The following is a 72,089-nucleotide window of genomic DNA, read 5'->3' on the forward strand; positions in this document are numbered from 1 at the left end:
TTGTAGCATTTCTGGCACTAGGTTTGAAGCCGTGGGTGTAGCAACCATGCAGGCCCAGATAGTAGTCAGGGAAGAGCCAGTGGTCGGTATCAGGTGATCTCAGTTAGTCTGTTGAGGATCAGGCAGGAGAGGGGTTTGACTAATGCTGTAAAGCACAATAATCACACACTGGTGCAGTGGCAGGATCAGGCTTTTATAGTGAGCCTGATTAGAAGCAGGGCAGGGCCAGGACCAGGAGGCAGGAACTAGATAAATTTCAGCAGGGGATCTTGACCAGCAAGCTGGTTAGCTCACTGGCGAGGGACACTGTCCGGCACACTACCAGCTTCAACTTCTGACACTATTGCTCCCTAATGACTAAGCCAAATTTTGGAAATATGATGTGTCACTTTAAAATAGAATAACTTTATGAACGCGGTCTTCCACGACTTCCTTGGGGTGTTTTTGGTCATATATCTCGATCACATTCTGGTGTACTCCCCAGACTGGGATTCACATGTGCGGCACCTGAGGCTGGTTCTGACCCGTTTGCGTGAGTACCAACTTTTTGTCAAGTTTGAGAAATGCATTTTTGGTACTAAACAAGTGTCGTTCCTCGGTTATGTGATTTCTCCCACGGAGATTCAAATGGAGTCTAATAAAGTGGTAGCAATCTCTCATTGGGTCAGACCAGATAACCTGTAAGCTCTCCAGCAGTTTCTACCATAGATTCATTAAGAATTATTCTGTTATTGCTCAACCCCTGACCGATCTTACCAAGAAGGGTGCCAACTTGGTAAGATGGTCGCCAGAGGCCCTAGAGGCTTTTCGTCATCTCATAACGGTGTTTACTGTTGCCCTGTACTAGTACAGCCTGACGCGCCGCAACCGTTTTTCATTGAGGTCAATGCGTCTGAGGTGGGGGCAGGGGCTGTATTGTCTCAGGAAGTCAGCGGAAGACCTCGGTTTAGTCCATGTGCATTCTTCTCGCGGAAGTTCAGTTCGGCGGAACATAACTACGACATGGGTAATCGTGAGTTATTGGCGATTAAGTGGTCTCTAGAAGAGTGGCGTCACCATCTTGAGGGGGTAAGGCATCCCATTACCGTGCATACTGATCATAAAAACTTGATATATCTCGCCTATGCTAAGAGACTCACAGCTCGTCAGGCCAGGTGGGCATTGTTTTTCACCAGGGGAGAAGAACGTGAAGGCAAACGCCCTCTCACGGAGTTTCGATTTGCCGGAAAGTGAGACAGTGGCTCCCAAGAATATCTTGGCACCTGGGGTGGTGGTGGCAGCTGTAGATTCTGATCTCGTTCCTCATCTACAAAATTTTCAGCAGGACGCTCCCTCGGGGGTGCCAGAGGGCAGATTGTTTGTGCCAGAGTCCTTGCGTCTCAGGGTCATTGAAGAGTCTCACTCATCTGTTTTCGCAGGCCATACGGGGCTTTAGAGGACTCTGGACTTTGTTCTAGACACTACTGGTGGCCAGGCATATCTCTTTGTTGAGGGATGCTTTGTCTGTGCACGCAGTAAAAGTTGGCGTCGTCATCAGGAGGGGGCCTCTGAGACTGTTACCGGTGCCTTCTCATCCGCGGTCGCATTTATCGGTGGATTTTATCACCAATCTACCTGAGTCTCAGAAGTTCACCACTATCCTAGTTGTTGGAGACAGTTTCTCAAAGATGGCACATTTCATGGCGTTAAAGAAGCTACCTTCTGCGATAGAATTTTCCAAGATTTCTGTAAAGAAATCATTCATCTACATGGGGTTCCTGAGAACATTGTATCTGATCGCGGGGTTCAGTTTGTTGCAAAATTTTGGCGAGCCTTGAAACTGGAAACGTCGCTTTCCTTCTCGCCAGCATTCTACCCGCAAACTAATGGTCAGACTGAGTGGAAGAACCAGGATTTAGTGCAATATTTACATTTTTTTGCTAGCGAAAAGGCTCATGATACCCACTGGGGTATCTCCATTCCTGTTCGTATATGGTCAGCATCCTCGCTTCCTTGCAGCTATTTCTACTCCGTCTGCCTGTCCTGCCGCTGATGTCGCCACAGATATGCTGCAGGGGGTATAGAAAGGAGTGCAGAAGAACCTGGAAGCAACGGAGACTCGTATGCAGTTGTGTAGTGGGAAGAGTCTGTCAGTATCTGAACCTTACAGTATGGGACAGAATGTATATTTGTCTTCTAGAAATCTCAAATTGAAGGTTCCGTTTTTCAAACTGGCGCCGCGTTACGTGGGTCCCTTTGTCATCACGTGTGTAGTAAATCCGCTTGCTTATGAACGGGATTTGCCAGCTACATAGAGTTCATAGGGTTTTCCATAAGTCGTTATTGAAACCTTACGTCCCTTCGGTGTGTTGGTTATTTACATCTGCCTTTTCTGTCAGTATTCTACCCTCTCCATCCAGGTACGCCAGCGTCCCTTTTTCGGTCCCTAGTGAGAGAAGACATCGCCACCCAGTTGCCCGCCTGGAGTTAGCTAGGGATGAAGGCAAGTAGGCAGGGGGTTGTGGGTGAGATCTAGGGCACCCGGGCTGGCGTATCAAGGGTAGTATACCGTAACACCTGTAATATCTGAGCAAATTTTTGATGAAATATATATTTCCATCTGTTTACTTTATTCCGGAAGCACACTTAAAAAAAAAAAAAAAACCCTAAACTTTTTAAACCATTTAGGAGACATGCATATTTAAAGGGGTTGTCCCGCGCCGAAACGGGGTTTTTTTTTTTTCAACAGCCCCCACGTTCGTCGCGAGACAAACCCGATGCACTGGTTAAAAATAAAAACCGCACAGTGCTTACCTGAATCCCCGCGCTCCGGTGACTTCTTACTTACCTGCTGAAGATGGCCGCCGAGATCTTCTCCCTCCGTGGACCGCAGCTCTTCTGTGCGGTCCATTGCCGATTCCAGCCTCCTGATTGGCTGGAATCGGCACGTGACGGGGCGGAGCTACCAGGAGCCGCTCTCCGGCACGAGCGGCCCCATTGAGAAAAGCAGAAGACCTGGACTGCGCAAGGGCGTCTAATCTGGCGATTAGACGCTGAAAATTAGACGGCACCATGGAGACGAGGACGCTAGCAACGGAACAGGTAAGTGAATAACTTCTGTATGGCTCATAATTAATGCACAATGTACATTACAAAGTGCATTAATATGGCCATACAGAAGTGTATAACCCCACTTGCTTTCGCGGGACAACCCCTTTAACATTAACATTTTGAAGAACATTTTGTTTTGTATTACCAAGCCAAGATTGCAAAGCTTCATAGGTTTCAGAATGATTGATACCCCCACAAATGATGACACTCCTTAATGTCTACAGTGAGGGATCTCATGGGTATTTTGACCCCACAGGTTTTATTCAGGAGTTAATGCAATATGGGAAAAGAGAAAATTAAATTTCATTTTAAAGGCAGTGTTCTTTCTATAGTGCACATGAAAATAAAGGCTTGCACCCCAAAATAGATACCCCCGTTTGTCCTGTGTTTATAAACATACCTATTGCGGCGCTAATCTTTATGTTTGTTTACAAAATGGGGCACAAAACGAAAGGAGCAGCCGGTCGCTTTCAGAACAGGAATTTTGCTTGAAGGAGTTTCAGGCCTCATTGCACACTTGTAGAGCCCTTGAGCCGCCAAATGATAGAAAACCCCCACAAATGACCCCATTTTAAAACTAGACCCCTTAACAAATTCATCTAGGGGTGTACTGTATAGTTTGACTCCGCGCTCTTTGGCACTCCCTAAATCTTAGGTAAAATTAATAAAGGAAAACTGTTTGGTATTAGGCCTGCTTCCCAGAGTCGCCTACCTCCTGCTATTTCAGGAAGACGTGGGCGTAGTCCTGTTTTCTTCGTAGCCTGAACTGCTGCCCCTTTCTTGCCAGCAATACAAGGGTTGCTCTCTTCAGTACTCCCAGCTCAGCTGCAGAGCAGAAGTAATTATCTTCCATTTTAGCTGAGAATCCTCCATCATTGCCTTAGTTTTGGTCTGTGTTGTTTCACAGTCACCCAGCTTGGTCTCTGTTTCCTGATGTTACTGCTTGTACTAGGTGTATCTCAGCACTAGTTCCTGCTCATAAGCCGGTCTGTTTCGCAGTGTTGTGCTCCAGTACCTATGTTCATCGGTATCAACTGCCAGCCACATCGGTTCTGGTCTAAGCCTAGCTGGTGAATTGGTACGGTGGGCCCACACCTGCCATCCGTAACTTTACACTAAGGCCATAGACCCCCGCTGATCCCTCCCACAGAGGTCTCTCAGAGTTGTTCCAGGAGATGGTGCAACAGCATGGATGCCAGGGGCAGGTTTTGAACTACTTGTATAATGTGATTCCTCGCCCAAGCAACATTTCATCTACCGAAGCGGTGCCGCAATCTTTTGCAGCGGTTGCAACTATGGCACTGTACCCTCAGGCAGCCCCCACGCCTGGTTCCGGTCCCCGTCTGTCTGCTCCACCACACTAGGGGGAGACCCAAAGCAATGCCAGATGTTAATCAATCAGTGTTCCTTCCACTTGAGCTGCAATCTCACCTGTATCCCACAGATCGCGCCAAAGTAGTCTTCATGATGACTCATTTCTCTGGTCACGTGATTACTGAAGATGGAATAAAGATTTTGATACCTGTTTTGCTGCACCTGAACGTTCCTGCTGCCATTTTTGGATAAAGTTTTGTGATTTTGAAAAACTTGGATCCGTTTCCTGGTTAGCGGCTGTGCAGGGAGGGCTTCCCCTTGGATAAGGGTTTGCTGTAGTGCTGCAGGCACTTATGTGTCATTTCTCTGGTCAGGCCTTGGTCTGGATTAACCCTCTCTGGGAGAGAGACAATCCATTGGTGAATACTGGATAACCTTAGCTTGTTTGTAGAGAACTTTTGGAAGGTTTTCTAAGAGCCAGGTCATACCACTTCAGCTGCCTCCTCCCTACTACGCCTCCATCAAATCAATATCATGGTGGGTCAATATGCCATTAAGTGTAGAACCCTGGCCTCAGAGCTGAGTTGGAAAAATAAGGCCCTGGTGGTGGCTTTCTGGGAGGGATTGGCAGGTCATATTAACCCTTTCCACTCTAATGACTTACCTGTTCCGATATCATGAAACTCCTTACAGCTCCGATGTCAGAACAGGTCCACCACTGCAGTGCAGGAGGGCATCTGCACCCACTCGTCACACACATCAGTGCCAGCAGCGGCCCCCAGCACATAAAAGCGACATCCCACAGCGGCGCCCAAAGCATAATAGTGACATCCCCCAGTGTATAAGGGACATCCCACAGTCTAATAGTGACATCTCATTGCGGCCTCCTCTGCCCCACTCACTCACCTCAGTTGTGGTGCGCTCTCCTCCTGCGTCTCAGCCTCTGCCGCAGCACCCAGGGTCGGCGCTGTCCTCTGTCCCGGCGCTCCCTGCCTCCCTGCTGTCCTCCATGCCGGGGCCGCTGGCCAGGTCCTGCACTGCCCGTGCCAGCGCTCCCAGCTTCGGGCCCGCAGCTCTCAGGCTCACTGCAGTCCTCCGCCCCCAGCCAATCAGAAGCTGGGGGCGTGAACCAGTTCTATGACAGGATCGGCGATGTTAGCACAGCAGCTAAGTAAATGCCATCAGGGGAGCCGCGGCCCCTGCTGGTATTTACAAGTGGTGGGCGGCCGATGGCGGCGCGTGCCAGTAGGGAGGGCTCTGCGTGCCACCCCTGGCACGCGTGCCATAGGTTCGCCACCACTGCCATAGATTTTACCGACCCATTTCCAACCTCCCCTTCATCTCCAAACTATTAGAAGGCCTGGTTTACTACCGCCTTATAAGCCATCTATCAGGAAACTCTCTTCTCGACCCCCTACAGTCCATCTTCCGCCCCCAACACTCAACAAAAACCGCCCTTACAAAGGTGTCAAACGACTTCCTGGCTGCCAAATCAAGGGGTGACTACTCTCTATTGATCCTCCTTGATCTCTCCGCTGCATTTGACACTGTTGACCACAAACTCCTCCTCAGTATGCTTCTCTCCATTGGCCTAAAGGACACTGCTCTCTCCTGGTTCTCCTCCTATCTATCTGACCGCTCATTCAGTGTCTCCTTTACTGGCTCTAACTCCCCATCCCTCTTCCCATTGCTGTTGGGATCCCCCAGGGCTCGGTCCTTGGCCCCCTCCTTTTCTCCATCTACACAGCCCCTATTGGACAAGCATTCCGGAGATTTGGCCTCTAATAACACCTCTACACTGATGACACCCAGTTATACACCTCTTCCCGTGACATCTCTGCACCTTTCCTCCAAAACATCATCGTCTCTAGCACTACGTCCTCTCTCTACCTAAAACTGACCCTTTCAAAAACGGACCTACTGGTGTTTCCGCCCTCTACTAACTGACCTCATCCTGACATCTCCATCTCAGTGTGTGGCACTACAACTCCCAAGCAGCACGCCCGTTGCCTTGGGGTCATATTCGACTCTGATCTTTCCTTTACCCCCCCCCCCCCCCCATCCAATCTCTGGCCCCAACATGTCAACTGCACCTTAAGAATATCAACAGAATCCGCCCTTTTCTTACCGTGGACACACTAAAAACACTCACTGTTGCCCTCATCCACTCTCGCCTCGATTATTGCAACTCGTTGCTGATCGGCCTCCCCTGCACCAGACTCTACCCTCTCCAATCCATGGTGAATGTGGCAGCCAGGCTCATCTTCCTGTCCATTCACTACTCGGACCCCTCACCCCTGTGCCAGTCACTGCACTGGCTGCCAGTCAAATACAGAATTCAATTTAAACTCACTACCTTCGTCCATATCGCTCTCCATAGCATTGCCTCCCTCATCTCAATCCTCCACCCAGCCCAAGCCCTCCGCTCTGCTAACGAAATCAGACTGAGTGCCACATTAATTCAAACCTCTCATTTCCGCCTCCAAGACTTCTCCAGAGCACCACCAGTCCTCTGGAACGCACTACCCAAAACTATCCACGCAATCCCTGATTCATGAAACTTAAGATGTGCTCTAAAAATGCACCTCTTCAGGAAGGCATACCATATCTCCTAAAGCAGGGGTGTCAAACTCATTTTCACCGAGGGCCACATCAGCCTTATGGCTGCCTTCAAAGGGCCGATTCTAATTCTAAGACAGTATACTAAAAGTGAACCCCATGTTGGCCCGATTGGTAATAAGGTCCTACATAGTGTCCAGTAGCACACACTATTATACATACATACATACATATATATTACATACACACAAACATGCACTATTATTATACATATGCGCATACACGCACAGGCGCACACCGTTATGCGCATACACGCACAGGCGCACACCGCTGGGAACATATACGCACACCGCTGGGAACATATACGCACACCGCTGGGAACATATACGCACAGGCGCACACCGCTGGGAACATATACGCACAGGCGCACACCGTTGGGAACAAATACGCACAGGCGCACACCGCTGGGAACATATACGCACAGGCGCACACCGCTGGGAACATATACGCACAGGCGCACACCGTTGGGAACATATACGCACAGGCGCACACCGCTGGGAACAAATACGCACAGGCGCACACCGCTGGGAACAAATACGCACAGGCGCACACCGTTGGGAACAAATACGCACAGGCGCACACCGTTGGGAACAAATACGCACAGGCGCACACCGCTGGGAACAAATACGCACAGGCGCACACCGTTGGGAACAAATACGCACAGGCGCACACCGCTGGGAACATATACGCACAGGCGCACACCGCTGGGAACATATACGCACAGGCGCACACCGCTGGGAACATATACGCACAGGCGCACACCGTTGGGAACAAATACGCACAGGCGCACACCGTTGGGAACAAATACGCACAGGCGCACACCGCTGGGAACATATACGCACAGGCGCACACCGCTGGGAACATATACGCACAGGCGCACACCGTTGGGAACATATACGCACAGGCGCACACCGTTGGGAACATATACGCACAGGCGCACACCGTTGGGAACATATACGCACAGGCGCACACCGCTGGGAACATATACGCACAGGCGCACACCGCTGGGAACATATACGCACAGGCGCACACCGTTGGGAACATATACGCACAGGCGCACACCGTTGGGAACAAATACGCACAGGCGCACACCGTTGGGAACATATACGGACAGGCGCACACCGCTGGGAACATATACGCACAGGCGCACACCGCTGGGAACATATACGCACAGGCGCACACCGTTGGGAACATATACGCACAGGCGCACACCGTTGGGAACATATACGCACAGGCGCACACCGTTGGGAACATATACGCACAGGCGCACACCGCTGGGAACATATACGCACAGGCGCACACCGCTGGGAACATATACGCACAGGCGCACACCGCTGGGAACATATACGCACAGGCGCACACCGTTGGGAACATATACGCACAGGCGCACACCGTTGGGAACAAATACGCACAGGCGCACACCGTTGGGAACATATACGCACAGGCGCACACCGCTGGGAACATATACGCACAGGCGCACACCGCTGGGAACATATACGCACAGGCGCACACCGTTGGGAACATATACGCACAGGCGCACACCGTTGGGAACATATACGCACAGGCGCACACCGTTGGGAACATATACGCACAGGCGCACACCGCTGGAAACATATACGCACAGGCGCACACCGTTATGCGCATACACGCACAGGCGCACACCGTTATGCGCATATACGCACAGGCGCACACCGTTGGGGACATATACGCACACCGCTGGGAACATATACGCACAGACGCACACCGCTGGGAACATATACGCACAGGCGCACACCGTTGGGAACATATACGCACAGGCGCACACCGCTGGGAACATATACGCACAGGCGCACACCGTTATGCGCATACACGCACAGGCGCACACCGTTATGCGCATATACGCACAGGCGCACACCGCTGGCAACATATACGCACACCGCTGGGAACATATACGCACAGACGCACACTATAATGTGTATATACGCACAGATGTGCACACACATATATACATACAGATAATTTATATACATACACACATATGCACACAAGGACACTTCTGTATTTTTATACACATTTTTATACTTACCTGCATCCAATATGTCCCACTGGCAGGTATACCGGCTGCTCTCAGTCCTTCTTGGGGCCCTCCTGCATACTTGGGCCCCTGATGTCTCCTAGGCCTGCAGCCATGAACAGAGAGAGGGCCGGTGAGAGGAGGTCAGCGCTGACCAGGCTCTCACCCTGCAGCTGCTCCTCCTCAGCGTCGCTCTCCTCACACCAGAGATCATGTTCTCTGCACTCTTCTTCCCTCCTCCGCGGCCGTTGTCAGTCTGTTATCGGCACTCCTCTATTACTGTCTGCACTAGACAGAACAAGCCGATAGAAGATCGCCTACTGACAGCAGCACGGAGGTGAGGGAACTTACTGCACAGCCGGCGGGCCACAGAAAATGAGGCGGCGGGCCGGATTCAGCCCGCGGGCCTTGTGTTTGACACCTGTGTCCTAAACCAAACCCCTTTGTACTTCGCCTGACAACGTGCTCCCTGTCCCGGCAGCCACACCGATTCAGCCTCCACACAGCTTAATGTCTGACCATTGTCTATGTGTATAGCATCCCACACTCTCCACCCCATCATACCGTGCGCATCTCCAGGCCTTTTACCTTCTGTATCACCCCATTATTTGTAGCATGTAAGCTCGGTGGAGCAGGACCCTCACTCCTACTACTTCCATCAACTGATTACTGTGTGACCGTGGTTTTTGTATTTTTGTTCTTTTGTCTTTCTGTATTCCCCTGTTCTTGTAAGTGCTGGGGAATTTGTTGGCATTATATAAATAAAGATTATTATTTTTATTAATATTTCAATAGGAGTGAAGCCAGGTAATACACTTCCGGCACTGATCAACATGCATGACGTCTGACCAGTTGCACTGACAGAGGGCTAAGTGATCACCTAATCATCAGTTATCTCAAGTAGTGGACCCCCATTATTCAACTATTAATGCCCTGTCCTGAGGATAGGTCATCAGTAAAGTCCCAGAATACCCCTTAGACAGTGAATGTGTCAGTCAGACTACTTTCATGACATGACTTTACATCCAGTGGTGATTCTGTCAGTGGTTTATGTCTTCTATGCAAAAAAACTACTTAGGGAGGGGAGCCTGGACAGGACTGGGATGGAACCATACTGCTCAATGTGTGAAAATGAGACCTTTTTGGTCTTCATTTTACAGGGTTTCTGTCACTATCAGTCTCAATTTTGTGATTGCTGCCCCAGCTCAGCTACGGTATATGGCTGAACTGGCTGCTGATGGCCAACCCTGGTCCAATTCTTCTCTGTGCATGACCCAAGCACGGATCATTCAGCAGCAAGATGCTCATGAGCTCCTCTCATGAAGATTCGATGGATCTACTAGGAGATGTATATTCCTTTTGAAGAAAAAGTAATATGTACTAATAGAATCAAGTCAATGTGTGTTTGACGAGTCTCAAAGACGAAGGTTAAATTGAATTAATGACAAGCTATATAGATATTTTCTCTAATGACCTCCAGATATCGGAGTCACATTTGAGAATATTGTTGTTCTATCTTCATCATAAACTTGGAGAACTGTCCACGAAAAGCCAAACTAGTTTATGAGTAAATTGCATTTCTGAGATAGAGCTTATTGATTATGAAGCCATTGTCCTGCCATCTGCAACTCTTTGACCTGTCCTCAATGATGTCTATCCTCTGGCTGACAACTGTTGGCTTAATCCGCATTAAGAGTGACATCTTTCTTATGGCTGCCACATCCTGATAAGTCAGACGCACAGAAGGAGCACATAAGTAATCATCAATATGCTGACCTATCACATGAGCCGCACAGAGAACTGGAAAACTTATATACTTCTTCTTGCTTATTAACACAAGAGACACGTAGATCATTGAGTTATTAGATCTCAACTACATCAGACTTGTGAAATCTCAGATAATGAAGTATTTTCCATTATTAATCTGTTCTTATTTCTAATTGTAGATTTTTTTGTCCTATAGTCTATACATGACTATGAGGGCGGCCATCTTGTTTTTGCGGCAGAGACATGCTTTATAGCAGCTTCCTGGGCTATTTGCAGAATGGGCAAGAGCTGACCCATTGTCTTCTATGGTCTAGACATGCTCCATGACCTGTGTTGGGAAGGGGAGGAGGTAAGCTGTGACATCACCTACTGTGAATGGTGGATCTTGTGTTATCTATATAGAAGCGTTTATTTGCATTGTAATCCTGCCTAGGATGATAATGAGATGACCACTGAAAAGCTTTTTCTGCAGAACAGGAAATGCTATACCAATATCAGGTTTAGTGGCTAGGGTGAAAACTGCAGGATTTTAGGATTTTTTTTTTATTTAAGTAGGTATAGTAGAAAAGCTGATGGGATTTGGAGGGGATGAGGGAGAGAGGTGAGAGGTTGGAGACGAGTTGGGTTTTTCTTTTTTTTTCCTTTTTTTGTGTATGCCTAATTATATTTTTTATTGTTGTGAATGTGGGTGATTATGATTTGCTTAAATTAGGACTGATTGCATTGTTTGGGTGGAGTAATGATATGTTCGAGGTATATTATATTTATGCATGCACGCATGTTATGAAATTAAGGGATATTTGTATTCAAAAATATAATTTCAATAAAAATTATCTGATTAAAAAATATATAAAAGAGACATTCATAAAATGTTTAACGCCAGTTTCTAACTTTAAAAATCAGGTATCTGCACAAAAACTTGTGACTTTACTTCTTTCTGCGTTGGCCTCACTACTTTTTTAACGCCTTAAGGACGCGGCCCTTTTTTTCCATTTTCAGAATTTCCTTTTTGCTGTCCATTAGAGATGAGCGAGCATACTCGCTAAGGGCAATTTCTCGATCGAGCATTGCCCTTAGCGAGTACCTGCTCACTCGGGAGCAAAGATTTGGCTGCGGGCAGGGAGCGGCGGGGGGAGAGCGGGGAGGAACGGATGGGAGATCTCTCTCTCCCTCTCTCCCCCCTGCTCATGGCTGCAACTCACCTGTCACCCGCGCCGGCAGCCGAACCTTTTCTTCCAAGCGGGGAGATACTCGCTAAGGACAATGCTCGATCGAGTAACTGCCCTTAGCGAGTATGCTCGCTCATCTCTACTGTCCATCCATTCTGCCTGTCCGATTTTCGACCATCCAAGATGGTCAACACAATATTTAAACTACCTAATCCCTACAGTGCCGTGGTAGTGTTGGATAACCAGTGCACTATACCTGCTCTCTGATTGGCCAGTGCTCCCCCCCTGTGTGATCAGCAGTGGTCAACCAAAGAGCAGTGCACAGTGTACATTAGCTAGACAGAAAATTTCAAATGTAAGTATTATACCACCAAACCCTGTGGTCCAAGGACAGAATTATGTCCTGAAACCAAAGACGGAATGGAAAAACAAAAAGAAAAAGGGGGTGGAGTAAAACCCATAGGAAATAAGTGGCCCAAAATAGAGGCAAGGGCCGTGAAGGTTTGGAGTGTGCAGGACATTCTGGAGGTGCTGCCAACGAGAGGACGCACCACCTAAGTGAGTGTGAGTGTATGGAGGAGGGCGAAAACTGGTGACTCGGTGCACCTTTTCAAAAATTATTTGAATAACCAGACTGATTAGATAGACAACTGATATTGGAAAACGCATTTTGGGCAAAACCCCTTCATCAGTTCAACTGAATTAAACCCAAAAACAGTCGGAGACCTGAGCAGGGAGTGGTCCCAACTGTGGAGGATGACGCTGGGATACCGGTGTAGAGTATAGGAAAAAGGGGCTAGCAGGAGTTATTTACCTCTCCCTGCTCGGGTCTCCAACTGTTTTAGTATTTAATCCAGCTGAACTGATGAAGGGTTTTTACCCCAAAACGCGTTTTCCAATACCGGTTGTCTGCTTTATCAATTAAAGGAGCAATTTCCATCTAGTCCTTCTGATTATTCAAATTATTTTGGGACTGCTGTGCTGAACCAACAGTTTTATGTTTTTGCACTCCTCCTGAAACCAGAGGGTCTTTTGAAGAAGAAAATACAAATAGTGGTGTTGCTTGGGGGGGGGGGGGGGGGGGGTTTAGGATCCTTCTCTCTTAGCCAAAGTGACTACAAAAAGAGTCTTCAACTCTGGAAGACCTCATAGACCCTTCAGTACTGCATCTAATGCTTTATTTGTCCTGTTGTGGCACTTAAGAGAAATTAAACTCTTTTACTGTCAGCTTTCCCCACAGACTACATCTGATCTCTGGGGACTCCAATAGGGGAGCACTTTGTGGTAATCGAATTGTCAAGAGACCGCTATATCCAGAGGAATAGTTGAAAGTGAAAAAACCCTTTAAGATAGGCTCCCAGTAGCAAAATTGCATTTTCAAAAACCAAGACTTGCTCCAAACAAGCCCCATGTTATAATATTCTTCAGGCAGTAAAAACGTAACTTTTTTCGGTGTCAGTAAACCTAAAAAGCATTACTCTGTACTTTTCTTAACAGGGGAATTTAATACATCCTTTTAATAAGCATGGAACATCTCTCTTTGAATTAACTCAGACATCGCGTTCTCAAGACATTTGTCAATTATAACTATAAATATCTTTTTTTTTTGTGTGTGTAACTCGTAAAAATTGTCAATCTGGCGAAAACCAAAGAAATCAAAACAATTAAGAGGTATTAAAGGAATCCTTGTCCGACTGTCACTCGTCCTCCGCTGAACACTCCTCACTCACTCGTGTCACGCTGTCAAAATTATAATGCTGTTTTCAGTTTGAGTGACACCATAAATTACGGTAAACGCCAGAGTCTGATTGTGATGTGAGGCCGGAAAAAAAAAAAAGATGTTCGGCTTGGTGAATAAATGAATACATTATCCTCACTGATCACTTAAACAGGTTATAATTATATTTAGTTTAAAAAAAGATCTTGCCTAAATGAAGAGCAGCTGAAGAATTGAAAGTATCAGAGTGTGCAAATAGCTGGCAGATTTAAAAGGACGCTTCAGGAAAAAATGAATACATTGGCGAGGAGGGGGGGAATTATTATTACTGTCTTAAATCTAGACTGCTTTGGCAAGTCTTGTGTTAATCCTTGGCTTTGTTTATTGACCATGTTTTGGCGAACTTTGGAAAAAGTTCTTAACCACTTCAGTACTGGCCATACACTATAAATGTCCAGGCAGTCCTTATCTATCTCTGCAAGGACCTTTTAACTCTTTGCAATCCAATTTTGGATTCAGGGTTTCCTAGGGGGCTTTCTCTTTCTGCCATTATACAATGGCGCCATCTGCTGGCTAAAGCCAGTACTGCAGTATGGGACATGCTGGAAAGGCCCCCGACAACAGAGTGGCCAGTAATATACAGTAAGAATACCCTGCCGGACGTCTTTTGACATCGGAGCTGTACAGCCTTCAATCAGAATGTCTTCAGACGTCAGACAGTGGATTGGAAAGGGTTAAAAATCCTTGCAGAGAATTCCCATAGAGCCCCCCACTGCGCAGGAGCTCTGCATTCTTTGGGTTCCTTCATATGGGTGTATTTGCGTGCATAAATTTCAATGGGCTTATTCCCACTTATGCACCTAAGGACCCCATAGAGGTCTATGGTGGGTGTGCAAAAATGCACACAATCCACAAGGAAATGTGGGAAATAAAGCTTAAAAACGTGGGGAAAAGAACACATCTGGACCTCGTTAGGCTGAATAGCTTTTTAAATCAGACCAAGGGAGATGTTGCATGTGCTTGTGAACAGGTCCTGCGTATGCAAAAAAGTACAATTTGCCTCTTCAGAGGTTTCCACATAGATGTCTTTTGCTCTTTGCTTTTTCATATCTGTAAAAGTTCAGTGTCATACTTGATTTTCCATAAATACTGTATAACAATGCAATTCCCCATAAATAGCAAGGTGCACTATCTCCTGCAATGATCTGTGTCAGGCCCTGCAGCTCTGGGGGTCTCCGTGCCCGCACTACCGGCCCTATTGCCCGGGCTGCAAGGAGGCCGCACAGAGGAGTCCCGGTCTTTGTGACCTCCCTGGGGCGCCGTGATCCAGTGCGCCAGCCATTCTGTTGTCGGGGGGGCCTCTCCAGTATATCCCATGCCGCAATACTGGCTCTAGCCAGCAGATGGCGCCATTGTATAATGGCAGAAAGAGAAAGCCCCCTAGGAAACCCTGAATCCAAAATTGGATTGCAAAGGGTTAATCACTATCGATCACTACGCTACTTGCGTAGTCATTGCTTTCTAATGACTGCTGGACTACGCAATCAGCGTAGGCGCTAAGATAACTACGTAGCGCACCGCAATCTTCAAGATAAGCCTTGCTGCATTTGTAATCTGAAATCTTGGAGTGGCTATCTTTCTTTATTCGCTTCTTATTGGGAGAGCTGACTCTTCCAGGATTTACTTCATTTTCTTCATGTAATAGTCATTTGAAATTTCCATCATGAGATACTTTGCGGTCGCAGTCATTTTCGGAACTTTTTTTTTCTATAGACTTTAAAGTCGCATTAAGTAGAGTTATTGATTGTAAAGCTCCTCTCCTTCTGTCATTAAAAGGACATATTTTTAAAATGCAGTTTGACGATCAACTTGTGTGCGTCGGCTGTAGAAGAAATGTAGCCTCTGAACAATCTTTTCCTCAAATCCATTTGATATCCAAAACTAAAACTCACTTAAAAGTGCATATATCTGAGAAAATGTCACAGGCAGCCATAATAAATCTCCAAAATGGTTTCTTTACGGCTCTTGAAAAAAATCTAAATGGAGTATTGGCAAAAAAAAAACAGCAAATTGTGCCCTATTATACAAACTAACAGTGTAATGTGAGGCTGAGAAAGGGATATTCTAATGTTAGGCTGCAGGTGGAGTAGAGTTTGGTGCAGAAGGTCAAATTGACAATTCCTTAAAAAACCTATAATAATCAGAAATTCTGTATTAGGACGGCTTCACGCGGCCGTGTGCGCAAATATACTCGCCGCAATGCAATGTATTTGCATATGAACAAGGTCTGTGATAGTACTGAACTTTTTGGGCACACAGGACCAGTTCACACGCACGACACACCCTTCCATTGATTAAAAGGCTATTTAGCCTAATGAGGGCAGATGTGCTCTTTTTTTGAGGTTTTGCGCAGTGCATTCCCTTGCCTATTTGCGCACCTGCCAAAGACTTCTATGGGGTCTTTGCTGCGCAAGATGCAGATAGATAGAGCGGGTCTTATATTTTTAGGCACACGCGAAATGCGGGTGAAAATTGCGCTCATGGGAACAAACCCATTGAAATCAATGGGTTCTATTCTCTGTGTTCTGCATGCCTACATGCACAAATACGATCATGTGACGAAGCCCTTAGGTCAGAAGCACGTACATCTGAAAGTTTGGTCTAAGCGCTTAAGCAGTCAAACGTGTTTGCGCATGATTTTGTATGCATGAACCCTGACAAAACAAGTCTAATGATTTCAATGGGTTCATTCTCGTGCAAATCCTGCACACGAGAAAAGATAGGACCTCCCCTACCTTTCTGTGTGTTATGGCGGTTTTAGACGTGGGCGCAACTACGCTTGCTGGCAGGGAGCATAGTCACACCTCAACCCTTCGGCAGCTTTTCAAACTCCATGCCAGAGCGCAGGAGTCTGAAGATAGCCACAGGAAGATAGGTTCCGCCCGATCTTATCCGTACGATGTATGCACTACATGCGGGAAGGATAGGACAGGTCCTATCTTTTCTTGGCCGTACAATTAACGTCCCAGAATACTGCTAGTGAAAACGAAACCACTGAAATGTAGCGAACATTCGGGTAAATCAATATACAAAATCCTAAGCATTTGCAATATCTGTTGATGTACATTAATGAGTTTTCCCACAAAGGTAATTCATAGGGTAAGGCCTTATGTCCACGGGGAAAATCAGGCCCTTCATGGAGAATCCGCAGCGGGTCCCTCCTGCCCCGCGGACATGAGGGCTGAAAATAAGAATTACTCACCTCTCCGCACACTCCGAATCTTCCCTTCTTCACGGCCTGATCTTCTCTCCGTCACGGCCAGATCTTCTTTCTACGGCTCGGCGTATGTGCTCGGCACGCCGGCTGCGTGCCACGCGCATCTGCCGGGCACATCCACCGGGCCGAAGAAAGAAGATCCAGCCGCGAAGAATGGAAGACCCGTACCGTCCGGAGCAGGTGAGTTTAAAGGGGTTCTGACATGAAAAAAAAAAAAATTGTACTCACCTTGCCTGGCCTGGCCCGATCACCAGGCATGTCCCCTCCAGCCGGCATCTTCTTCTGTGCCTTTAAAGCAGAGCGGGAGCGGTCAAAAAGACCGCTTCCTGCTCTGGTCCGTCCGTCAGGCACTTCCGAGGTGAACGGACGGACCGCACAGTGCTTGCTGTGGGCGGCCCGTCCGTCCTGCTGAACTCCGGAGTGCTGAGCATGCGCAGTGGAGATGCGGCCCGTCCTGACTCCTGTCAGAGGGCACCTCTCCACTGCGCATGCGCGCGATCCCGGAACGGCGCGGCTGCTGGAGGAAGAAGACTGCCTGCCGGGAGGTATACTAGCACTTTCTGCTTAGGTTTAGCAGCGCTGCTGATTAGAGCCACCTGATTGGCTCTTCGGCACCACGTGACTGCACAGCGTGCACCAATCAGGTGGCTCTAGTCAGGCTGCTTAACCTAAGCAGAAAGTGCTAATATGCTGCCGGGAGATAACCCCCCGATGTCAACAACAACAGGAGAACAGGTAAGTATAAGATTTTTATGCTTTAGCAGCCATTAACCCATGGGTTCCCTGGGTCCATTAGGCAGACCAGGGAACAATGGCTGCTAAAGCATAAAAAAATTATTTGTGTCAGAACCCCTTTAATTCAGCTGCGGGTCTCCCGCGGATACGGACGACTTCCATAGGCTTCAATAGAAGCCTGCGGGAGACCCGCACTAGAATGGAGCATGTCCATTTTTTTTCTTGCACACGGGACCCGCGCCTGCAGGGAAAAATGACATCCGCAGGTATTTAACTACCTGCAGGTGTCTAATGCATCCCAATGGGGCGTGGATCCGCGTGCGGGAAAAACGCTGCGGGTTGTAATTCTTAATTTGCCCGTGGACATGAGGCCTAAGGGGTAGCTTGCTGATTGGTGGGTGTTAGACTGCTTGCTTCCCCATTCCTAAGAATGCAGCCCCGACGCGTCCTGAAGTGTGAGCAGCAGGGACGTGTATGTGCACTAATAGTGGCAGTGCTTGAACGTGGCTATCTCCAGTGGTCTCATTAAAGTGGATGGAGTGGAGGTGCATATGTGCTATTTTCTTCACTGCTCATACTTTGGAACATGTTGGGGCTGCAATCCTCTCATTGTGGGGTCTCAACGATGGAACCTCCACCAATTAGCAATTAATCCTCCCTATAGGATGCAGCATCCTATAGGGAGACCCCAGACCACTGAACACACATGGAGCCTGTAGTCAAGTTCCTGCCATACATGTTTTAGCGGATCACAACTGACTGAGGCAATGGAGATCATACATGGTGGGTGGTAAGGGGGGCCTGTAAACTCTAATACTCCCCCATAAAAAATATATCACAAGACATAAAGTCCGGGGAACAGGGAGGCCAAGGAAGAAGATCATGGCCAATCCATCTGTCTGGTTGTCGCCTACTGAACTCACTTCTGACTTGGGGGGGGCATCATTTTGGTAGATGAAACCTGGGATTTTCTGATCCAGCTGCGGCAGAAGCCATATCTGTAGTGTCCAGGTACGAAATCCCCAGGATTGTTTCCCCATGGAATAAGAAGAGGCCGGACACTTTCATACAGGTTATTATGCAAAATACATTCACCTTGGAGTCGCACATTATTAGCTTCACGTAGACATTTGGGTTTCCCCTCCCCAAATTCTGACATTACGTTACATAACTGTTCCCGAAAGGTGGAAGGCAGATTCATCACTAAAAACACTAAGGACTCCATGAAACCATCGCTCTCCATTACAGTTTGCAGACTCTCGCAGGAAGAATGTCGCCGCTCTTTATCATCCGGTTTCAGGGCCGGTAACAATTGCAATCTGTAGGGACGTCCAGTTCTCTGCTTACTGTGACGGGATTTCTGAGGATTTTTGTGTGAAACTTGCACGGACACGCTCCACTGTTTCCATGCTACCGGATGATTTTCACTGACAGGTGGAACCTTTTTTCCTTTAAATTGGAGTACTACTTACGAACTGTGCGCCCGCTGGGTGGATCTTCACCAAACTTTGTTCAAAAACGATGTTGCACACTAATAACAGACTGGTAGATGTCAAGGACACAAAAGCGCAGCTTTCATCGTACCCCAGCAGACTGAGAAATGAAAGCTGCGTTGTAATTGGTTGCTATGGGCAACAAGGATGTCTTACTGTCAGACAGTTCTGCTAAATGAACATTTTTGAGTTTGATCCCATTGATATAAAATTTATATATCGGAGTGTCAAAAAACGTGAGTTATGAGGGTTCTGATCAGAAAGATTATATGTAATAACCCGGTATATTTATGTGCATGGATTTGTCTATATATTTTTATATATATGTATTCACGCTTACTGCATATATTTAAATATATACACAGTATATGTCTGTATGTGTACCTGTATATTTACAGTATATGCGGTATTTGTGTACAGATGTGTGTGTGTCTATGGCTATATGTATGTACATGTATATATTATGCAAAAAATGACCCCAGAATATTATATATCAGGTGTCAGATGGAAGAAATTTCCCATTTCATCTACATTGCATTGGATTGGCTGTGTGGCCTCGTACTGTCCCTTTAAATAACAGCTCATGCTTCCAGGTGTGGCCGCGGAATGTTGAGACGGTCGGCCTGGCTGCGGTCATTATGACGTTGCACGCGGTATATAAGGAGCCGCAGCGCTAACATTCTGTAGAGTGTTGTAGTCGTTGTGGAGGTAAGTCTGCTCTCTCAGGATCTCCTAGTGTCCCCCATTATTTCGCCCCTCTTCCTATATGCCTCCTCTATGTGAGTCCAGCTCTTCTCCGCTCTCACCTTTCTCCATCCTATAAATGTATCACAGATACTTATCAGGAAATACTATAATCTCATCTCTGCTCATTCTTCTTTGTCCCCCTCTAGTTTTGGTAGTCGTGGAGAGTGTTTTGCAAATTTTTAGGTAAGTTCAATTTCCCTTATGATGCCTTGAAACCTCTCATACCCTGAGCTCATCCTCACTATTCTGACTATGTAGGCAGTAGATGTTGGGAATGATGGGTTAGTGCTCAGGCTTTGCGTTCAGGTCTAGAGGTGTGGGTACAGGTTGGGTATAAGTACACTACAGCGGGTATTCACAGCTATCAGTTTAGGTCAAGGTCTTAGCTTCAGCTTGAATCTAGTAAATTAGAAGCACATATCTGTCTAATATAAACTTTTGTCTGTATCTTAAGAAATCCCAGGAGTCACTGATGTTTAAATCTCATTGTTTTCTTTACTCTCTATTAGGATGAAGAAAGTTTTGGAGGAGGAGGAGCATTTCCCTGATGAGAGGTATGCAGATCACTTTTAGCCATTAGCAAAGTTTTGAAAAGTTCAATTGGTTTGCAGAACTTTTGAAAAACTTTTGGTTGGGTTTGAATTAGTTTAGACCAAACCAAAAGTTCACCAAAAGTCCTAAAACGGATGACTAACACTGTCTGAGAGCCATAAAACCCTGTATAATACTCTCAGAATGTTATACAGGGCTTTTCGTGGCCCTTAGACAGTATTATACACTGATGTTCAGGACTAGTGTTGAATGAATTGAACCAGTAGAACTCTGTTTCATGTAGAACTTTGCTAAAAGCTCAGTTTGGCTTTGTATTAAACCACAATCTTAGCAGTTTGACCCGATACAGGATTCTACTAGTTTGGTTCGCTCAACACTAATCATTGTAAAGAGTCTTATAGAATTTGTGTGGCCCCTGTTACTGGGACTTTTACCTCCAACATCTGGTTTACATCACCTAATAGACATAACACTATGTGCTCCAGTGTTTGCCTGTACTGGCTGTTATATCTGATGCCAGTAGTATAATGTATATTCCTGGTATCTTCTATAACATGTATATATAATATTTGTCATGTTTCTTCCTATAACAGATGGATGCGGAGAGTAAAGAGGGCCAAGCCAAGATACCGGTACTTACCATATATACTAATGCATGTATTTCTCTAGTATTACCCTACTGAGTCATATAGGAGCAGGCCTGATGTGGATACCAATGTTTAGATAAAATACAATCTTTCTGTGTCATCTATCATAACATAGGAGGAGGAGATGCTACATTGTATTCCTATGCAGGGGCGCATCTAAAGACTCAGGGGCCCTGATGCAAAAGTTGATCAGGGGCCCCCCCTCTATCTGTATCTGTACCCGTACCCATACCTAAACCATGCTGCACAGAGGCATAACTTGAAGCTTCTGGGCCCCAATGCAAAACCTGTAATGGGGCCCCCAACTATAATGCTTTATTCATAGTACTGGGCTCCCTATATGAAGAAGAGAGGCCTTATGGGCCCCTAAGGCTCCTGGGCCCGGGTGCAACCGCATCCCCTGCATCCCCTATAGTTACGCCCCTGTTCCTATGTATTTGCCTGAGAGAGATGAGTTACACACAGATGTATTCTCTGCAGGGTCACATAATTATTGATGATTCTAACCAGATTTCTGTTTTCTATTGTAGGCAATTTAAATATAACGAAATATCTTTATGGCCAAGTGTGGAGACAATTCCGTAAGTCTACAGGGAAGCAGGGTTAGGCTTGGTTCCCACCAGTCGTATTTCCAGTGGAAATCTTGCAGTTTTTCCACAGTGAAAAAACGCTAGATTTCCACTGGGAAAGCGCAGCTTCAAAGCCCGGAGCACTCAGCTGCGGGTTTTGGAGTGGCTTGGTCGCATGCTTTTCCATAGAGGAGGGCACGGCCACAACGGAAAAAAAAATACACATGCTGCGGCCGGGGAATCCGCGCTGGCTTTGGATTGACCGTTCCGTCTGGACAAGATTTTTGACAAATCCCATTAACATGGCTGGGATTGGCGGCCAAGGCAGATTTGCCGCAGCGAAATTCCGCACTGAATTAACCACGGTACATCCGCCCTGTGTGAACCCAGCCCTATAGTTATAAGAAGGTTGGGTAGAGCTGGTGAATGTGACTTCTCTGCCATGGTCGTAAATCAAAACACCCCGCTCACAACGAGAGGGAGATCAGTTATAGAAGTGTATGAGGAAAATGCTGTATATGTTATTGTCTACTATGTAGCTGTAGTTTAGGTTGTTCTATTCTTGTTCTCTTACAGGCTTTCAGAATAATGTACATATGTTTTATTTTTTTTTTATTCAAAAGGGAGGAAGATGAAGAGGAGGAGGAGGAGGAAGTGGAGTTGGAAGAGGAGGAGGGAGTAATGGATATAGAAAACATCAGAAAAGAGACCATCAGCAGGTTGGTGAAAAAGATTATTTCCTACTGTATTGTGACTATATGCATTGTATAACATTGTAGATTAGGGATGACCAGACTGTTTCACTATTGGATCTACATTTTATGGTACTTGAGTTGGGTAGAAACAGTTTTCACACATGAAAGTTTTTGTATGTTTACGCTTGACCAATTATGATGATAACTGGACATGCATTCTCCATTATAGGCTTAGTAGAGCATCCTGTGAAGGAGACCCGGCCAAACTATATAGTTGTAGTTTAGGTTGTTTTGTTCTTGGTTTCTTATTGACTTTCAGAATTATGTACCTTATGTGTTTTATCCTTATTCACTGAAAAAGCCAAAAATACAATACCTGAAGGTCTGCAAAGCAGACACGGTCGCCATAGGCACGATCGCCATAAGGCAGGCACAATCGCCACCGGCACAATCGCCGCAGGGCAGGCGCAATGGCTTTAAGCCCTGAAGATATGTAGTCAGCCAGACAATAATATGTGGAGGAGCAGCTTGTTCCTGGCAGGCTAATATGCAGTCACCCACTCAACCCAGCCCAGATTGGGGAGGAGTGACTGCATATACTAATAGCCTGAACATGTGAACGATACCAAAGATGTCAGCCATAGATGGGTGGTGGCCCATGTAGGCAGTAGATGTTGGGATTGCTGTGTTGGTGCTCAGGCTTTGGGTTCAGGTCTAGAGGTGCGGGTACAGGTTGGGTATAAGTACACTACAGCGGGTATTCACAGCTATCAGTTTAGGTCAAGGTCTTAGCTTCAGGTTGGGTCTAGTAAATTAGAAGCACATATCTGTCTAATATAAACTTTTGTCTGTATCTTAAGAAATCCCAGGAGTCACTGATGTTTAAATCTCATTGTTTTCTTTACTCTCTATTAGGATGAAGAAAGTTTTGGAGGAGGAGGAGCATTTCCCAGATGAGAGGTATGCATATCACTTTTAGCGATTAGCAAAGTTTTGAAAAGTTCAATTGGTTTGCAAAACTTTTGAAAAACTTTTGGTTGGGTTTGAATTAGTTTAAACCAAACCAAAAGTTCACCAAAAGTCCTAAAACTGATGACTAACACTGTCTGAGAGCCATAAAACCCTGTATAATACTGTCAGAATGTTATACAGGGCTTTTCGTGGCCCTTAGACAGTATTATACACTGATGTTCAGGACTAGTGTTGAATGAATTGAACCAGTAGAACTCTGTTTCAAGTAGAACTTTGCTAAAAGCTCACTTTGGCTTTGTATCAAACCACAATTTTAGCAGTTTGACCCGATACAGGATTCTACAAGTTTGGTTCGCTCAACACTAATCATTGTAAAGAGTCTTATAGAATTTGTGTGGCCCCTGTTACTGGGACTTTTATCTCCAACATCTGGTTTACATCACCTAATAGACATAACACTATGTGCTCCAGTGTTTGCCTGTACTGGCTGTTATATCTGATGCCAGTACTATAATGTATATTCCTGGTATCTTCTATAACATGTATATATAATATTTGTCATGTTTCTTCCTATAACAGATGGATGTGGAGAGTAAAGAGGGCCAAGCCAAGATACCGGTACTTACCATATATAATAATGCATGTATTTCTGTAGTATTACCCTACTGAGTCATATAGGAGCAGGCCTGATGTGGATACCAATGTTTAGATAAAATACAATCTTTCTGTGTCATCTATCATAACATAGGAGGAGGAGATGCTACATTGTATTCCTATGCAGGGGCGCATCTAAAGACTCAGGGGCCCTGATGCAAAAGTTGATCAGGGGCATCCCCTCTATCTGTTTCTGTACCCGTACACATACCTAAACCATGCTGCACAGAGGCATAACTTGAAGCTTCTGGGCCCCAATGCAAAACCTGTAAAACCTGTAATGGGGCCCCCAACTATAATGCTTTATTCATAGTACTGGGCTCCTTATATGGAGAAGAGAGGCCTTATGGGCCCCTAAGGCTCCTGGGCCCGGGTGCAACCGCATCCCCTGCATCCCCTATAGTTATGTCCCTGTTCCTATCTATTTGCCTGAGAGAGATGAGTTACACACAGATGTATTCTCTGCAGGGTCACATAATTATTGATGATTCTAACCAGATTTCTGTTTTCTATTGTAGGCGATTTAAATATAACGAAATATCTTTATGGCCAAGTGTGGAGATGATTCCGTAAGTCTACAGGGAAGCAGGGTTAGGCTTGGTTCCCACCAGTCGTATTTCCAGTGGAAATCTTGCAGTTTTTCCACAGTGAAAAACGCTAGATTTCCACTGGGAAAGCGCAGCTTCAAAGCCCGGAGCACTCAGCTGCGGGTTTTGGAGTGGCTTGGTCGCATGCTTTTCCATAGAGGAGGGCACGGCCACAACGGAAAAAAAAATACACATGCTGCGGCCGGGGAATCCGCGGTGGCTTTGGATTGACCGTTCCGTGTGGACAAGATTTTTGACAAATCCCATTAACATGGCTGGGATTGGCGGCCAAGGCAGATTTGCCGCAGCGAAATTCCGCACTGAATTACCCACGGTACATCCGCCCTGTGTGAACCCAGCCTTATAGTTATAAGAAGGTTGGGTAGAGCTGGTGAATGTGACTTCTCTGCCATGGTCGTAAATCAAAACACCCCGCTCACAACGAGAGGGAGATCAGTTATAGAAGTGTATGAGGAAAATGCTGTATATGTTATTGTCTACTATGTAGCTGTAGTTTAGGTTGTTCTATTCTTGTTCTCTTACAGGCTTTCAGAATAATGTACATATGTTTTATTTTTTTTTTATTCAAAAGGGAGGAAGATGAAGAGGAGGAGGAGGAGGAAGTGGAGTTGGAGGAGGAGGAGGAGGAGGAGGAGGAAGTGGAGTTGGAAGAGGAGGAGGGAGTAATGGATATAGAAAACATCAGAAAAGAGACCATCAGCAGGTTGGTGAAAAAGATTATTTCCTACTGTATTGTGACTATATGCATTGTATAACATTGTAGATTAGGGATGACCAGACTGTTTCACTATTGGATCTACATTTTATGGTACTTGAGTTGGGTAGAAACAGTTTTCATACATGAAAGTTTTTGTATGCTTACACTTGACCAATTATGATGATAACTGGACCTGCATTCTCCATTATAGGCTTAGTAGAGCATCCTGTGAAGGAGACCCGGCCAAACTATATAGTTGTAGTTTAGGTTGTGTTGTTCTTGGTTTCTTATTGACTTTCAGAATTATGTACCTTATGTGTTTTATCCTGTTTATTCAAAAGAGAGAAATATGAGGAGAAAAAGGAGGAGGAGGAGGAAGGAGAAATGGACGTAGAATACCTGGATATTGGAGAAGAAACCATCAGAAGGTTGGTGGAAAGCTTATTATTTCCTATTATATGGTGAAAATGTGAATTTTATAACATTGGAGATTAATGATGACAAGACTGTTTCACTTTTGGATTTTGATTTTATGGTGCCTGAGTTCAGCAGGAACAGATTCTATAGATTAGATTTTATTTGTAAGTTTCCACTTCACCAATTATGATTGCAACTTTACCTGCATTCTCCATTATAGGCCCATAGAACATCCCGTGAAGAAGGCCTGGCCAAGTATGGAGTCAGTCGAGTAAGTTTATAGAAGGTGCAGAATACTGTAGATTAGGGATGACCAGACTGTTTCAGTAATGGATCTACATTTTATGGTACTTCAGTTTGGTAGGAACAGTTTTTATAGATGAAATTTTTTGTATGTTTTTACGCTTGACCAATTATGATGATAACTGGACCTGCATTCTCCATTATAGACTTATAGAGCATCCTGTGAAGGAGACCCGGCCATGCATGGATTCACTATATAGTTGTAGTTTAGGTTGTTCTGTTCTTGGTTTCTTATTGACTTTCAGAGTTATTTACCTATGTTTTATCATGTTTATTCAAAAGGGACAAATATGAGGAGAAAAAGGAGGAGGAGGAAGAGGGAGGAAAAATGGACATAGAATACTTGGATATTGGAGGAGAAACCATCAGAAGGTTGGTGGAAAGCTTATTATTTTCTATCATATGGTGAAGATTTGAATTTTATAACATTGTAGATTAATAATGACCTGACTGTTTTACTTTAGGATTTTCCTTTTCTGGTGCTTGACTTTAGTAGGAACAGATTCTATAGATTAAATTTTATTTGTAAGTTTCCTCTAGACCAATTATGGTTGTAACTTTACCTGCATTCTCCATTAAAGGCCTATACAACATCCCATGAAGGAGGCCTGGCCAAGTAGGGAATCAGTCGAGTAAGTTTATAGAAGGTGCAGAATACTGTAGATTAGGGATGACCAGACTGTTTCAGTAATGGATCTACATTTTATGGTACTTGAGTTGGGTAGAAACAGTTTTTATAGATGAAATTTTTTGTATGTTTTTACGCTTGACCAATTATGATGATAACTGGACCTGCATTCTCCGTTATAGACTTATAGAGAATCCTGTGAAGGAGACCCGGCCAAGGGTGGATTCACTATATAGTTTAGGTTGTTTTGTTCTCGGTTTCTTATTGATTTTCAGAGTTATTTACTAGAGATGAGCGAGCACCAAAATGCTCGAGTGCTCGTTACTCGAGTCGAACTTCCCGCGATGCTCGGGGGTTCGTTTCTAGTAATGAACCCCATTAAAGTCAATGGGCGACCCGAGCATTTTTGTATATCGCCGATGCTCGCTAAGGTTTTCATTTGTGAAAATCTGGGAAATTCACGAAAGTGATGGGAACGACACAGAAACAGATAGGGCAGGCGAGGGGCTACATGTTGGGCTGCATCTCAAGTTCACAGGTCCCACTATTAAGCCACAATAGCGGCAAGAGTGCCCCCCCCCCCCGCACTGTCAGCATAAAGATCGCTTTCCTCTGCCACAGCTGTAACAGCTGTGGCAGAGAAGAACGATGTTAGCCCATTGAATTCAATGGAGCCGGCAATACAGCCGGCTCTATTGAAAGCAATGGGCTGCCGGCAAGCGCGGGATGAATTTTCGAGAAGGGCTTAAAAATATAAGCCCTTACCTGAAAATCATCCTAAAATGTGTAAAAATAAAAAAAAACTCATGTCAGCATAAAGATCGTTCTCCTCTGCCATAGCTGTAACAGCTGTGGCAGAGAAGAACTATGTTAGCCCATTGAATTCAATGGAGCTGGCAATACAGCCGGCTCCATTGAAAGCAATGGGCTGCCGGCGAGCGCGGGATGAATTTTCGGGAAGGGCTTAAAAATATAAGCCCTTACCTGAAAATCATCTTAAAATGTGTAAAAAAAAAAAAAAATGTATACTCCCCTTTCCGCTGCAGCCGGAGTTCAGCCGCGTCTGGCTGGCAGTTCTCCTGAACTGCTCTCTGTAGTATTCAGCAGCCGGGGATTTAAAATCCCCGCCTGCTGAATGAGCTGCCTCTGATTGGTTACAGCCTCACCAATCAGAGGCAGCTCTCACTCACACCCATTCATGAATTCATGAATGGGTGTGAGTGAGAGCTGCCTCTGATTGGCTCAGCGCAGGGACCAATCAGGGGCAGCACTCACTCACACCCATTCATGAATTCATGAATGGCTGTGAGTGAGAGCTGCCTCTGATTGGTCAGGCTGTGACCAATCAGAGGCAGCTCATTCAGTAGGCGGGGATTTTAAATTCCCGGCTGCTGAATACTACAGAGAGCAGTTAATAGAACTGCCGCCCGCCGCTGCTGAACTCCGTCTGCCGGGACCGGGTGAGTATATATTTTTTTTTTATTTTAACACATTTCTGGATGAATGGCAGGGAAGGGCTTATATATTTAAGCCCTTCCCGAAAATTCATCCCGCGATCGCCCGCAGTGCATTGCTTTCAATGGAGCCGGCTGTATTGCCGGCTCCATTGAATTCAATGCGCTGGACAGATCCGGCCCGTTTCTATTTAAACGCGGCTAGGAGCAGTATTTTTGGGTGATTTTTCAGCCCCGGTCACACGATTTGCGGATGCGCATCCGTCATGCGATCCGCAAATCGCGGGAAAAAACACACGTGTGACTAAGGACTTTAGGATGATTTTCAGGTAAGGGCTTATATTTTAAAGCCCTTCCCGAAAATTCATCCCGCACTCGCCGGCAGCCCATTGCTTTCAATGGAGCCGGCTGTTTTGCCGGCTCCATTGAATTCAATGGGCTAACATCATTCTTCTCTGCCACACCTGTTACAGCTATGGCAGAGGAGAACAATCTTTATGCTGACATTTTTTTATTTTTACACATTTTAGGATGATTTTCAGGTAAGGGCTTATATTTTTAAGCCCTTCCCGAAAATTCATCCTGAGATCGCCGTCAGCCCATTGCTTTCAATGGAGCCGGCAATACAGCTCGTTTAATCGAGACGAGTACCGCGTGGTGCTCGTCTCGCGTAACGAGCATCTCGAGCACCCTAATACTCGAACGAGCATCAAGCTTGGACGAGTATGCTCGCTCATCTCTATTATTTACCTATGTTTTATCATGTTTATTCACAAGGGAGAAATATGAGCAGAAAAAGGAAGAGGAGGAAGAGGAAGGAGAAATGGACATAGAATACTTGGACATCGGAGGAGAAACCATCAGAAGGTTGGTGGAAAGCTTATTATTTTCTATTATATGGTGAAAATTTGAATTTTATAACATTGTAGATTAATGATGACCTGACTGTTTTACTTTAGGATTTTCCTTTTATGGTGCTTGACTTTAGTAGGAACAGATTCTATGGATTAAATTTTATTTGTAAGTTTCCTCTTGACCAATTATGATTGTAACTTTACCTGCATTCTCCATTATAGGCCTATAGAACATCTCATGAAGGAGGCCTGGCCAAGTAGGGAATCAGTCAAGTAAGTTTATAGAAGGTGCACAGCTGGAGTTATACTGCCGGATATGGTTGAGCAAACTGAACCAGTAAAGTCCTTTTTCAGGTTGACCTTTGCTAAAAGTTTGGCTTGCCACAAACCCAAACTGAGCTTTTTTGCAAAGTCCTACCAGAAACAGTGTTCTACTGGTTTGGTTCACTCAATGTTACTAGAAGAACACTGGTGTCTAACTAGGGTTGCCACCTTTGCCACCAAAACATACTGGTCAAGGCAAAGAGGGGTGTGGTTTGGAGCTTAGTTTACTGCAATGTATGTTTTAAATTCTGTTATTCTTAATGGCCACAACAAGCACTTGCCACCCCCCATCAAAGGCCCAAAAATAACAGTGTCCCTAGTAGTGGCCCCAATAGAATGTGTCCCTTTTAGTGGCCCCAATAGTCATAGTGATCTCAGTAGTAACAGTGACCAGGCTAATGGCCCCAGTAAATAATAGTGTCTCTGTTAAAGGACCCAGTAGTAATAGTTTCCCTGTTAGTGGCCCCAGTAGTATTTGTGACCCTGTTAGTGGCCCCAGTAGTAATATGACCTCCATAATAGCCCCAATAGTAACCACTACAGTGGCCCCAGTAGTATTAGTGTCCCCTATAGTGGCTCCAGTAGTAATAGTTACCCCATTAGTAGCCCCAGTAGTAATGATGACCTCATTAGGGACCCTAGTAAAGGTGAAGAGCTGGATTTACACTTTTGGAGCTCATTGGGTCACCATATTTGTAATTTGAGTGTCACCTCATTTACGGTAGCAGTCAAAGAACATTACATAGAGCAATATCCATATGTAGAATCTTATAGACTGGTAATGTGATCTGTTCTCCTCTCATCCATTGTATCTGATTATGTCTTGTTTTCAGAACCAGAAAGTGGTGGGTTCCAAAATGCCTGCAGAGAAACATGTAAGTCATTTAGTGGCATCATCTCTGTAGCTTCTGTATCATTTTGATATATGCTTTGTCACCAGAACAGACTTTGTAAGTCAGAGTATCTAGTACTGTAGATGCTCTATAGAAAATACATCTGCTAATGGCATCCTGAATTGGCCATAACTAAGTGATTGCAGTTGGCCAATCAGGAAGGCAAGCAGTTAAAGGGGCTTTCCGGTTACCAGCTAACATGCCCTCTTTAGCACCCATTGTGCTAAAATAAGAAAATGAAGTGTACTTACCCATCCTTTGGCATCACGATCCAGCGCTGTGGTCCCGGCGTTTGTTGTGACACATGAAGTTACTGGAAGTCCATTGACCGCTGCAGCCAATCGGGGGATGCAGTGCCACCATTCTGCACTATTACTATCATGGTGCCCAGGATCTGAGTGCAGATGCCAGGAGAACCAGCAGTGGTGACACTGCAGCTTCTGATTGGCTACAGCGGTTGGCCTCTGACTTCCAGTGACATAATCTGCTACAACAAACGCCGGGTCCACAACGGGGCTGCTGTGCTGGATTGCAGTGGCAGAGGAAGGGTGAGTACACTTCCTTTTCTTATTTAAGCACAGTGGGTACTAAAGACGGCATGTTATCCGGTAACCAGACAACCCCTTTATCTTACAGATGCCATGCGGTACATTGCCTGAAACTATTATATACCTGGATATTTACAGTGTTCCATTGATATTTCTCTCCCACAGCAGGAGCAGCGAGAGCCCCAAGACCCGCAGCCGTCTTACATCTCGGTAAATTCTAAATTCAATGATGCTTAATTTCTGTTTGTTTCATTGAGATTCATTGAAGCAGGAAGGACACTTTTTGTTTCTCTCCTGCATTTCCCTATATACAAAGCACATGTTATAAAGTTCACATGATAGGTATTAGATGAATATTACCATAGAACTATGCACGGAGCAATGCAAGGAAGACAGTGGTTGTATTTCTCTCATATCCCTCCTACATGCATCACAACCATCGAGGTCTATTTACTTAGATTGATGCTTCATGCACCTATCTAATCAAACACTGTGCTCAGCTATGAGCGACAAATGTGTTAAGAGGCGCAAGCTTCCAGGCGTCAGATGAGAACCTATGCGAGCCGTGAGCTGGAGTAGGCTTTGGCTATAATCTATACCAGTTTCTGCAGATTATAGCAAATGTGACAAAATACATACAGCGATATCCCAAGATCCGAGCCCTGCCCAATTTTTAAAAAGTGGCATGGCGCAATGTAAATGTCTAAGAATTTGCAATTTTGGCAGAAGAACCAAAATTGCCACTCTTGGATGCCAAAATTCTGTGTCCAGGGCTTTCCTAATAGGCCTCATTGAGCTCCTTTATGTCCCCAGCCTCTACTGTCATCTCTGATGAAATGCCGCACTTTTGCTACTTTCTTCAGGATAAGCCCTTTTCACTAATTTCTTTTGTTGCCACAAAACTTGTTTGTTCTCGTTGAAGTCTCACACTTCTTTTCTCTATATTCAGGCTCTTTAGATCCATCTTCTGCTGCTGCACCGCAAAGACCCTTGACTAAAAACGGTGAGTATTAGCCTCTTCCCAGACTGGGAGACTGGAGGTACTTCTCCAAACCCATCACACTCCCTTTTCTACCTGAATCAAAACTCAACCACTTCTGACTTTTAAACGTGGGGTGGGCCACAGCTTTATTAACATAACTTTTATAACATTACAACTTTTTAAAACTTTTTAACCCTTCCCATGCTTTCATAAATCCCAAGTTCTTGAAATCCAGAAAAACAGGCATTTGTAAGCTCTGATCTCAGCTGGCTTGCTAACCTTCCTTATTTTATATCGTAGCTAGCATGAAAAGTTTCCACCATCAAGGATACAGCATACCTGCCTCCAGCCCGTCCTGTAAACCAGATACAAAGGTGTCCAGTGCGATGTCATTGGGATGAACCCCCATCCCTTCTCAAAGCATCCCACTTCTTGCCTTCCAGCTCCCAATGCAGAATCGCTATCCCACCCAAGGATTGCACGAAGCTTGACATCTTAGAGTTAAACAGGTTCCTGACCCGATCGATGGCTTCTGCATCCCGTGCTCCTCTCCAGCTTTTTCGTTCCACAATGTCAGACCAAACCAGCACCGAGTCTTCAAAACAATCCCAAAATTGCACCATGTCCTGCTTCATTAAAACTAGCAGCTCTCCCATCTTCACACCGCCAAAGTCGTTCCACCTGCGTGAATCAGCAGTATTACTCTCTGTGGGGTCCATCTGCCAATCCGCATGACTTTGTGCAGCAGCCTGGACATTGTAAACCTCTTATACCGTGCCAATGCACTGTAACTCCGTCCAGGCCCAGGTTCTTCCCAACCGGTCATACGGACACACCCATTGCATGTAAGAGTGCCCGACAATCCATATGTGCCACGGCTCACCAGCTGCAACACACAATACCAACAGGAACAAAACCGATCCTAATTATGAAAAATGTGCATATCCCTAAAACGCCAATACCAGTTATCTAATCATCAAGTCCGGCTGTACGCATGACTTGTATGCCTCCGATTTCCACTTCACTAAATTTTTCACCCCTTCAGCAGTCATCCCGCAAGCAATCCGCCATTGTAGCCGCAAGTTACGCAAGCACCAACCTCAGCAGTTCTGCTCTGCTCCCATAATAAAAGAGGGCAACGTACCCCCTCGGCCTCTGCTGTCGGGTGAAGTTCCCTGAATGTCTTCATCTGTGAATGAGAGTATGCCTTCCAGCTCCCAATGCAGAATCGCTATCCCACCCAAGGATTGCACGAAGCTTGACATCTTAGAGTTAATCAGGTTCCTGACCCGATCGATGGCTTCTGGATCCCGTGCTCCTCTCCAGCCTTTTCGTTCCACAATGTCAGACCAAACCAGCACCGAGTCTTCAAAACAATCCCAAAATTGCACCATGTCCTGCTTCATTAAAACTAGCAGCTCTCCCATCTTCACACCGCCAAAGTCGTTCCACCTGCGTGAATCAGCAGTATCACTCTCTGTGGGGTCCATCTGCCAATCCGCATGACTTTGTGCAGCAGCCTGGACATTGTAAACCTCTTATACCGTGCCAATGCACTGTAACTCCGTCCAGGCCCAGGTTCTTCCCAACCGGTCATACGGACACACCCATTGCATGTAAGAGTGCCCGACAATCCATATGTGCCACGGCTCACCAGCTGCAACACACGATACCAACAGGAACAAAACCGATCCTAATTATGAAAAATGTGCATATCCCTAAAACGCCAATACCAGTTATCTAATCATCAAGTCCGGCTGCACGCATGACTTGTATGCCTCCGATTTCCACTTCACTAAATTTTTCACCCCTTCAGCAGTCATCCCGCAAGCAATCCACCATTGTAGCCGCAACTCATGCAAGCACCAGCTTCAGCAGTTCTGCTCTGCTCCCATAATAAAAGAGGGCAACGTACCCCCTCGGCCTCTGCTGTCGGGTGAAGTTCCCTGAATGTCTTCATCTGTGAATGAGAGTATGCATCAGCCGCCCCATATCACAACCCGGGACACGTTTTGCCCGAAAGCATATGTTCATTTGTAGACATCTCAAAACCAAGTGACGAAATAAAGCCAAAATCGGGGAGGAGTACGAGGATTGTTTGTTGATCACCTGCACCACCGCAGCATTATCTGACCAGAAATAAATCCTCCGATCCACCAAGTCTGTACCCCAGACTTCCAGAGCCACTGCCAGTGGGAAAAATTCCAACAGCGTTATATTTTTAGTCCACTGTCTTTCGTTCCAAACCATTGGTCAGGGGGCTCTGCACCAACTGTTCCCGAAAATGACCCCAAAACCGATGGCTCCCGCCATGTCTGAAAAAAGCCTGAGCTCTCTCTGCAAGCCAATTCTTCCTTCAGGCACATCACCTGCCCGTTGAAAGCGTGCAGAAAAACCTCCCACACCTGAAGGTAGGCCCGCATGTCCCACGTCACACGTACAAAATGATGGAACTCTTTTATCTCTACCGTCGCCAAGAAAGTTGTCTTGAAAAGGTGCGGCCCATTGAAATCACTTTACAAGCAAAATTCAATAGACTCAACAGCAATTGCATTTGGTATAAAGTCACTTTCTTGCAACTACCCACCACTTTCATCGTCTGCCTCAACCGAGCCACCTTCTCTCCTAGCAGCCAGAAAACCATCTCGACTGTGTCTATTTCAATGTCCCAAAATATTAAATGCGACATCGGTCCCATCGTTTTTTCCTCTGATAGCGGTATGCCGGCCTGACTCATCAGCTTACAGAAAGACGCCAACAAAATTTTGCAATCCCTCGATGTCCTTTTGGGCCCACAAACAAAAAATCATCCAAATAGTGAATAACTGACCTTATGCCCATCTTGTGCTTGAGCATCCATTCCAAAAATGAGCTGAATAACTCGAAGTAGTAGCATGATATGGAGCATCCCATCGGTAGACACATATCCATGAAAAATTGCCCGTTGAGCCTGCAACCTAATAGGTGAAAACAATCAGGGTGCATCGGTAACAAGCGAAAAGCCGACTCAATGTACGCTTTCGCCAACCGAGCCCACTTGCCGTCTGACTATACCAAATGCACCGCCTTAACAAAGAAGCTTGACAAAGACTAATACAGTTGAAACTTCGCTGATTGTAATGTGGAGAAATAAAATGGACTTTTAATATTTTGCACCATACTTGCTGTCACTTCTCTTTCTTGATACATTGTACCAAACACACCGCCCGATCGAAAGATGTGTAAGAGACAGCGGCTTGTTCTCTAGAGATGCCATCATTTACCGACTCGCCAGACGGGAACGACAAATGATGGATCAGGTGAAACTTGCTTGCCTCCTTCTTGGGTACTTGGGACGTGTAGGTGCACTAATAGTGGCAGTGCTTGAACGTGGCTATCTCCAGTGGTCTCATTAAAGTGGATGGAGTGGAGGTGCATATGTGCTATTTTCTTCACTGCTCATACTTTTGAACATGTTGGGGCTGCAATCCTGTCATTGTGGGGTCTCAACGATGGAACCTCCACCAATTAGCAATTAATCCTCCCTATAGGGTGCAGTGTTCCATAGGGTGACCCCTGACCACTGGACACACATGGAGCCTGTAGTCAAGTTCCTGCCATACATATTATAGCCATACATGTTAAAGAAGATCACAACTGACTGATGCAATGGAGATCATACATGGTGGGTGGTAAGGGGGGCCTGTAAACTCTAATACTCCCCCATAAAAAATATATCACAAAACATAAAGTGGAGCGTGGAGGCCAAGGAAGAAGATCATGGCCAATCCATCTGTCTGGTTGTCGCCTACTGAACTCACTTCTGACTTGGGGGGGCATCATTTTGGAAGATGAAACCTGGGATTTTCTGATCCATCTGCGGCAGAAGCCATATCTGTAGTGTCCAGGTACGAAATCCCCAGGATTGTTTCCCCATGGAATAAGAAGAGGCCGGACACTTTCATACAGGTTATAACACAAAATACATTCACCTTGGAGTCGCACATTATTAGCTTCACGTAGACATTCGGGTTTCCCCTCCCCAAATTCTGACATTACGTTACATAACTGTTCCCGAAAGGTGGAAGGCAGATTCATCACTAAAAACACTAAGGACTCCATGAAACCATCGCTCTCCATTACAGTTTGCAGACTCTCGCAGGAAGAATGTCGCCGCTCTTTATCATCCGGTTTCAGGGCCGGTAACAATTGCAATCGGTAGGGACGTCCAATTCTCTGCTTACTGTGACGGGATTTCTGAGGATTTTTGTGTGAAACTTGCACGGACACGCTCCACTGTTTCCATGCTACCGGATGATTTTCACTGACAGGTGGAACCTTTTTTCCTTTAAATTGGAGTACTACTTACGAACTGTGCGCCCGCTGGGGGGATCTTCACCAGACTTTGTTCAAAAACGATGTTGCACACTAATAACAGACTGGTAGATGTCAAGGACGCAAAAGGTTCTTCTGTCTGTGCTAGTAGCCATTTTGTCTCATATCCCCATAGCAACAACAATGGCAGAATAAAACTTTTAGGGCCTCCTTTAGCAAAACTGTCTAACAGTAAGACGTCCTTGTTGCCCATAGCAACCAATCACAGCGCAGCTTTCATCGTACCCCAGCAGACTGAGAAATGAAAGCTGCGTTGTAATTGGTTGCTATGGGCAACAAGGATGTCTTACTGTCAGACAGTTCTGCTAAATGAACATTTTTGAGTTTAATGCCATTGATATAAAATTTATATATCGGAGTGTCAAAAAACGTGAGTTATGAGGGTTCTGATCAGAAAGATTATATGTAATAACCCGGTATATTTATGTGCATGGATTTGTCTATATATTTAGATATATGTATTCACGCTTATTGCATATATTTAAATATATACACAGTATATGTCTGTATGTGTACCTGTATATTTACAGTATATGCCGTATTTGTGTACAGATGTGTGTGTGTCTATGGCTATATGTATGTACATGTATATATTATGCAAAAAATGACCCCAGAATATTATATATCAGGTGTCAGATGGAAGAAATTTCCCATTTCATCTACATTGCATTGGATTGGCTGTGCGGCCTCGTACTGTCCCTTTAAATAACAGCTCATGCTTCCAGGTGTGGCCGCGGAATGTTGAGACGGTCGGCCCGGCTGCGGTCATTATGACGTTGCACGCGGTATATAAGGAACCGCAGCGCTAACATTCTGTAGAGTGTTGTAGTCGTTGTGGAGGTAAGTCTGCTCTCTCAGGATCTCCTAGTGTCCCCCATTATTTCGCCCCTCTTCCTATATGCCTCCTCTATGTGAGTCCAGCTCTTCTCCGCTCTCACCTTTCTCCATCCTATAAATGTATCACAGATACTTATCAGGAAATACTATAATCTCATCTCTGCTCATTCTTCTTTGTCCCCCTCTAGTTTTGGTAGTCGTGGAGAGTGTTTTGCAAATTTTTAGGTAAGTTCAATTTCCCTTATGATGCCTTGAAACCTCTCATACCCTGAGTTCATCCTCACTATTTTGGCTATGTAGGCAGTAGATGTTGGGAATGATGGGTTAGTGCTCAGGCTTTGCGTTCAGGTCTAGAGGTGTGGGTACAGGTTGGGTATAAGTACACTACAGCGGGTATTCACAGCTATCAGTTTAGGTCAAGGTCTTAGCTTCAGCTTGAATCTAGTAAATTAGAAGCACATATCTGTCTAATATAAACTTTTGTCTGTATCTTAAGAAATCCCAGGAGTCACTGATGTTTAAATCTCATTGTTTTCTTTACTCTCTATTAGGATGAAGAAAGTTTTGGAGGAGGAGGAGCATTTCCCTGATGAGAGGTATGCAGATCACTTTTAGCCATTAGCAAAGTTTTGAAAAGTTCAATTGGTTTGCAGAACTTTTGAAAAACTTTTGGTTGGGTTTGAATTAGTTTAGACCAAACCAAAAGTTCACCAAAAGTCCTAAAACGGATGACTAACACTGTCTGAGAGCCATAAAACCCTGTATAATACTCTCAGAATGTTATACAGGGCTTTTCGTGGCCCTTAGACAGTATTATACACTGATGTTCAGGACTAGTGTTGAATGAATTGAACCAGTAGAACCATGTTTCATGTAGAACTTTGCTAAAAGCTCACTTTGGCTTTGTATTAAACCACAATCTTAGCAGTTTGACCCGATACAGGATTCTACTGGTTTGGTTCGCTCAACACTAATCATTGTAAAGAGTCTTATAGAATTTGTGTGGCCCCTGTTACTGGGACTTTTACCTCCAACATCTGGTTTACATCACCTAATAGACATAACACTATGTGCTCCAGTGTTTGCCTGTACTGGCTGTTATATCTGATGCCAGTAGTATAATGTATATTCCTGGTATCTTCTATAACATGTATATATAATATTTGTCATGTTTCTTCCTATAACAGATGGATGCGGAGAGTAAAGAGGGCCAAGCCAAGATACCGGTACTTACCATATATAATAATGCATGTATTTCTCTAGTATTACCCTACAGTCATATAGGAGCAGGCCTGATGTGGATACCAATGTTTAGATAAAATACAATCTTTCTGTGTCATCTATCATAACATAGGAGGAGGAGATGCTACATTGTATTCCTATGCAGGGGCGCATCTAAAGGCTCCTGGGCCCTGATGCAAAAGTTGCATCCCCTGCATCCCCTATAGTTACGCCCCTGTTCCTATGCATTTGCCTGAGAGAGATGAGTTACACACAGATGTATTCTCTGCAGGGTCACATAATTATTGATGATTCTAACCAGATTTCTGTTTTCTATTGTAGGCGATTTAAATATAACGAAATATCTTTATGGCCAAGTGTGGAGATGATTCCGTAAGTCTACAGGGAAGCAGGGTTAGGCTGGGTTCCCACCAGTCGTATTTCCAGTGAAAATCTTGCAGTTTTTCCACAGTGAAAAACGCTAGATTTCCACTGGGAAAGCGCAGCTTCAAAGCCCGGAGCACTCAGCTGCGGGTTTTGGAGTGGCTTGGTCGCATGCTTTTCCATAGAGGAGGGCACGGCCACAACGGAAAAAAAAATACACATGCTGCGGCCGGGGAATCCGCGGTGGCTTTGGATTGACCGTTCCGTGTGGACAAGATTTTTGACAAATCCCATTAACATGGCTGGGATTGGCGGCCAAGGCAGATTTGCCGCAGCGAAATTCCGCACTGAATTAACCACGGTACATCCGCCCTGTGTGAACCCAGCCTTATAGTTATAAGAAGGTTGGGTAGAGCTGGTGAATGTGACTTCTCTGCCATGGTCGTAAATCAAAACACCCCGCTCACAACGAGAGGGAGATCAGTTATAGAAGTGTATGAGGAAAATGCTGTATATGTTATTGTCTACTATGTAGCTGTAGTTTAGGTTGTTCTATTCTTGTTCTCTTACAGGCTTTCAGAATAATGTACATATGTTTTATTTTTTTTTTATTCAAAAGGGAGGAAGATGAAGAGGAGGAGGAGGAGGAAGTGGAGTTGGAGGAGGAGGAGGAGGAGGAGGAAGTGGAGTTGGAAGAGGAGGAGGGAGTAATGGATATAGAAAACATCAGAAAAGAGACCATCAGCAGGTTGGTGAAAAAGATTATTTCCTACTGTATTGTGACTATATGCATTGTATAACATTGTAGATTAGGGATGACCAGACTGTTTCACTATTGGATCTACATTTTATGGTACTTGAGTTGGGTAGAAACAGTTTTCATACATGAAAGTTTTTGTATGCTTACACTTGACCAATTATGATGATAACTGGACCTGCATTCTCCATTATAGGCTTAGTAGAGCATCCTGTGAAGGAGACCCGGCCAAACTATATAGTTGTAGTTTAGGTTGTTTTGTTCTTGGTTTGTACCTTATGTGTTTTATCCTGTTTATTCAAAAGAGAGAAATATGAGGAGAAAAAGGAGGAGGAGGAGGAAGGAGAAATGGACGTAGAATACCTGGATATTGGAGAAGAAACCATCAGAAGGTTGGTGGAAAGCTTATTATTTCCTATTATATGGTGAAAATGTGAATTTTATAACATTGGAGATTAATGATGACAAGACTGTTTCACTTTTGGATTTTGATTTTATGGTGCCTGAGTTCAGCAGGAACAGATTCTATAGATTAGATTTTATTTGTAAGTTTCCACTTCACCAATTATGATTGCAACTTTACCTGCATTCTCCATTATAGGCCCATAGAACATCCCGTGAAGAAGGCCTGGCCAAGTATGGAGTCAGTCGAGTAAGTTTATAGAAGGTGCAGAATACTGTAGATTAGGGATGACCAGACTGTTTCAGTAATGGATCTACATTTTATGGTACTTCAGTTTGGTAGGAACAGTTTTTATAGATGAAATTTTTTGTATGTTTTTACGCTTGACCAATTATGATGATAACTGGACCTGCATTCTCCATTATAGACTTATAGAGCATCCTGTGAAGGAGACCCGGCCATGCATGGATTCACTATATAGTTGTAGTTTAGGTTGTTCTGTTCTTGGTTTCTTATTGACTTTCAGAGTTATTTACCTATGTTTTATCATGTTTATTCAAAAGGGACAAATATGAGGAGAAAAAGGAGGAGGAGGAAGAGGGAGGAAAAATGGACATAGAATACTTGGATATTGGAGGAGAAACCATCAGAAGGTTGGTGGAAAGCTTATTATTTCCTATTATATGGTGAAGATTTGAATTTTATAACATTGTAGATTAATAATGACCTGACTGTTTTACTTTAGGATTTTCCTTTTCTGGTGCTTGACTTTAGTAGGAACAGATTCTATAGATTAAATTTTATTTGTAAGTTTCCTCTAGACCAATTATGGTTGTAACTTTACCTGCATTCTCCATTAAAGGCCTATACAACATCCCATGAAGGAGGCCTGGCCAAGTAGGGAATCAGTCGAGTAAGTTTATAGAAGGTGCAGAATACTGTAGATTAGGGATGACCAGACTGTTTCACTATTGGATCTACATTTTATGGTACTTGAGTTTGGTAGAAACATTTTTTATAGATGAAATTTTTTGTATGTTTACGCTTGACCAATTATGATGATAACTGGACCTGCATTCTCCGTTATAGACTTATAGAGAATCCTGTGAAGGAGACCCGGCCAAGCGTGGATTCACTATATAGTTTACGTTGTTTTGTTCTCGGTTTCTTATTGAGTTTCAGAGTTATTTACTAGAGATGAGCGAGCACCAAAATGCTCGAGTGCTCGTTACTTGAGTCAAACTTCCCGCGATGCTCGAGGGTTCGTTTCTAGTAACGAACCCCATTAAAGTCAATGGGCGACCCGAGCATTTCTGTATATCGCCGATGCTCGCTAAGGTTTTCATTTGTGAAAATCTGGGAAATTCACGAAAGTGATGGGAACGACACAGAAACAGATAGGGCAGGCGAGGGGCTACATGTTGGGCTGCATCTCAAGTTCACAGGTCCCACTATTAAGCCACAATAGCGGCAAGAGTGCCCCCCCCCCCCGCACTGTCAGCATAAAGATCGCTTTCCTCTGCCACAGCTGTAACAGCTGTGGCAGAGAAGAACGATGTTTGCCCATTGAATTCAATGGAGCCGGCAATACAGCCGGCTCCATTGAAAGCAATGCGCTGCCGGCGAGCGTGGGATGAATTTTCGAGAAGGGCTTAAAAATATAAGCCCTTACCTGAAAATCATCCTAAAATGTGTAAAAATAAAAAAAAACTTATGTCAGCATAAAGATCGTTCTCCTCTGCCATAGCTGTAACAGCTGTGGCAGAGAAGAACTATGTTAGCCCATTGAATTCAATGGAGCCGGCAATACAGCCGGCTCCATTGAAAGCAATGGGCTGCCGGCGAGCGTGGGATGAATTTTCGGGAAGGGCTTAAAAATATAAGCCCTTACCTGAAAATCATCTTAAAATGTGTAAAAAAAAATAAAAATTTGCAGCCGGAGTTCAGCCGCGTCTGGCTGGCAGTTCTCCTGAACTGCTCTCTGTAGTATTCAGCAGCCGGGGATTTAAAATCCCCGCCTGCTGAATGAGCTGCCTCTGATTGGCTCAGCGCAGGGACCAATCAGGGGCAGCACTCACTCACACCCATTCATGAATTCATGAATGGCTGTGAGTGAGAGCTGCCTCTGATTGGTCAGGCTGTGACCAATCAGAGGCAGCTCATTCAGTAGGCGGGGATTTTAAATTCCCGGCTGCTGAATACCACAGAGAGCAGTTAATAGAACTGCCGCCGGCCACTGCTGAACTCCGTCTGCCGGGATCGGGTGAGTATATATTTTTTTTTTATTTTAACACATTTCTGGATGAATGGCAGGGAAGGGCTTATATATTTAAGCCCTTCCCGAAAATTCATCCCGCGATCGCCCGCAGTGCATTGTTTTCAATGGAGCCGGCTGTATTGCCGGCTCCATTGAATTCAATGCGCTGGACAGATCCGGCCCGTTTCTATTGAAACGCGGCTAGGAGCAGTATTTTCGGGTGATTTTTCAGCCCCGGTCACACGATTTGCGGATGCGCATCCGTCATGCGATCCGCAAATCGCGGGAAAAAACACGTGTGACTAAGGACTTTAGGATGATTTTCAGGTAAGGGCTTATATTTTAAAGCCCTTCCCGAAAATTCATCCCGCACTCGCCGGCAGCCCATTGCTTTCAATGGGCTAACATCATTCTTCTCTGCCACAGCTGTTACAGCTATGGCAGAGGAGAACGATCTTTATGCTGACATTTTTTTATTTTTACACATTTTAGGATGATTTTCAGGTAAGGACTTATATTTTTAAGCCCTTCCCGAAAATTCATCCTGAGATCGCCGTCAGCCCATTGCTTTTAATGGAGCCGGCAATACAGCTCGTTTAATCGAGACGAGTACCGCGTGGTGCTCGTCTCGCGTAACGAGCATCTCGAGCACCCTAATACTCGAACGAGCATCAAGCTTGGACGAGTATGCTCGCTCATCTCTATTATTTACCTATGTTTTATCATGTTTATTCAAAAGGGAGAAATATGAGCAGAAAAAGGAAGAGGAGGAAGAGGAAGGAGAAATGGACATAGAATACTTGGACATCGGAGGAGAAACCATCAGCAGGTTGGTGGAAAGCTTATTATTTTCTATTATATGGTGAAAATTTGAATTTTATAACATTGTAGATTAATGATGACCAGACTGTTTTACTTTAGGATTTTCCTTTTCTGGTGCTTGACTTTAGTAGGAACAGATTCTATAGATTAAATTTTATTTGTAAGTTTCCTCTTGACCAATTATGATTGTAACTTTACCTGCATTCTCCATTATAGGCCTATAGAACATCTCATGAAGGAGGCCTGGCCAAGTAGGGAATCAGTCAAGTAAGTTTATAGAAGGTGCACAGCTGGAGTTATACTGCCGGATATGGTTGAGCAAACTGAACCAGTAAAGTCCTTTTTCAGGTTGACCTTTGCTAAAAGTTTGGCTTGCCACAAACCCAAACTGAGCTTTTTTGCAAAGTCCTACCAGAAACAGTGTTCTACTGGTTTGGTTCACTCAATGTTACTAGAAGAACACTGGTGTCTAACTAGGGTTGCCACCTTTGTCACCAAAATATACTGGCCAAGGCAAAGGGGTGTGGTTTGGAGCTTAGTTTACTGCAATGTATGTTTTAAACTCTGTTATTCTTAATGGCCACAACAAGCACTTGCCACCCCCCATCAAAGGCCCAAAAATAACAGTGTCCCTAGTAGTGGCCCCAATAGAATGTGTCCCTTTTAGTGGCCCCAATAGTCATAGTGGTCTCAGTAGTAACAGTGACCAGGCTAATGGCCCCAGTAAATAATAGTGTCTCTGTTAAAGGACCCAGTAGTAATAGTTTCCCTGTTAGTGGCCCCAGTAGTATTTGTGACCCTGTTAGTGGCCCCAGTAGTAATATGACCTCCATAATAGCCCCAATAGTAACCACTACAGTGGCCCCAGTAGTATTAGTGTCCCCTATAGTGGCTCCAGTAGTAATAGTTACCCCATTAGTAGCCCCAGTAGTAATGATGACCTCATTAGGGACCCTAGTAAAGGTGAAGAGCTGGATTTACACTTTTGGAGCTCATTGGGTCACCATATTTGTAATTTGAGTGTCACCTCATTTACGGTAGCAGCCAACGAACATTACATAGAGCAATATCCATATGTAGAATCTTATAGACTGGTAATGTGATCTGTTCTCCTCTCATCCATTGTATCTGATTATGTCTTGTTTTCAGAACCAGAAAGTGGTGGGTTCCAAAATGCCTGCAGAGAAACATGTAAGTCACTTAGTGGCATCATCTCTGTAGCTTCTGTATCATTTTGATATATGCTTTGTCACCAGAACAGACTTTGTAAGTCAGAGTATCTAGTACTGTAGATGCTCTATAGAAAATACATCTGCTAATGGCATCCTGAATTGGCCATAACTAAGTGATTGCAGTTGGCCAATCAGGAAGGCAAGCAGTTAAAGGGGCTTTCCGGTTACCAGCCAACATGCCCTCTTTAGCACCCATTGTGCTAAAATAAGAAAATGAAGTGTACTTACCCATCCTTTGGCATCACGATCCAGCGCTCTGGTCCCGGAATTTGTTGTGACACATGAAGTTACTGGAAGTCCATTGACCGCTGCAGCCAATCGGGGGATGCAGTGCCACCATTCTGCACTATTACTATCATGGTGCCCAGGATCTGAGTGCAGATGCCAGGAGAACCAGCAGTGGTGACACTGCAGCTTCTGATTGGCTACAGCGGTTGGCCTCTGACTTCCAGTGACATAATCTGCTACAACAAACGCCGGGTCCACAACGGGGCTGCTGTGCTGGATTGCAGTGGCAGAGGAAGGGTGAGTACACTTCCTTCTCTTATTTAAGCACAGTGGGTACTAAAGACGGCATGTTATCCGGTAACCAGACAACCCCTTTATCTTACAGACGCCATGCGGTACATTGCCTGAAACTATTATATACCTGGATATTTACAGTGTTCCATTGATATTTCTCTCCCACAGCAGGAGCAGCGAGAGCCCCAAGACCCGCAGCCGTCTTACATCTCGGTAAATTCTAAATTCAATGATGCTTAATTTCTGTTTGTTTCATTGAGATTCATTGAAGCAGGAAGGACACTTTTTGTTTCTCTCCTGCATTTCCCTATATACAAAGCACATGTTATAAAGTTCAAATGATAGCTATTAGATGAATATTACCATAGAACTATGCACGGAGCAATGCAAGGAAGACAGTGGTTGTATTTCTCTCATATCCCTCCTACATGCATCACAACCATCGAGGTCTATTTACTTAGATTGATGCTTCATGCACCTATCTAATCAAACACTGTGCTCAGCTATGAGCGACAAATGTGTTAAGAGGCGCAAGCTTCCAGGCGTCAGATGAGAACCTATGCGAGCCGTGAGCTGGAGTAGGCTTTAGCTATAATCTATACCAGTTTCTGCAGATTATAGCAAATGTGACAAAATACATACAGCGATATCCCAAGATCCGAGCCCTGCCCAATTTTTAAAAAGTGGCATGGCGCAATGTAAATGTCTAAGAATTTGCAATTTTGGCAGAAGTACCAAAATTGCCACTCTTGGATGCCAAAATTCTGTGTCCAGGGCTTTCCTAATAGGCCTCATTGAGCTCCTTTATGTCCCCAGCCTCTACTGTCATCTCTGATGAAACGCCGCACTTTTGCTACTTTCTTCAGGATAAGCCCTTTTCACTAATTTCTTTTGTCGCCACAAAACTTGTTTGTTCTCGTTGAAGTCTCACACTTCTTTTCTCTATATTCAGGCTCTTTAGATCCATCTTCTGCTGCTGCACCGCAAAGACCCTTGACTAAAAACGGTGAGTATTAGCCTCTTCCCAGACTGGGAGACTGGAGGTACTTCTCCAAACCCATCACACTCCCTTTTCTACCTGAATCAAAACTCAACCACTTCTGACTTTTAAACGTGGGGTAGGCCACAGCTTTATTAACATAACTTTTATAACATTACAACTTTTTAAAACTTTTTAACCCTTCCCATGCTTTCATAAATCCCAAGTTCTTGAAATCCAGAAAAACAGGCATTTGTAAGCTCTGATCTCAGCTGGCTTGCTAACCTTCCTTATTTTATATCGTAGCTAGCATGAAAAGTTTCCACCATCAAGGATACAGCATACCTGCCTCCAGCCCGTCCTGTAAACCAGATACAAAGGTGTCCAGTGCAATGTCATTGGGATGAACCCCCATCCCTTCTCAAAGCATCCCACTTCTTGCCTTCCAGCTCCCAATGCAGAATCGCTATCCCACCCAAGGATTGCACGAAGCTTGACATCTTAGAGTTAATCAGGTTCCTGACCCGATCGATGGCTTCTGGATCCCGTGCTCCTCTCCAGCTTTTTCGTTCCACAATGTCAGACCAAACCAGCACCGAGTCTTCAAAACAATCCCAAAATTGCACCATGTCCTGCTTCATTAAAACTAGCAGCTCTCCCATCTTCACACCGCCAAAGTCGTTCCACCTGCGTGAATCAGCAGTATCACTCTCTATGGGGTCCATCTGCCAATCCGCATGACTTTGTGCAGCAGCCTGGACATTGTAAACCTCTTATACCGTGCCAATGCACTGTAACTCCGTCCAGGCCCAGGTTCTTCCCAACCGGTCATACGGACACACCCATTGCATGTAAGAGTGCCCGACAATCCATATGTGCCACGGCTCACCAGCTGCAACACACAATACCAACAGGAACAAAACCGATCCTAATTATGAAAAATGTGCATATCCCTAAAACGCCAATACCAGTTATCTAATCATCAAGTCCGGCTGCACGCATGACTTGTATGCCTCCGATTTCCACTTCACTAAATTTTTCACCCCTTCAGCAGTCATCCCGCAAGCAATCCGCCATTGTAGCTGCAAGTTACGCAAGCACCAACCTCAGCAGTTCTGCTCTGCTCCCATAATAAAAGAGGGCAACGTACCCCCTCGGCCTCTGCTGTCGGGTGAAGTTCCCTGAATGTCTTCATCTGTGAATGAGAGTATGCATCAGCCGCCCCATACTCACAACCCGGGACACGTTTTGCCCGAAAGCATATGTTCATTTGTAGACATCTCAAAACCAAGTGACGAAATAAAGCCAAAATCGGGGAGGAGTACGAGGATTGTTTGTTGATCACCTGCACCACCGCAGCATTATCTGACCAGAAATAAATCCTCCGATCCACCAAGTCTGTACTCCAGACTTCCAGAGCCACTGCCAGTGGGAAAAATTCCAACAGCGTTATATTTTTAGTCCACTGTCTTTCGTTCCAAACCATTGGTCAGGGGGCTCTGCACCAACTGTTCCCGAAAATGACCCCAAAACCGATGGCTCCCGCCATGTCTGAAAAAAGCCTGAGCTCTCTGCAAGCCAATTCTTCCTTCAGGCACATCACCTGCCCGTTGAAAGCGTGCAGAAAAACCTCCCACACCTGAAGGTAGGCCCGCATGTCCCACGTCACACGTACAAAATGATGGAACTCTTTTATCTCTACCGTCGCCAAGAAAGTTGTCTTGAAAAGGTGCGGCCCATTGAAATCACTTTACAAGCAAAATTCAATAGACTCAACAGCAATTGCATTTGGTATAAAGTCACTTTCTTGCAACTACCCACCACTTTCATCGTCTGCCTCAACCGAGCCACCTTCCCTCCTAGCAGCCAGAAAACCATCTCGACTGTGTCTATTTCAATGTCCCAAAATATTAAATGTGACATCGGTCCCATCGTTCTTTCCTCTGATAGCGGTATGCCGGCCTGACTCATCAGCTTACAGAAAGACGCCAACAAAATTTTGCAATCCCTCGATGTCCTTTTGGGCCCACAAACAAAAAATCATCCAAATAGTGAATAACTGACCTTATGCCCATCTTGTGCTTGAGCATCCATTCCAAAAATGAGCTGAATAACTCGAAGTAGTAGCATGATATGGAGCATCCCATCGGTAGACACATATCCATGAAAATTTGCCTGTTGAGCCTGCAACCTAATAGGTGAAAACAATCAGGGTGCATCGGTAACAAGCGAAAAGCCGACTCAATGTACGCTTTCGCCAACCGAGCCCACTTGCCGTCTGACTATACCAAATGCACCGCCTTAACAAAGAAGCTTGACAAAGACTAATACAGTTGAAACTTCGCTGATTGTAATGTGGAGAAATAAAATGAACTTTTAATATTTTGCACCATACTTGCTGTCACTTCTCTTTCTTGATACATTGTACCAAACGCAGCGCCCGATGTGTAAGAGACAGCGGCTTGCTCTTTAGGCCTCATGTCCACGGGGAAAATCAGGCCCGCTCCGGATTCTCCATGGAGAATCCGTAGCGGGTCCCTCCTGCCCCACGGACATGAGGCATAAAAATAAGAATTAACTCACCTCTCGCCCGCTCCAGATCTTCCCTTTGCCGCGGCTTCATCTTCTCTCCGTCGCGGCCGGATCGTCTTTCTTCGACCCAGCGGATGCGCAGGGCACGTCGGTTGTGTGCCCCGCGCATGCGCCGGCCCGAAGAAAAAAGATCCGACCGCGATGGAGAGAGGATGAAGTCGCAGCAAAGGGAAGATTCTGGAGCAGGTGAGTAAATTCCAATTTTTGTCTCCCGCGGATCCGGACGGCTTCCATAGGCTTCAGACCCGCACGAAAATGGAGCATGGTCCAGATTTTTTCATGCTCCATTTTTAAAAAAATCACTTTTATTGACCATCCGCGGGTATTTATCTACCCGCGGGTGGTCAATGCATCCCTATGGGATGCGGATCCGCGGGCAGGAGAAGAGTTAAAATCCGCTGCGGATTTTAATTCTTCTTTTGCCCGTGGACATGAGGCCTTAGAGATGCCATCATTTACCGACTAGCCAGACGGGAACGACAAATGATGGATCAGGTGAAACTTGCTTGCCTCCTTCTTGGGTACTTGGGACGTGTATGTGCACTAATAGTGGCAGTGCTTGAACGTGGCTATCTCCAGTGGTCTCATTAAAGTGGATGGAGTGGAGGTGCATATGTGCTATTTTCTTCACTGCTCATACTTTTGAACATGTTGGGGCTGCAATCCTGTCATTGTGGGGTCTCAACGATGGAACCTCCACCAATTAGCAATTAATCCTCCCTATAGGGTGCAGTGTTCCATAGGGTGACCCCTGACCACTGGACACACATGGAGCCTGTAGTCAAGTTCCTGCCATACATGTTATAGCCATACATGTTAAAGAAGATCACAACTGACTGATGCAATGGAGATCATACATGGTGGGTGGTAAGGGGGGCCTGTAAACTCTAATACTCCCCCATAAAAAATATATCACAAAACATAAAGTGGAGCGTGGAGGCCAAGGAAGAAGATCATGGCCAATCCATCTGTCTGGTTGTCGCCTACTGAACTCACTTCTGACTTGGGGGGGCATCATTTTGGAAGATGAAACCTGGGATTTTCTGATCCAGCTGCGGCAGAAGCCATATCTGTAGTGTCCAGGTACGAAATCCCCAGGATTGTTTCCCCATGGAATAAGAAGAGGCCGGACACTTTCATACAGGTTATAACACAAAATACATTCACCTTGGAGTCGCACATTATTAGCTTCACGTAGACATTCGGGTTTCCCCTCCCCAAATTCTGACATTACGTTACATAACTGTTCCCGAAAGGTGGAAGGCAGATTCATCACTAAAAACACTAAGGACTCCATGAAACCATCGCTCTCCATTACAGTTTGCAGACTCTCGCAGGAAGAATGTCGCCGCTCTTTATCATCCGGTTTCAGGGCCGGTAACAATTGCAATCGGTAGGGACGTCCAATTCTCTGCTTACTGTGACGGGATTTCTGAGGATTTTTGTGTGAAACTTGCACGGACACGCTCCACTGTTTCCATGCTACCGGATGATTTTCACTGACAGGTGGAACCTTTTTTCCTTTAAATTGGAGTACTACTTACGAACTGTGCGCCCGCTGGGGGGATCTTCACCAAACTTTGTTCAAAAACGATGTTGCACACTAATAACAGACTGGTAGATGTCAAGGACACAAAAGGTTCTTCTGTCTGTGCTAGTAGCCATTTTGTCTCATATCCCCATAGCAACAACAATGGCAGAATAAAACTTTTAGGGCCTCCTTTAGCAAAACTGTCTAACAGTAAGACGTCCTTGTTGCCCATAGCAACCAATCACAGCGCAGCTTTCATCGTACCCCAGCAGACTGAAAAAATGAAAGCTGCGTTGTAATTGGTTGCTATGGGCAACAAGGATGTCTTACTGTCAGACAGTTCTGCTAAATGAACATTTTTGAGTTTGATCCCATTGATATAAAATTTATATATCGGAGTGTCAAAAAACGTGAGTTATGAGGGTTCTGATCAGAAAGATTATATGTAATAACCCGGTATATTTATGTGCATGGATTTGTCTATATATTTAGATATATGTATTCACGCTTACTGCATATATTTAAATATATACACAGTATATGTCTGGATGTGTACCTGTATATTTACAGTATATGCCGTATTTGTGTACAGATGTGTGTGTGTCTATGGCTATATGTATGTACATGTATATATTATGCAAAAAATGACCCCAGAATATTATATATCAGGTGTCAGATGGAAGAAATTTCCCATTTCATCTACATTGCATTGGATTGGCTGTGCGGCCTCGTACTGTCCCTTTAAATAACAGCTCATGCTTCCAGGTGTGGCCGCGGAATGTTGAGACGGTCGGCCTGGCTGCGGTCATTATGACGTTGCATGCGGTATATAAGGAGCCGCAGCGCTAACATTCTGTAGAGTGTTGTAGTCGTTGTGGAGGTAAGTCTGCTCTCTCAGGATCTCCTAGTGTCCCCCATTATTTCGCCCCTCTTCCTATATGCCTCCTCTATGTGAGTCCAGCTCTTCTCCGCTCTCACCTTTCTCCATCCTATAAATGTATCACAGATACTTATCAGGAAATACTATAATCTCATCTCTGCTCATTCTTCTTTGTCCCCCTCTAGTTTTGGTAGTCGTGGAGAGTGTTTTGCAAATTTTTAGGTAAGTTCAATTTCCCTTATGATGCCTTGAAACCTCTCATACCCTGAGTTCATCCTCACTATTCTGACTATGTAGGCAGTAGATGTTGGGATTGCTGTGTTGGTGCTCAGGCTTTGCGTTCAGGTCTAGAGGTGTGGGTACAGGTTGGGTATAAGTACACTACAGCGGGTATTCACAGCTATCAGTTTAGGTCAAGGTCTTAGCTTCAGCTTGAATCTAGTAAATTAGAAGCACATATCTGTCTAATATAAACTTTTGTCTGTATCTTAAGAAATCCCAGGAGTCACTGATGTTTAAATCTCATTGTTTTCTTTACTCTCTATTAGGATGAAGAAAGTTTTGGAGGAGGAGGAGCATTTCCCTGATGAGAGGTATGCAGATCACTTTTAGCCATTAGCAAAGTTTTGAAAAGTTCAATTGGTTTGCAGAACTTTTGAAAAACTTTTGGTTGGGTTTGAATTAGTTTAGACCAAACCAAAAGTTCACCAAAAGTCCTAAAACGGATGACTAACACTGTCTGAGAGCCATAAAACCCTGTATAATACTCAGAATGTTATACAGGGCTTTTCGTGGCCCTTAGACAGTATTATACACTGGTGTTTAGGACTAGTGTTGAATGAATTGAACCAGTAGAACCATGTTTCATGTAGAACTTTGCTAAAAGCTCAGTTTGGCTTTGTATTAAACCACAATCTTAGCAGTTTGACCCGATACAGGATTCTACTGGTTTGGTTCGCTCAACACTAATCATTGTAAAGAGTCTTATAGAATTTGTGTGGCCCCTGTTACTGGGACTTTTACCTCCAACATCTGGTTTACATCACCTAATAGACATAACACTATGTGCTCCAGTGTTTGCCTGTACTGGGTGTTATATCTGATGCCAGTAGTATAATGTATATTCCTGGTATCTTCTATAACATGTATATATAATATTTGTCATGTTTCTTCCTATAACAGATGGATGCGGAGAGTAAAGAGGGCCAAGCCAAGATACCGGTACTTACCATATATAATAATGCATGTATTTCTCTAGTATTACCCTACTGAGTCATATAGGAGCAGGCCTGATGTGGATACCAATGTTTAGATAAAATACAATCTTTCTGTGTCATCTATCATAACATAGGAGGAGGAGATGCTACATTGTATTCCTATGCAGGGGCGCATCTAAAGACTCAGGGGCCCTGATGCAAAAGTTGATCAGGGGCCCCCCCTCTATCTGTTTCTGTACCCGTACCCATACCTAAACCATGCTGCACAGAGGCATAACTTGAAGCTTCTGGGCCCCAATGCAAAACCTGTAATGGGGCCCCCAACTATAATGCTTTATTCATAGTACTGGGCTCCCTATATGAAGAAGAGAGGCCTTATGGGCCCCTAAGGCTCCTGGGCCCGGGTGCAACCGCATCCCCTGCATCCCCTATAGTTACGCCCCTGTTCCTATGTATTTGCCTGAGAGAGATGAGTTACACACAGATGTATTCTCTGCAGGGTCACATAATTATTGATGATTCTAACCAGATTTCTGTTTTCTATTGTAGGCAATTTAAATATAACGAAATATCTTTATGGCCAAGTGTGGAGACAATTCCGTAAGTCTACAGGGAAGCAGGGTTAGGCTGGGTTCCCACCAGTCGTATTTCCAGTGGAAATCTTGCAGTTTTTCCACAGTGAAAAAACACTAGATTTCCACTGGGAAAGCGCAGCTTCAAAGCCCGGAGCACTCAGCTGTGGGTTTTGGAGTGGCTTGGTCGCATGCTTTTCCATAGAGGAGGGCACGGCCACAACGGAAAAAAAAATACACATGCTGCGGCCGGGGAATCCGCGCTGGCTTTGGATTGACCGTTCCGTCTGGACAAGATTTTTGACAAATCCCATTAACATGGCTGGGATTGGCGGCCAAGGCAGATTTGCCGCAGCGAAATTCCGCACTGAATTAACCACGGTACATCCGCCCTGTGTGAACCCAGCCTTATAGTTATAAGAAGGTTGGGTAGAGCTGGTGAATGTGACTTCTCTGCCATGGTCGTAAATCAAAACACCCCGCTCACAACGAGAGGGAGATCAGTTCTAGAAGTGTACGAGGAAAATGCTGTATATGTTATTGTCTACTATATAGCTGTAGTTTAGGTTGTTCTATTCTTGTTCTCTTACAGGCTTTCAGAATAATGTACATATGTTTTATTTTTTTTTTTATTCAAAAGGGAGGAAGAGGAAGAGGAGGAGGAGGAGGAAGTGGAGTTGGAGGAGGAGGAGGAGGAAGTGGAGTTGGAAGAGGAGGAGGGAGTAATGGATATAGAAAACATCAGAAAAGAGACCATCAGCAGGTTGGTGAAAAAGATTATTTCCTACTGTATTGTGACTATATGCATTGTATAACATTGTAGATTAGGGATGACCAGACTGTTTCACTATTGGATCTACATTTTATGGTACTTGAGTTGGGTAGAAACAGTTTTCATACATGAAAGTTTTTGTATGCTTACACTTGACCAATTATGATGATAACTGGACATGCATTCTCCATTATAGGCTTAGTAGAGCATCCTGTGAAGGAGACCCGGCCAAACTATATAGTTGTAGTTTAGGTTGTTTTGTTCTTGGTTTCTTATTGACTTTCATAATTATGTACCTTATGTGTTTTATCCTGTTTATTCAAAAGAGAGAAATATGAGGAGAAAAAGGAGGAGGAGGAGGAGGAGGAGGAAGGAGAAATGGACGTAGAATACCTGGATATTGGAGAAGAAACCATCAGAAGGTTGGTGGAAAGCTTATTATTTCCTATTATATGGTGAAAATGTGAATTTTATAACATTGGAGATTAATGATGACCTGACTGTTTCACTTTTGGATTTTGATTTTATGGTGCCTGAGTTCAGCAGGAACAGATTCTATAGATTAGATTTTATTTGTAAGTTTCCACTTCACCAATTATGATTGCAACTTTACCTGCATTCTCCATTATAGGCCCATAGAACATCCCGTGAAGAAGGCCTGGCCAAGTATGGAGTCAGTCGAGTAAGTTTATAGAAGGTGCAGAATACTATAGATTAGGGATGACCAGACTGTTTCAGTAATGGATCTACATTTTATGGTACTTCAGTTTGGTAGGAACAGTTTTTATAGATGAAATTTTTTGTATGTTTTTACGCTTGACCAATTATGATGATAACTGGACCTGCATTCTCCATTAAAGACTTATAGAGCATCCTGTGAAGGAGACCCGGCCATGCATGGATTCACTATATAGTTGTAGTTTAGGTTGTTCTGTACTTGGTTTCTTATTGACTTTCAGAGTTATTTACCTATGTTTTATCATGTTTATTCAAAAGGGACAAATATGAGGAGAAAAAGGAGGAGGAGGAAGAGGGAGGAAAAATGGACATACAATACTTGGATATTGGAGGAGAAACCATCAGAAGGTTGGTGGAAAGCTTATTATTTCCTATTATATGGTGAAGATTTGAATTTTATAACATTGTAGATTAATAATGACCAGACTGTTTTACTTTAGGATTTTCCTTTTCTGGTGCTTGACTTTAGTAGGAACAGATTCTATAGATTAAATTTTATTTGTAAGTTTCCTCTAGACCAATTATGGTTGTAACTTTACCTGCATTCTCCATTAAAGGCCTATACAACATCCCATGAAGGAGGCCTGGCCAAGTAGGGAATCAGTCGAGTAAGTTTATAGAAGGTGCAGAATACTGTAGATTAGGGATGACCAGACTGTTTCACTATTGGATCTACATTTTATGGTACTTGAGTTTGGTAGAAACATTTTTTATAGATGAAATTTTTTGTATGTTTACGCTTGACCAATTATGATGATAACTGGACCTGCATTCTCCGTTATAGACTTATAGAGAATCCTGTGAAGGAGACCCGGCCAAGCGTGGATTCACTATATAGTTTAGGTTGTTTTGTTCTCGGTTTCTTATTGAGTTTCAGAGTTATTTACTAGAGATGAGCGAGCACCAAAATGCTCGAGTGCTCGTTACTTGAGTCAAACTTCCCGCGATGCTCGAGGGTTCGTTTCTAGTAACGAACCCCATTAAAGTCAATGGGCGACCCGAGCATTTTTGTATATCGCCGATGCTCGCTAAGGTTTTCATTTGTGAAAATCTGGGAAATTCACGAAAGTGATGGGAACGACACAGAAACGGATAGGGCAGGCGAGGGGCTACATGTTGGGCTGCATCTCAAGTTCCCAGGTCCCACTATTAAGCCACAATAGCGGCAAGAGTGCCCCCCCCCACGCACTGTCAGCAAAAAGATCATTTTCCTCTGCCATAGCTGTAACAGCTGTGGCAGAGAAGAACGATGTTTGCCCATTGAATTCAATGGAGCCGGCAATACAGCCAGCTCCATTGAAAGCAATGCGCTGCCGGCGAGCGCGGGATGAATTATCAGGAAGGGCTTAAAAATATAAGCCCTTACCTGAAAATCATCTTAAAATGTGTAAAAAAAAAAAAAAAAATGTATACTCCCCTTTCCGCTGCAGCCGGAGTTCTGCCGGGTCTGGCCGGCAGTTCTCCTGAACTGCTCTCTGTAGTATTCCGCAGCCGGGGATTTAAAATCCCCGCCTGCTGAATGAGCTGCCTCTGATTGGTCACAGCCTCACCAATCATAGGCAGCTCTCACTCACACCCATTCATGAATTCATGAATGGGTGTGAGTGAGAGCTGCATCTGATTGGCTCAGCACAGGGACCAATCAGGGGCAGCTCTCACTCATACCCATTCCCATCACTTTCGTGAATTTCCCAGATTTTCTCCATTGAATTCAATGCACTGGACAGCTCCGGCCCGTTTCTATTGAAACGCGGCTAGGAGCAGTATTTTCGGGCGATTTTTCAGCCCTGATCGCATGACGGATGCGCATCCGCAAATCGAGGGAAAAAACGCACGTGTGACTAAGGCCTTTAGGATGATTTTCAGGTAAGGGCTTATATTTTAAAGCCCTTCCCGAAAATTCATCCCGCGCTTGCCGGCAGCCCATTGCTTTCAATGGAGCCGGCTGTATTGCCGACTCCATTGAATTCAATGGGCTAACATTGTTCTTCTCTGCCACAGCTGTTACAGCTATGGCAGAGGAGAACAATCTTTATGCTGACATTTTTTTATTTTTTTATTTTTACACATTTTAGAATGATTTTCAGGTAAGGGCTTATATTTTTAAGCCCTTCCCGAAAATTCATCCTGAGATCGCCGTCAGCCCATTGCTTTCAATGGAGCCGGCTGTATTGCCGGCTCCATTGAATTCAATAGTCAGTGCTCGTTTAATCGAGACGAGTACCGCGTGGTGCTCGTCTCGAGTAACGAGCATCTCGAACACCCTAATATTTGAACGAGCATCAAGCTCGCTCATCTCTATTATTTACCTATGTTTTATCATGTTTATTCAAAAGGGAGAAATATGAGCAGAAAAAGGAAGAGGAGGAAGAGGAAGCAGAAATGGACATAGAATACTTGGACATCGGAGGAGAAACCATCAGAAGGTTGGTGGAAAGCTTATTATTTTCTATTATATGGTGAAAATTTGAATTTTATAACATTGTAGATTAATGATGACCTGACTGTTTTACTTTAGGATTTTCCTTTTATGGTGCTTGACTTTAGTAGGAACAGATTCTATAGATTAAATTTTATTTGTAAGTTTCCTCTTGACCAATTATGATTGTAACTTTACCTGCATTCTCCATTATAGGCCTATAGAACATCTCATGAAGGAGGCCTGGCCAAGTAGGGAATCAGTCAAGTAAGTTTATAGAAGGTGCACAGCTGGAGTTATACTGCCGGATATGGTTGAGCAAACTGAACCAGTAAAGTCCTTTTTCAGGTTGACCTTTGCTAAAAGTTTGGCTTGCCACAAACCCAAACTGAGCTTTTTTGCAAAGTCCTACCAGAAACAGTGTTCTACTGGTTTGGTTCACTCAATGTTACTAGAAGAACACTGGTGTCTAACTAGGGTTGCCACCTTTGCCACCAAAACATACTGGTCAAGGCAAAGAGGGGTGTGATTTGGAGCTTAGTTTACTGCAATGTATGTTTTAAATTCTGTTATTCTTAATGGCCACAACAAGCACTTGCCACCCCCCATCAAAGGCCCAAAAATAACAGTGTCCCTAGTAGTGGCCCCAATAGAATGTGTCCCTTTTAGTGGCCCCAATAGTCATAGTGGTCTCAGTAGTAACAGTGACCAGGCTAATGGCCCCAGTAAAAATAGTGTCTCTGTTAGAGGACCCAGTAGTAATAGTTTCCCTGTTAGTGGCCCCAGTAGTATTTGTGACCCTGTTAGTGGCCCCAGTAGTAATATGACCTCCATAATAGCCCCAATAGTAACCACTACAGTGGCCCCAGTAGTATTAGTGTCCCCTATAGTGGCTCCAGTAGTAATAGTTACCCCATTAGTAGCCCCAGTAGTAATGATGACCTCATTAGGGACCCTAGTAAAGGTGAAGAGCTGGATTTACACTTTTGGAGCTCATTGGGTCACCATGTTTGGAATTTGAGTGTCACCTCATTTACGGTAGCAGTCAAAGAACATTACATAGAACAATATCCATATGTAGTATCTTATAGACTGGTAATGTGATCTGTTCTCCTCTCATCCATTGTATCTGATTATGTCTTGTTTTCAGAACCAGAAAGTGGTGGGTTCCAAAATGCCTGCAGAGAAACATGTAAGTCATTTAGTGGCATCATCTCTGTAGCTTCTGTATCATTTTGATATATGCTTTGTCACCAGAACAGACTTTGTAAGTCAGAGTATCTAGTACTGTAGATGCTCTATAGAAAATACATCTGCTAATGGCATCCTGAATTGGCCATAACTAAGTGATTGCAGTTGGCCAATCAGGAAGGCAAGCAGTTAAAGGGGCTTTCCGGTTACCAGCCAACATGCCCTCTTTAGCACCCATTGTGCTAAAATAAGAAAATGAAGTGTACTTACCCATCCTTTGGCATCACGATCCAGCGCTCTGGTCCCGGAATTTGTTGTGACACATGAAGTTACTGGAAGTCCATTGACCGCTGCAGCCAATCGGGGGATGCAGTGCCACCATTCTGCACTATTACTATCATGGTGCCCAGGATCTGAGTGCAGATGCCAGGAGAACCAGCAGTGGTGACACTGCAGCTTCTGATTGGCTACAGCGGTTGGCCTCTGACTTCCAGTGACATAATCTGCTACAACAAACGCCGGGTCCACAACGGGGCTGCTGTGCTGGATTGCAGTGGCAGAGGAAGGGTGAGTACACTTCCTTCTCTTATTTAAGCACAGTGGGTACTAAAGACGGCATGTTATCCGGTAACCAGACAACCCCTTTATCTTACAGACGCCATGCGGTACATTGCCTGAAACTATTATATACCTGGATATTTACAGTGTTCCATTGATATTTCTCTCCCACAGCAGGAGCAGCGAGAGCCCCAAGACCCGCAGCCGTCTTACATCTCGGTAAATTCTAAATTCAATGATGCTTAATTTCTGTTTGTTTCATTGAGATTCATTGAAGCAGGAAGGACACTTTTTGTTTCTCTCCTGCATTTCCCTATATACAAAGCACATGTTATAAAGTTCACATGATAGGTATTAGATGAATATTACCATAGAACTATGCACGGAGCAATGCAAGGAAGACAGTGGTTGTATTTCTCTCATATCCCTCCTACATGCATCACAACCATCGAGGTCTATTTACTTAGATTGATGCTTCATGCACCTATCTAATCAAACACTGTGCTCAGCTATGAGCGACAAATGTGTTAAGAGGCGCAAGCTTCCAGGCGTCAGATGAGAACCTATGCGAGCCGTGAGCTGGAGTAGGCTTTGGCTATAATCTATACCAGTTTCTGCAGATTATAGCAAATGTGACAAAATACATACAGCGATATCCCAAGATCCGAGCCCTGCCCAATTTTTAAAAAGTGGCATGGCGCAATGTAAATGTCTAAGAATTTGCAATTTTGGCAGAAGTACCAAAATTGCCACTCTTGGATGCCAAAATTCTGTGTCCAGGGCTTTCCTAATAGGCCTCATTGAGCTCCTTTATGTCCCCAGCCTCTACTGTCATCTCTGATGAAATGCCGCACTTTTGCTACTTTCTTCAGGATAAGCCCTTTTCACTAATTTCTTTTGTCGCCACAAAACTTGTTTGTTCTCGTTGAAGTCTCACACTTCTTTTCTCTATATTCAGGCTCTTTAGATCCATCTTCTGCTGCTGCACCGCAAAGACCCTTGACTAAAAACGGTGAGTATTAGCCTCTTCCCAGACTGGGAGACTGGAGGTACTTCTCCAAACCCATCACACTCCCTTTTCTACCTGAATCAAAACTCAACCACTTCTGACTTTTAAACGTGGGGTAGGCCACAGCTTTATTAACATAACTTTTATAACATTACAACTTTTTAAAACTTTTTAACCCTTCCCATGCTTTCATAAATCCCAAGTTCTTGAAATCCAGAAAAACAGGAATTTGTAAGCTCTGATCTCAGCTGGCTTGCTAACCTTCCTTATTTTATATCGTAGCTAGCATGAAAAGTTTCCACCATTAAGGATACAGCATACCTGCCTCCAGCCCGTCCTGTAAACCAGATACAAAGGTGTCCAGTGCAATGTCATTGGGATGAACCCCCATCCCTTCTCAAAGCATCCCACTTCTTGCCTTCCAGCTCCCAATGCAGAATCGCTATCCCACCCAAGGATTGCACGAAGCTTGACATCCTAGAGTTAATCAGGTTTCTGACCCGATCGATGGCTTCTGGATCCCGTGCTCCTCTCCAGCTTTTTCGTTCCACAATGTCAGACCAAACCAGCACCGAGTCTTCAAAACAATCCCAAAATTGCACCATGTCCTGCTTCATTAAAACTAGCAGCTCTCCCATCTTCACACCGCCAAAGTCGTTCCACCTGCGTGAATCAGCAGTATCACTCTCTGTGGGGTCCATCTGCCAATCCGCATGACTTTGTGCAGCAGCCTGGACATTGTAAACCTCTTATACCGTGCCAATGCACTGTAACTCCGTCCAGGCCCAGGTTCTTCCCAACCGGTCATACGGACACACCCATTGCATGTAAGAGTGCCCGACAATCCATATGTGCCACGGCTCACCAGCTGCAACACACAATACCAACAGGAACAAAACCGATCCTAATTATGAAAAATGTGCATATCCCTAAAACGCCAATACCAGTTATCTAATCATCAAGTCCGGCTGCACGCATGACTTGTATGCCTCCGATTTCCACTTCACTAAATTTTTCACCCCTTCAGCAGTCATCCCGCAAGCAATCCGCCATTGTAGCCGCAAGTTACGCAAGCACCAACCTCAGCAGTTCTGCTCTGCTCCCATAATAAAAGAGGGCAACGTACCCCCTCGGCCTCTGCTGTCGGGTGAAGATCCCTGAATGTCTTCATCTGTGAATGAGAGTATGCCTTCCAGCTCCCAATGCAGAATCGCTATCCCACCCAAGGATTGCACGAAGCTTGACATCTTAGAGTTAATCAGGTTCCTGACCCGATCGATGGCTTCTGGATCCTGTGCTCCTCTCCAGCTTTTTCGTTCCACAATGTCAGACCAAACCAGCACCGAGTCTTCAAAACAATCCCAAAATTGCACCATGTCCTGCTTCATTAAAACTAGCAGCTCTCCCATCTTCACACCGCCAAAGTCGTTCCACCTGCATGAATCAGCAGTATCACTCTCTGTGGGGTCCATCTGCCAATCCGCATGACTTTGTGCAGCAGCCTGGACATTGTAAACCTCTTATACCGTGCCAATGCACTGTAACTCCGTCCAGGCCCAGGTTCTTCCCAACCGGTCATACTGACACACCCATTGCATGTAAGAGTGCCCGACAATCCATATGTGCCACGGCTCACCAGCTGCAACACACAATACCAACAGGAACAAAACCGATCCTAATTATGAAAAATGTGCATATCCCTAAAACGCCAATACCAGTTATCTAATCATCAAGTCCGGCTGCACGCATGACTTGTATGCCTCCGATTTCCACTTCACTAAATTTTTCACCCCTTCAGCAGTCATCCCGCAAGCAATCCGCCATTGTAGCCGCAAGTTACGCAAGCACCAACTTCAGCAGTTCTGCTCTGCTCCCATAATAAAAGAGGGCAACGTACCCCCTCGGCCTCTGCTGTCGGGTGAAGTTCCCTGAATGTCTTCATCTGTGAATGAGAGTATGCATCAGCCGCCCCATATCACAACCCGGGACACGTTTTGCCCGAAAGCATATGTTCATTTGTAGACATCTCAAAACCAAGTGACGAAATAAAGCCAAAATCGGGGAGGAGTACGAGGATTGTTTGTTGATCACCTGCACCACCGCAGCATTATCTGACCAGAAATAAATCCTCCGATCCACCATGTCCGTACCCCAGACTTCCAGAGCCACTGCCAGTGGGAAAAATTCCAACAGCGTTATATTTTTAGTCCACTGTCTTTCGTTCCAAACCATTGGTCAGGGGGCTCTGCACCAACTGTTCCCGAAAATGACCCCAAAACCGATGGCTCCCGCCATGTCTGAAAAAAGCCTGAGCTCTCTGCAAGCCAATTCTTCCTTCAGGCACATCACCTGCCCGTTGAAAGCGTGCAGAAAAACCTCCCACACCTGAAGGTAGGCCCGCATGTCCCACGTCACACGTACAAAATGAGGGAACTCTTTTATCTCTACCGTCGCCAAGAAAGTTGTCTTGAAAAGGTGTGGCCCATTGAAATCACTTTACAAGCAAAATTCAATAGACTCAACAGCAATTGCATTTGGTATAAAGTCACTTTCTTGCAACTACCCACCACTTTCATCGTCTGCCTCAACCGAGCCACCTTCCCTCCTAGCAGCCAGAAAACCATCTCGACTGTGTCTATTTCAATGTCCCAAAATATTAAATGTGACATCGGTCCCATCGTTCTTTCCTCTGATAGCGGTATGCCGGCCTGACTCATCAGCTTACAGAAAGACGCCAACAAAATTTTGCAATCCCTCGATGTCCTTTTGGGCCCACAAACAAAAAATCATCCAAATAGTGAATAACTGACCTTATGCCCATCTTGTGCTTGAGCATCCATTCCAAAAATGAGCTGAATAACTCGAAGTAGTAGCATGGTATGGAGCATCCCATCGGTAGACACATATCCATGAAAAATTGCCCGTTGAGCCTGCAACCTAATAGGTGAAAACAATCAGGGTGCATCGGTAACAAGCGAAAAGCCGACTCAATGTACGCTTTCGCCAACCGAGCCCACTTGCCGTCTGACTATACCAAATGCACCGCCTTAACAAAGAAGCTTGACAAAGACTAATACAGTTGAAACTTCGCTGATTGTAATGTGGAGAAATAAAATGAACTTTTAATATTTTGCACCATACTTGCTGTCACTTCTCTTTCTTGATACATTGTACCAAACGCAGCGCCCGATCGAAAGATGTGTAAGAGACAGCGGCTTGTTCTCTAGAGATGCCATCATTTACCGACTCGCCAGACGGGAACGACAAATGATGGATCAGGTGAAACTTGCTTGCCTCCTTCTTGGGTACTTGGGACGTGTAGGTGCACTAATAGTGGCAGTGCTTGAACGTGGCTATCTCCAGTGGTCTCATTAAAGTGGATGGAGTGGAGGTGCATATGTGCTATTTTCTTCACTGCTCATACTTTGGAACATGTTGGGGCTGCAATCCTCTCATTGTGGGCTCTGAACGATGGAACCTCCACCAATTAGCAATTAATCCTCCCTATAGGATGCAGCATCCTATAGGGAGACCCCAGACCACTGAACACACATGGAGCCTGTAGTCAAGTTCCTGCCATACATGTTTTAGCGGATCACAACTGACTGAGGCAATGGAGATCATACATGGTGGGTGGTAAGGGGGGCCTGTAAACTCTAATACTCCCCCATAAAAAATATATCACAAGACATAAAGTCCGGGGAACAGGGAGGCCAAGGAAGAAGATCATGGCCAATCCATCTGTCTGGTTGTCGCCTACTGAACTCACTTCTGACTTGGGGGGGCATCATTTTGGAAGATGAAACCTGGGATTTTCTGATCCATCTGCGGCAGAAGCCATATCTGTAGTGTCCAGATACGAAATCCCCAGGATTGTTTCCCCATGGAATAAGAAGAGGCCGGACACTTTCATACAGGTTATAACACAAAATACATTCACCTTGGAGTCGCACATTATTAGCTTCACGTAGACATTCGGGTTTCCCCTCCCCAAATTCTGACATTACGTTACATAACTGTTCCCGAAAGGTGGAAGGCAGATTCATCACTAAAAACACTAAGGACTCCATGAAACCATCGCTCTCCATTACAGTTTGCAGACTCTCGCAGGAAGAATGTCGCCGCTCTTTATCATCCGGTTTCAGGGCCGGTAACAATTGCAATCGGTAGGGACGTCCAATTCTCTGCTTACTGTGACGGGATTTCTGAGGATTTTTGTGTGAAACTTGCACGGACACGCTCCACTGTTTCCATGCTACCGGATGATTTTCACTGACAGGTGGAACCTTTTTTCCTTTAAATTGGAGTACTACTTACGAACTGTGCGCCCGCTGGGTGGATCTTCACCAAACTTTGTTCAAAAACGATGTTGCACACTAATAACAGACTGGTAGATGTCAAGGACGCAAAAGGTTCTTCTGTCTGTGCTAGTAGCCATTTTGTCTCATATCCCCATAGCAACAACAATGGCAGAATAAAACTTTTAGGGCCTCCTTTAGCAAAACTGTCTAACAGTAAGACGTCCTTGTTGCCCATAGCAACCAATCACAGCGCAGCTTTCATCGTACCCCAGCAGACTGAGAAATGAAAGCTGCGTTGTAATTGGTTGCTATGGGCAACAAGGATGTCTTACTGTCAGACAGTTCTGCTAAATGAACATTTTTGAGTTTGATGCCATTGATATAAAATTTATATATCGGAGTGTCAAAAAACGTGAGTTATGAGGGTTCTGATCAGAAAGATTATATGTAATAACCCGGTATATTTATGTGCATGGATTTGTCTATATATTTAGATATATGTATTCACGCTTACTGCATATATTTAAATATATACACAGTATATGTCTGTATGTGTACCTGTATATTTACAGTATATGCCGTATTTGTGTACAGATGTGTGTGTGTCTATGGCTATATGTATGTACATGTATATATTATGCAAAAAATGACCCCAGAATATTATATATCAGGTGTCAGATGGAAGAAATTTCCCATTTCATCTACATTGCATTGGATTGGCTGTGCGGCCTCGTACTGTCCCTTTAAATAACAGCTCATGCTTCCAGGTGTGGCCGCGGAATGTTGAGATGGTCGGCCTGGCTGCGGTCATTATGACGTTGCACGCGGTATATAAGGAGCCGCAGCGCTAACATTCTGTAGAGTGTTGTAGTCGTTGTGGAGGTAAGTCTGCTCTCTCAGGATCTCCTAGTGTCCCCCATTATTTCGCCCCTCTTCCTATATGCCTCCTCTATGTGAGTCCAGCTCTTCTCCGCTCTCACCTTTCTCCATCCTATAAATGTATCACAGATACTTATCAGGAAATACTATAATCTCATCTCTGCTCATTCTTCTTTGTCCCCCTCTAGTTTTGGTAGTCGTGGAGAGAGTTTTGCAAATTTTTAGGTAAGTTCAATTTCCCTTATGATGCCTTGAAACCTCTCATACCCTGAGCTCATCCTCACTATTCTGACTATGTAGGCAGTAGATGTTGGGATTGCTGTGTTGGTGCTCAGGCTTTGCGTTCAGGTCTAGAGGTGTGGGTACAGGTTGGGTATAAGTACACTACAGCGGGTATTCACAGCTATCAGTTTAGGTCAAGGTCTTAGCTTCAGCTTGAATCTAGTAAATTAGAAGCACATATCTGTCTAATATAAACTTTTGTCTGTATCTTAAGAAATCCCAGGAGTCACTGATGTTTAAATCTCATTGTTTTCTTTACTCTCTATTAGGATGAAGAAAGTTTTGGAGGAGGAGGAGGAGCATTTCCCTGATGAGAGGTATGCAGATCACTTTTAGCCATTAGCAAAGTTTTGAAAAGTTCAATTGGTTTGCAGAACTTTTGAAAAACTTTTGGTTGGGTTTGAATTAGTTTAGACCAAACCAAAAGTTCACCAAAAGTCCTAAAACGGATGACTAACACTGTCTGAGAGCCATAAAACCCTGTATAATACTCTCAGAATGTTATACAGGGCTTTTCGTGGCCCTTAGACAGTATTATACACTGGTGTTCAGGACTAGTGTTGAATGAATTGAACCAGTAGAACCATGTTTCATGTAGAACTTTGCTAAAAGCTCACTTTGACTTTGTATTAAACCACAATCTTAGCAGTTTGACCCGATACAGGATTCTACTGGTTTGGTTCGCTCAACACTAATCATTGTAAAGAGTCTTATAGAATTTGTGTGGCCCCTGTTACTGGGACTTTTATCTCCAACATCTGGTTTACATCACCTAATAGACATAACACTACGTGCTCCAGTGTTTGCCTGTACTGGCTGTTATATCTGATGCCAGTAGTATAATGTATATTCCTGGTATCTTCTATAACATGTATATATAATATTTGTCATGTTTCTTCCTATAACAGATGGATGCGGAGAGTAAAGAGGGCCAAGCCAAGATACCGGTACTTACCATATATAATAATGCATGTATTTCTCTAGTATTACCCTACTGAGTCATATAGGAGCAGGCCTGATGTGGATACCAATGTTTAGATAAAATACAATCGTTCTGTGTCATCTATCATAACATAGGAGGAGGAGATGCTACATTGTATTCCTATGCAGGGGCGCATCTAAAGACTCAGGGGCCCTGATGCAAAATTTGATCAGGGGCCCCCCCTCTATCTGTTTCTGTACCCGTACACATACCTAAACCATGCTGCACAGAGGCATAACGTGAAGCTTCTGGGCCCCAATGCAAAACCTGTAATGGGGCCCCCAACTATAATGCTTTATTCATAGTACTGGGCTCCCTATATGGAGAAGAGAGGCCTTATGGGCCCCTAAGGCTCCTGGGCCCGGGTGCAACCGCATCCCCTGCATCCCCTATAGTTACGCCCCTGTTCCTATGCATTTGCCTGAGAGAGATGAGTTACACACAGATGTATTCTCTGCAGGGTCACATAATTATTGATGATTCTAACCAGATTTCTCTTTTCTATTGTAGGCGATTTAAATATAACGAAATATCTTTATGGCCAAGTGTGGAGATGATTACGTAAGTCTACAGGGAAGCAGGGTTAGGCTGGGTTCCCACCAGTCGTATTTCCAGTGGAAATCTTGCAGTTTTTCCACAGTGAAAAAACGCTAGATTTCCACTGGGAAAGCGCAGCTTCAAAGCCCGGAGCACTCAGCTGCGGGTTTTGGAGTGGCTTGGTCGCATGCTTTTCCATAGAGGAGGGCACGGCCACAACGGAAAAAAAAAATACACATGCTGCGGCCGGGGAATCCGCGGTGGCTTTGGATTGACCGTTCCGTGTGGACAAGATTTTTGACAAATCCCATTAACATGGCTGGGATTGGCGGCCAAGGCAGATTTGCCGCAGCGAAATTCCGCACTGAATTAACCACGGTACATCCGCCCTGTGTGAACCCAGCCCTATAGTTATAAGAAGGTTGGGCAGAGATGGTGAATGTGACTTCTCTGCCATGGTCATAAATCAAAACACCCCGCTCACAATGAGAGGGAGATCAGTTATAGAAGTGTAGGAGGAAAATGCTGTATATGTTATTGTCTACTATGTAGCTGTAGTTTAGGTTGTTCTATTCTTGTTCTCTTACAGGCTTTCAGAATAATGTACATATGTTTATTTTTTTTTTATTCAAAAGGGAGGAAGATGAAGAGGAGGAGGAGGAGGAAGTGGAGTTGGAAGAGGAGGAGGGAGTAATGGATATAGAAAACATCAGAAAAGAGACCATCAGCAGGTTGGTGAAAAGATTATTTCCTACTGTATTGTGACTATATGCATTGTATAACATTGTAGATTAGGGATGACCAGACTGTTTCACTATTGGATCTACATTTTATGGTACTTGAGTTGGGTAGAAACAGTTTTCACACATGAAAGTTTTTGTATGTTTACGCTTGACCAATTATGATGATAACTGGACCTGCATTCTCCATTATAGGCTTAGTAGAGCATCCTGTGAAGGAGACCCGGCCAAACTATATAGTTGTAGTTTAGGTTGTTTTGTTCTTGGTTTGTACCTTATGTGTTTTATCCTGTTTATTCAAAAGAGAGAAATATGAGGAAAAAAAGGAGGAGGAGGAAGGAGAAATGGAGGTAGAATACCTGGATATTGGAGAAGAAACCATCAGCAGGTTGGTGGAAAGCTTATTATTTCCTATTATATGGTGAAAATTTGAATTTTATAACATTGTAGATTAATGATGACCTGACTGTTTCAGTTTGGGATTTTCATTTTATAGTGCTTGAGTTCAGTAGGAACAGATTCTATAGATTAGATTTTATTTGTAAGTTTCCACTTCACCAATTATGATTGTAAATTTACCTGCATTCTCCATTATAGGCCCATAGAACATCCCGTGAAGAAGGCCTGGCCAAGTATGGAGTCAGTCGAGTAAGTTTATAGAAAGTGCAGAATACTGTAGATTAGGGATGACCAGACTGTTTCACTATTGGATCTACATTTTATGGTACTTGAGTTGGGTAGAAACAGTTTTTATAGATAAATTTTTTTGTATGTTTACGCTTGACCAATTATGATGATAACTGGACCTGCATTCTCCGTTATAGACTTATAGAGAATCCTGTGAAGGAGACCCGGCCAAGCGTGGATTCACTATATAGTTTAGGTTGTTTTGTTCTCGGTTTCTTATTGACTTTCAGAGTTATTTACTAGAGATGAGCGAGCACCAAAATACTCGAGTGCTCGTTACTCGAGTCGAACTTCCCGCGATGCTCGGGGGTTCGTTTCTAGTAATGAACCCCATTAAAGTCAATGGGCGACCCGAGCATTTTTGTATATCGCCGATGCTCGCTAAGGTTTTCATTTGTGAAAATCTGGGAAATTCACGAAAGTGATGGGAACGACACAGAAACGGATAGGGCAGGCGAGGGGCTACATGTTGGGCTGCATCTCAAGTTCCCAGGTCCCACTATTAAGCCACAATAGCGGCAAGAGTACCCCCCCACGCACTGTCAGCATAAAGATCATTTTCCTCTGCCATAGCTGTAACAGCTGTGGCAGAGAAGAACGATGTTTGCCCATTGAATTCAATGGAGCCGGCAGTACAGCCGGCTCCATTGAAAGCAATGCGCTGCCGGCGAGTGCGGGATGAATTTTCAGGAAGGGCTTAAAAATATAAGCCCTTACCTGAAAATCATCCTAAAATGTGTAAAAATTAAAATTAAAATTTATGTCAGCATAAAGATCGTTCTTCTCTGCCATAGCTGTAACAGCTGTGGCAGCGAAGAACTATGTTAGCCCATTGAAAGCAATGGGCTGCCGGCGAGCGCGGGATGAATTTTCGGGGAGGGCTTAAAAATATAAGCCCTTACCTGAAAATCATCTTAAAATGTGTAAAAATAAAAAAAAAAATGTATACTCCCCTTTCCGCTGCAGCCGGAGTACTGCCGGGTCTGGCCGGCAGTTCTCCTGAACTGCTCTCTGTAGTATTCCACAGCCGGGGATTTAAAATCCCGGCCTGCTGAATGAGCTGCCTCTGATTGGTCACAGCCTCACCAATCAGAGGCAGCTCTCACTCACACCCATTCATGAATTCATGAATGGGTGTGAGTGAGAGCTGCCTCTGATTGGCTCAGCGCAGGGACCAATCAGGGGCAGCTCTCACTCATACCCATTCCCATCACTTTCGTGAATTTCCCAGATTTTCTCCATTGAATTCAATGCACTGGACAGCTCCGGCCCGTTTCTATTGAAACGCGGCTAGGAGCAGTATTTTCGGGCGATTTTTCAGCCCTGATCGCATGACGGATGCGCATCCGCAAATCGCGGGAAAAAACGCACGTGTGACTAAGGCCTTTAGGATGATTTTCAGGTAAGGGCTTATATTTTAAAGCCCTTCCCGAAAATTCATCCCGCGCTTGCCGGCAGCCCATTGCTTTCAATGGAGCCGGCTGTATTGCCGACTCCATTGAATTCAATGGGCTAACATTGTTCTTCTCTGCCACAGCTGTTACAGCTATGGCAGAGGAGAACAATCTTTATGCTGACATTTTTTTATTTTTTTATTTTTACACATTTTAGAATGATTTTCAGGTAAGGGCTTATATTTTTAAGCCCTTCCCGAAAATTCATCCTGAGATTGCCGTCAGCCCATTGCTTTCAATGGAGCCGGCTGTATTGCCGGCTCCATTGAATTCAATAGTCAGTGCTCGTTTAATCGAGACGAGTACCGCGTGGTGCTCGTCTCGAGTAACGAGCATCTCGAACACCCTAATATTTGAACGAGCATCAAGCTCGCTCATCTCTATTATTTACCTATGTTTTATCATGTTTATTCAAAAGGGAGAAATATGAGCAGAAAAAGGAAGAGGAGGAAGAGGAAGGAGAAATGGACATAGAATACTTGGACATCGGAGGAGAAACCATCAGAAGGTTGGTGGAAAGCTTATTATTTTCTATTATATGGTGAAAATTTGAATTTTATAACATTGTAGATTAATGATGACCTGACTGTTTTACTTTAGGATTTTCCTTTTATGGTGCTTGACTTTAGTAGGAACAGATTCTATAGATTAAATTTTATTTGTAAGTTTCCTCTTGACCAATTATGATTGTAACTTTACCTGCATTCTCCATTATAGGCCTATAGAACATCTCATGAAGGAGGCCTGGCCAAGTAGGGAATCAGTCAAGTAAGTTTATAGAAGGTGCACAGCTGGAGTTATACTGCCGGATATGGTTGAGCAAACTGAACCAGTAAAGTCCTTTTTCAGGTTGACCTTTGCTAAAAGTTTGGCTTGCCACAAACCCAAACTGAGCTTTTTTGCAAAGTCCTACCAGAAACAGTGTTCTACTGGTTTGGTTCACTCAATGTTACTAGAAGAACACTGGTGTCTAACTAGGGTTGCCACCTTTGCCACCAAAATATACTGGCCAAGGCAAAGGGGTGTGTGGTTTGGAGCTTAGTTTACTGCAATGTATGTTTTAAATTCTGTTATTCTTAATGGCCACAACAAGCACTTGCCACCCCCCATCAAAGGCCCAAAAATAACAGTGTCCCTAGTAGTGGCCCCAATAGAATGTGTCCCTTTTAGTGGCCCCAATAGTCATAGTGGTCTCAGTAGTAACAGTGACCAGGTTAATGGCCCCAGTAATAATAGTGTCTCTGTTAGAGGACCCAGTAGTAATAGTTTCCCTGTTAGTGGCCCCAGTAATATTTGTGACCCTGTTAGTGGCCCCAGTAGTAATATGACCTCCAGAATAGCCCCAATAGTAACCACTACAGTGGCCCCAGTAGTATTAGTGTCCCCTATAGTGGCTCCAGTAGTAATAGTTACCCCATTAGTAGCCCCAGTAGTAATGATGACCTCATTAGGGACCCTAGTAAAGGTGAAGAGCTGGATTTACACTTTTGGAGCTCATTGGGTCACCATATTTGTAATTTGAGTGTCACCTCATTTACGGTAGCAGTCAAAGAACATTACATAGAGCAATATCCATATGTAGAATCTTATAGACTGGTAATGTGATCTGTTCTCCTCTCATCCATTGTATCTGATTATGTCTTGTTTTCAGAACCAGAAAGTGGTGGGTTCCAAAATGCCTGCAGAGAAACATGTAAGTCATTTAGTGGCATCATCTCTGTAGCTTCTGTATCATTTTGATATATGCTTTGTCACCAGAACAGACTTTGTAAGTCAGAGTATCTAGTACTGTAGATGCTCTATAGAAAATACATCTGCTAATGGCATCCTGAATTGGCCATAACTAAGTGATTGCAGTTGGCCAATCAGGAAGGCAAGCAGTTAAAGGGGCTTTCCGGTTACCAGCCAACATGCCCTCTTTAGCACCCATTGTGCTAAAATAAGAAAATGAAGTGTACTTACCCATCCTTTGGCATCACGATCCAACGCTCTGGTCCCGGCATTTGTTGTGACACATGAAGTTACTGGAAGTCCATTGACCGCTGCAGCCAATCGGGGGATGCAGTGCCACCATTCTGCACTATTACTATCATGGTGCCCAGGATCTGAGTGCAGATGCCAGGAGAACCAGCAGTGGTGACACTGCAGCTTCTGATTGGCTGCAGCGGTTGGCCTCTGACTTCCAGTGACATAATCTGCTACAACAAACGCCGGGTCCACAACGGGGCTGCTGTGCTGGATTGCAGTGGCAGAGGAAGGGTGAGTACACTTCCTTTTCTTATTTAAGCACAGTGGGTACTAAAGACGGCATGTTATCCGGTAACCAGACAACCCCTTTATCTTACAGACGCCATGCGGTACATTGCCTGAAACTATTATATACCTGGATATTTACAGTGTTCCATTGATATTTCTCTCCCACAGCAGGAGCAGCGAGAGCCCCAAGACGCGCAGCCGTCTTACATCTCGGTAAATTCTAAATTCAATGATGCTTAATTTCTGTTTGTTTCATTGAGATTCATTGAAGCAGGAAGGACACTTTTTGTTTCTCTCCTGCATTTCCCTATATACAAAGCACATGTTATAAAGTTCACATGATAGGTATTAGATGAATATTACCATAGAACTATGCACGGAGCAATGCAAGGAAGACAGTGGTTGTATTTCTCTCATATCCCTCCTACATGCATCACAACCATCGAGGTCTATTTACTTAGATTGATGCTTCATGCACCTATCTAATCAAACACTGTGCTCAGCTATGAGCGACAAATGTGTTAAGAGGCGCAAGCTTCCAGGCGTCAGATGAGAACCTATGCGAGCCGTGAGCTGGAGTAGGCTTTGGCTATAATCTATACCAGTTTCTGCAGATTATAGCAAATGTGACAAAATACATACAGCGATATCCCAAGATCCGAGCCCTGCCCAATTTTTAAAAAGTGGCATGGCGCAATGTAAATGTCTAAGAATTTGCAATTTTGGCAGAAGTACCAAAATTGCCACTCTTGGATGCCAAAATTCTGTGTCCAGGGCTTTTCTAATAGGCCTCATTGAGCTCCTTTATGTCCCCAGCCTCTACTGTCATCTCTGATGAAATGCCGCACTTTTGCTACTTTCTTCAGGATAAGCCCTTTTCACTAATTTCTTTTGTCGCCACAAAACTTGTTTGTTCTCGTTGAAGT

The 72,089-nt window shown here is 44.5% G+C and overlaps 1 protein-coding gene and 5 long non-coding RNA genes across 6 annotated transcripts; all 6 read left to right on the forward strand.

The window, feature by feature from the left end:
- The first annotated feature begins 20,140 nt into the window (after positions 1-20,140).
- LOC136633386 (uncharacterized) lies at positions 20,141-21,166 on the forward strand. Its single transcript, XR_010793266.1, has 3 exons — positions 20,141-20,164; positions 20,491-20,535; positions 21,127-21,166. It is a non-coding gene; the product is annotated as an uncharacterized lncRNA (long non-coding RNA).
- Positions 21,167-22,390: 1,224 nt separating this feature from the next.
- On the forward strand, positions 22,391-24,057 carry LOC136633389 (uncharacterized). The gene is made up of 3 exons (XR_010793269.1): positions 22,391-22,468; positions 23,360-23,404; positions 23,996-24,057. It is a non-coding gene; the product is annotated as an uncharacterized lncRNA (long non-coding RNA).
- Positions 24,058-37,196: 13,139 nt separating this feature from the next.
- Positions 37,197-53,173, forward strand: LOC136571865 (uncharacterized). The gene is made up of 5 exons (XM_066572482.1): positions 37,197-37,214; positions 37,541-37,585; positions 38,177-38,215; positions 38,553-38,603; positions 52,999-53,173. The coding sequence occupies exons 2-5, from the start codon at positions 37,542-37,544 to the stop codon at positions 53,171-53,173; spliced, it is 309 nt and encodes a 102-aa protein (XP_066428579.1). The 5' UTR covers positions 37,197-37,214; position 37,541.
- LOC136633387 (uncharacterized) lies at positions 50,768-51,791 on the forward strand. The gene is made up of 3 exons (XR_010793267.1): positions 50,768-50,791; positions 51,118-51,162; positions 51,752-51,791. It is a non-coding gene; the product is annotated as an uncharacterized lncRNA (long non-coding RNA).
- A 319-nt stretch (positions 53,174-53,492) lies between the features above and the next one.
- Positions 53,493-54,173, forward strand: LOC136633388 (uncharacterized). The gene is made up of 3 exons (XR_010793268.1): positions 53,493-53,552; positions 53,762-53,812; positions 54,127-54,173. It is a non-coding gene; the product is annotated as an uncharacterized lncRNA (long non-coding RNA).
- A 2,074-nt stretch (positions 54,174-56,247) lies between these two features.
- On the forward strand, positions 56,248-59,048 carry LOC136633385 (uncharacterized). The gene is made up of 5 exons (XR_010793265.1): positions 56,248-56,294; positions 56,504-56,554; positions 57,438-57,479; positions 58,211-58,255; positions 58,995-59,048. It is a non-coding gene; the product is annotated as an uncharacterized lncRNA (long non-coding RNA).
- Positions 59,049-72,089: the final 13,041 nt, after the last annotated feature.

This window comes from Eleutherodactylus coqui, chromosome 6 (assembly GCF_035609145.1).
Source record: "Eleutherodactylus coqui strain aEleCoq1 chromosome 6, aEleCoq1.hap1, whole genome shotgun sequence".
NCBI classification, from domain to species: domain Eukaryota; kingdom Metazoa; phylum Chordata; class Amphibia; order Anura; family Eleutherodactylidae; genus Eleutherodactylus; species Eleutherodactylus coqui.

Bases quoted from the DNA above. Each gene is read 5' to 3' on its own strand.
- LOC136571865 (XM_066572482.1), top strand. From the start codon at position 37,542: ATGAAGAAAGTTTTGGAGGAGGAGGAGCATTTCCCTGATGAGAG. The intron at 37,586-38,176 runs GTATGCAGATCA...TTCCTATAACAG, and splicing joins GAGCATTTCCCTGATGAGAG to ATGGATGCGGAGAGTAAAGA. The intron at 38,604-52,998 runs GTAAGTCTACAG...TTTATTCAAAAG, and splicing joins CCAAGTGTGGAGATGATTCC to GGAGGAAGAGGAAGAGGAGG.